The sequence below is a fragment of the Argentina silus genome (assembly GCF_951799395.1).
Source record: "Argentina silus genome assembly, chromosome: 3".
In the NCBI taxonomy this organism is placed as follows: Eukaryota; Metazoa; Chordata; class Actinopteri; order Argentiniformes; family Argentinidae; genus Argentina; species Argentina silus.
The window spans coordinates 4,109,058-4,173,350 of record NC_139657.1 but is presented as its reverse complement, the minus strand read 5'-3'; the positions used below and the strand labels follow the sequence as shown (position 1 = coordinate 4,173,350).

The 64,293-nt window shown below is 45.8% G+C and overlaps 6 protein-coding genes across 8 annotated transcripts; 4 read left to right on the top strand and 2 right to left on the bottom strand.

Annotated features, from left to right (window-relative positions):
- Window positions 1-6,131: 6,131 nt before the first annotated feature.
- On the top strand, window positions 6,132-10,640 carry edc3 (enhancer of mRNA decapping 3 homolog). The gene is made up of 7 exons (XM_083666763.1): window positions 6,132-6,231; window positions 6,537-6,713; window positions 6,916-7,121; window positions 7,276-7,626; window positions 7,984-8,137; window positions 8,620-8,837; window positions 8,933-10,640. The coding sequence occupies exons 2-7, from the start codon at window positions 6,550-6,552 to the stop codon at window positions 9,265-9,267; spliced, it is 1,428 nt and encodes a 475-aa protein (XP_083522889.1). The 5' UTR covers window positions 6,132-6,231; window positions 6,537-6,549; the 3' UTR covers window positions 9,268-10,640.
- Window positions 10,641-13,484: 2,844 nt separating this feature from the next.
- Window positions 13,485-28,405, top strand: LOC310802454 (tyrosine-protein kinase CSK-like). The gene is made up of 13 exons (XM_083666818.1): window positions 13,485-14,046; window positions 20,483-20,616; window positions 21,314-21,427; window positions 22,028-22,140; window positions 22,976-23,195; window positions 23,862-23,955; window positions 24,205-24,270; window positions 24,644-24,743; window positions 24,903-24,993; window positions 25,187-25,260; window positions 25,614-25,809; window positions 26,414-26,500; window positions 26,841-28,405. Exons 2-13 carry the CDS (start codon window positions 20,602-20,604, stop codon window positions 27,021-27,023), a joined length of 1,353 nt encoding a protein of 450 aa, XP_083522944.1. The 5' UTR covers window positions 13,485-14,046; window positions 20,483-20,601; the 3' UTR covers window positions 27,024-28,405.
- Window positions 28,406-28,483: 78 nt separating this feature from the next.
- Window positions 28,484-31,393, top strand: mapda (N6-Methyl-AMP deaminase). Its single transcript, XM_083666651.1, has 10 exons — window positions 28,484-28,622; window positions 28,711-28,841; window positions 29,010-29,070; window positions 29,168-29,255; window positions 29,511-29,592; window positions 29,675-29,801; window positions 30,113-30,193; window positions 30,300-30,438; window positions 30,771-30,871; window positions 31,132-31,393. The coding sequence occupies exons 1-10, from the start codon at window positions 28,578-28,580 to the stop codon at window positions 31,321-31,323; spliced, it is 1,047 nt and encodes a 348-aa protein (XP_083522777.1). The 5' UTR covers window positions 28,484-28,577; the 3' UTR covers window positions 31,324-31,393.
- Window positions 31,394-31,778: 385 nt separating this feature from the next.
- Window positions 31,779-41,089, bottom strand: nat10 (N-acetyltransferase 10). Its single transcript, XM_083667406.1, has 29 exons — window positions 40,971-41,089; window positions 40,615-40,733; window positions 40,411-40,502; window positions 40,104-40,275; window positions 39,414-39,536; window positions 39,234-39,295; window positions 38,832-38,946; window positions 38,618-38,725; window positions 38,299-38,432; window positions 38,049-38,142; window positions 37,840-37,938; window positions 37,570-37,706; window positions 37,332-37,456; window positions 36,888-37,038; window positions 36,662-36,758; window positions 36,182-36,298; window positions 35,805-35,906; window positions 35,608-35,682; window positions 35,411-35,527; window positions 35,042-35,175; window positions 34,901-34,949; window positions 34,676-34,772; window positions 34,410-34,517; window positions 33,951-34,123; window positions 33,407-33,526; window positions 33,090-33,188; window positions 32,897-32,970; window positions 32,338-32,418; window positions 31,779-32,175 (listed from the first exon to the last, which is right to left on the bottom strand). The coding sequence occupies exons 2-29, from the start codon at window positions 40,726-40,728 to the stop codon at window positions 32,034-32,036; spliced, it is 3,111 nt and encodes a 1,036-aa protein (XP_083523532.1). The 5' UTR covers window positions 40,729-40,733; window positions 40,971-41,089; the 3' UTR covers window positions 31,779-32,033.
- A 499-nt stretch (window positions 41,090-41,588) lies between these two features.
- On the bottom strand, window positions 41,589-53,366 carry caprin1b (cell cycle associated protein 1b). 3 transcript variants are annotated; one of them, XM_083666821.1, is made up of 18 exons: window positions 53,319-53,366; window positions 50,071-50,250; window positions 49,522-49,584; window positions 49,292-49,378; window positions 48,777-49,015; window positions 48,400-48,482; window positions 45,746-45,904; window positions 45,542-45,594; window positions 45,348-45,431; window positions 44,876-45,046; window positions 44,637-44,745; window positions 44,325-44,377; window positions 43,989-44,117; window positions 43,499-43,645; window positions 43,154-43,307; window positions 42,658-42,876; window positions 42,314-42,420; window positions 41,589-42,189 (listed from the first exon to the last, which is right to left on the bottom strand). In XM_083666821.1, exons 2-18 carry the CDS (start codon window positions 50,248-50,250, stop codon window positions 42,103-42,105), a joined length of 2,124 nt encoding a protein of 707 aa, XP_083522947.1. In that variant the 5' UTR covers window positions 53,319-53,366; the 3' UTR covers window positions 41,589-42,102. The 3 variants fall into 3 exon arrangements, with proteins under 3 accessions (XP_083522947.1, XP_083522946.1, XP_083522948.1); XM_083666820.1 differs by lacking the exon at window positions 53,319-53,366 and adding an exon at window positions 51,016-51,142; XM_083666822.1 differs by lacking the exon at window positions 53,319-53,366 and adding an exon at window positions 51,016-51,142 and having other exon boundaries at window positions 43,989-44,099.
- A 1,868-nt stretch (window positions 53,367-55,234) lies between these two features.
- lmo2 (LIM domain only 2 (rhombotin-like 1)) lies at window positions 55,235-58,303 on the top strand. The gene is made up of 3 exons (XM_083666247.1): window positions 55,235-55,840; window positions 56,706-56,921; window positions 57,314-58,303. Exons 1-3 carry the CDS (start codon window positions 55,743-55,745, stop codon window positions 57,534-57,536), a joined length of 537 nt encoding a protein of 178 aa, XP_083522373.1. The 5' UTR covers window positions 55,235-55,742; the 3' UTR covers window positions 57,537-58,303.
- Window positions 58,304-64,293: the final 5,990 nt, after the last annotated feature.

Here is a 64,293-nt window from a genome sequence, read left to right as displayed (position 1 = left end):
GAAGTGTGACCCCACTCACTTATCTTTCTGACTCTCTGTCTGAAGTCTCTCAACCTCCGTTTGTAGTCCTGCTGCCTCTTCCTGTAGATGAGATCTACGTGTCATATAACATTGTATTACCACAATACGAAACACAGCAGAGGAGGCAGAAATCGGGGGATGGGCTCATTGTAATGTCTTCCATTCCATGCGTCACAATGAGACCGTCCTCTGATCTCTACCTCCACCAGCCTCTCCTGGAACACAGTTATGACCATGTTTTGGTGGATGGATTACCGCTGGGACCATATATACTGAAAAATGTATGCACTCACTGCAATGTAAATCGGATTAACTATATTAATATTATGGATTAACTACTAGTCTGAAGGGTCTATTAGTCTTACAGCGTCAGCGGGCCTCTTCTGCCGGAGCTCCTCCAGCTCACCCCGTGTGGAGTGGAGGGACAACGCCACCTCCTGCCATTTCTCAGTCCAGTGTGAGGCCACACCCCTGAGCTCTGCCATATTCTCAGCCGTCTTTGCCTCCATTCTCTGATGCTCCTCCCCCCTCTGGCGTAACTCCTCCTCCCTCTCCAGGAGCTCCGCCTCCAAGCATTGGCAATGGTTCTGCGTCATCTGGTTTTCCATTTGCAGGGCATCCTGGGATTCTCTGATGATATGTTGAGAGGTACCATGATTTCAGCAAAAATAATAATACAAAGATAATCCCATCACTAACTAATACATTTGCATAACTCAATGTTTTTTGTGTCAAGATGTGTCAAAGAAATACAATTCCGTGACACTGGAATAGGACATTTCTTCTCATTTCCAAACTTTTGCCACACAAAATCTGAAATGATAAGGATGTCACAAGAATGTGTCAAGGATGTGTCAAAAACAGTACAATTCTGTGACACTGCAATAGGAATCCTCTTCCCATTTCCAAACGTTTGTCACACAGACTCTAAAGCGCTCCTTCCACCTTTCTCACCTGAGCTGGCAGCACGCCTCCCTCAGCTCTGTCACCTCCTCATGTCCTCCCTGGTTAGGAGTGCTCAGCAACTCCTCCTTCTCTCCAATCAGCTGAGAGCGCTCGGTCTCCAGAGCAGCGATCTGATTGGTGTGGATGACCCTCTCGGCCTCCAGCTTATGCAGCTGAGCCAATGAAGTCTCCATCCTCTGTTTGACCATCTGAAGCTCAACTTCCAGCTTTTCATTGATCTGAGGATCATGTGAAAGAGAAAGACATGTGTCACACATACAGCAGTGGAGGCTGGTGGAGGTTCATTGTAACGCATGTAATGGAATGAGGAATGGTATCAAACACATGTATATTTGATACCATTCCTCATTCCATTCCATGCATTACAATGATCCCGTCCTCTGATTTCTGTCTCCACCAGCCTCCCCAGTGTCACACATATATGGTCATATCAGCAGGTCAATCAACAAAAACAGTCTGTCCACAGTGAAGAAAAAAATCCAAAATGTATTAACCAACAACCAATCAATCTATCAATCAATCAATCAACATGTCAATGTCCATTCCAAGCTCCCAATCCCACCTCTGTGACAGACAGCAGCTCCTCGTTCAGCAGGACCCTCTCCTGGTCATGCCTGTTGGTGTGGGTCTTGGCCTCAGCCAGCTGGTCATGGAGCTCACACACCTGGTCAGTGAAGCCCTCCCTGCCCCGCTGGGCCCTCTCCAGCTGCAGCTCCAGACCCTGGGCGCGCTGGTGCAGGTCGGCCTTCTCCTGCACAAACACAGGACACACATACAGCACACACAGACTTTCATCATCATGCTGCTATCCAATTATTGATCTTGAGCGGTGGTATGTCATTGAATTTCCATGGTTTCCATGATTCCCAGGCAACTGTTGCAGTGCGTGTCTAGATATATTTCATATCACTGCTTATAAAACACATCCTTAGAGGATGCTTCATCTTCCCATTACACAGTGTGTGGTTAGTAAAGACGGTGGACGGGACCTGCTGAAGGCGGTCTTTGTCAGACAGTGATCCGGACAGCTTAGCCTTCAGGTCCTCAACACTGTCCTCTAGCCTCAGCACCTTGGTGGACAGGAGCTCTCTCTCCTGGAGGGGGTCAGAAGAAATGGATGGATGGTTATGAACAATTAGTCAGGAGAGACAGAGAGAGAGAGAGAGAGAGAGAGAGAGAGAGAGAGAGAGAGAGAGAGAGAGAGTGACAGTGGCAGCGATAGATAGATAGATAGATAGATAGATAGATAGATAGATAGATAGATAGATAGATAGATAAATGTCCATACAGGAGGATGGGTAAGGCAGGCCAGAGATGAGCCACTCACCAGGCAGGCCTGGCCCAGCTTGCTGCGAGCCTCACTCAGCTGGTCCTGCAGATCGTTGTTGGCCTGCATGGAGCGGCCCAGTCTCTGATTCAACTCCTCTGACTGACTCAACACCGTCTGCTGAGCCTGGAGCCACACAATGGAAGAAACAATCAAGAGAGTGGGACATAATCAATGGAAGGGAAAGGTGCACTTTCAGGTGTATACAAGTACAGAATAGAATCAGATTTTGCTGATCTCATTTTACCAGACGAGTCACACTGAGAAATCCATTCCATGTGAGCCCTGGCACTAATGTGTGAAAGATCTAAAATGTGATTTTGAGATGTAGTTTTCTGTGAAAGAGTAAAATGTGATTTTGAGACGTAGTTTTCTGTGAAAGAGAAAAATGTGATTTTGAGACGTAGTTTTCTGTGAAAGAGATAAAATGTGATTTTGAGACGTAGTTTTCTGTTTGACCCTGTAAAACTGACGTCTTTAGAGGAGCGTAGTTGCTGAAAGGCCTGGTCCCTCTCGGTCTCCAGTGACTCAGCCCTCTCCTCCGCCTCTCTCAGGGCCTCTCTCAGCCTACACAGCTCTCTCTCTGCCTTCTGCTTCCCCTGCGTGGACACGTGTCGCACAAGGACACACAGCAATATCATGAAAATGTAAGATTCAATGCCTCTTATTAACAACTGAATGCAGAATTCAAAAAGTTTTTCAAACCAAGGATAGTTTTGCATGTGGCTTATGATAAATGACATAGAAATACATTTTCTGCATTTACCTCTCGGTAAAAGTCTTCTTGTGTCACAGGTAACGTTCTGCTGAGTGGACTGTTACTTCTTTGGTGAGAAGCAGGTTGGCCGATACTCCCCCTCTCCAGGTTGGACCTCATTTTCAACATGTCCATCTCCAGTTGCAGGACCCTTGATAATCAGGGTCAATTGGGGGAACTTTGAATCAGGTTTGCGAATAATTTTTTTTTAAATGACATATAATTTAATCTGGTTAAACTGGCCATTTTTTGGAATGGAATGAGGAACACGTGTTTGACGCCATTCCTCATTCCGTTCCGTGCATCACAATGAGCCCCGTCCTCCGATTTCTACCTCCACCAGCCTCCCCTGACGGCACTCACTTGTCTTGTAGTTCTCCTCGTCGCCGGCTCTCCTCAAACCGGGAGAGCTCAGCTTCCTCCTTCTCCTGCTCAAGAGCACTCACCGCCTCTGACAGCTGCTGTGGGAAACAAGGGTTGGGGGGTGGAGGGGTGGGGGGGGGAGAGAGAGAGAGAGGAACAAATAGAGACAAAGACCGAAGATAATTATTCTGGCGGCTCTGCCAGAAAATGATGAGGGGGAACTCCTGTGGGTACTGATAGAAACAGTCAAAGAGAAGCAGATCGAATGTCAGAGAAGCAAAGAAGGAACTTCAAACATAATCCAGATTTTAAAAAAATCAGACTCTCCTTTTTTGAGCTCTGAGCTCTTCCCCCTTACCTTGTGTTTCATATTCAGGAGCTGTGAGGCGGATGTGGTGTGTTGTATCTGTGCTTCTCTGGACTTCAGTAGGTCCGTCTGGCTGTCCAGACGCCCATGAGCCTCTCGGAGCCTTTGCACAAGCTCTGTTCGCCTGAACCCACTCTCCGCCAGGGCCGCCCGCAACTCTGCCCCCGGGGACGGGGACATGGAGCGCGGAGCACCCTCAGGAGCCAGACGTGACACCGACTGCCATCTTCTCACACCGGGATCATTTTGTCTGAAGCTACCATTTCTGCCAGGGGGGCTAGGGTACACAAAACAGATTGATATATTTGAATATAAACCAACTAAAATGTCAACCATGCAGCAAAACAACTTTAAGGCATAATATTGTGTACTATTCTTGAGTGTAACTACTATTGTCGGGCTGTAAAAAGCTTCTGGCCTCACCTGGTGCTGAGTTTGGACAGGAACCCTGATCCAGACACACTGGACATACTGCACCATGCTGCAGACTAACAGAAAAGGAACCAAAAATCACCCAAAATTGAGCAGAACAAAAACACTCAGAACAAAAACACTCAGAAAAAAAGCACTCAGAACAAATACACTCAGAACAAAAACACTCAGAACAAAAACACCCAGCTTTTCCCACTCTATTGTTTCTTACCTGAGCTTTAAAGTGAGACCTGCTGTCCCACATGTCCAGGTCGGCGAGGGAGAGTGGACTTGAGGCTTTGAGTGAGTGTCTGAAAGTCTTGCTGTCTCCTGACTGAAAAGCCCAGTCATCACTGCCCTCTTTAGGGGTGAGGCCATAATCCTTGTCCCCCCACATGTCTATCACCAGACCTTGTACAGTGGAAGAAAGTACAGGGATGGAATTGTCTCAGGATAGTGACAACTTGGAGTATGCTACTGTACTATTCATAGAAAACTTGTCTGGGCTTTTCCGGTGTTTGCTTCACCTTGACACACAATATCTAACAATACACCGACAATTATCACACCACGTCCCCCAATCACTTGCCGTTGTCACACATCATTTGCAATAACATAAAATCTAACGTTTGTGGGGAATTAGCACTTTGTTTAGTAAGTAAATTCATTCAACACACACATTTGCTATAATTATTAAGTAATATGATTTATATTTATCATGACAATTTACGTATTGACAAAACATCAGCTCTTTCTTACCTCGCCGTAGAAGCCCTCTCTTGTCCCTTGACAACGCTCTCCTGCTCAGTACGCACTCCAGTCGGCTGCTCTGATTGTAAGAGCAAGATGTTGCGAGTGCAGTCCTGGCAGAAAGTATCCATGGTAACCATACACAGGACGCGGTGGGTGAGCTAAGTCCAACCCTGGCTAGATTGTCTCCCCATGACCTCACCGGCTGCTTTTGTAGGCCTACTGTTTGTTGACATGAGTAGACAACAGTTCCACTCGTACTGTGATTGCTGTGCTACGGTATCACCGGTTGTTGAAGTGGGCACTAACTCATCAACACTCTTGCAGTAGTGCATAAAACAGGAATACTATTTGCTTTCATGACTGATAGTAATCAAAGCAATGCAGATGACATTTGGCTTGGGAGATGTGATAGATTTTAAAACAATAATTTGGTTCTATGTTGGTATGGCACATGACAGCCAAGGGTGTGACATAAATTATGACCTGACAAAGACCTATTTGATATGGTCCCACAGCTCAGTGAGAAATTCTGCATGCCACTGACTGGAATAAGCCACTGAAGTGATTGCATGAGTGCTTTGAGAGATCTGCCATCCCTCCCTCTCCCCTGCGAAAGGTGCACGCTCGGTTTGTTGTTGAACACATAAATCAAGTAAATCATATGAACATAAATCGTATATGGCTCTACATCGGCACCTCTGTGACATACATGTTTACATGAAACATACATCATAGTAACCACTTTCTTACGACCTGTGAGCTTTTATGGTTGTTTACTGTGTGTTACCAAGTAGCTGTCTTACAGAAGATGTCTATTTGAAAGAAAACCCACTTCATACACTATGTTGTAGGCATATGTTACACAATAATAATTTTGTTTCTCATGAATTACAAAATGGTTTAATGTATTAAACAGAAAATCACACAATTAGTAGTAGTTACCATTTAATAGTCATATTTGAATACGTTGAATAGTCACTTCGCATATGACTGGATTAGTGACAGCTGTATAAAGTATCTTTACAACTGTTAGATAGTTCATTGCTTATTAGCCAGCAACGAGAAATGATTCATTCAGTGTAGCTGATCATGCATGGACTTTTATTTTGAAATTCGTATACAACCGGATGTTGTAAAGCACTAGCTCACATGCTACTGAACAAAGCTAACGGTTCAAGGGCACAAATACTCTGAAAATTGCATATAAATAGTCAATTGGACAACAGTGTAAAGTTAAAAAGTCTGTTATACGGAATAATTCAAAAGGTATGCTAACTTTCTCCATAATACAATAAGGGATTTATTGCCTCTCGGAGCGACAAAAGACGAAAACGTTAGCTTAGCTACGCGAGCTAGCATAGCAGGCCAGACTATGGCTTGTTAGATGAAAGATTGCATATTTGATATTTTGTAACTTAAAAACTTTTTTGTTTATGTTTACGTTTACGTTGGGGAATATGATGAACCAATTTGCACGCGTAGCTTGGTTACAATATTTTTCCACGGTAGTTGTAGCTAGCATACATTCAACCACAATAATAACATCCTTCTGTGTCGATCCTCTCCCGCAGTGAAGACAGGACCATGGCTGCAGACTGGTTGGGTAGTTTGGTGTCCATAAACTGTGGTTCAACACTGGGGGTCTATCAGGGAGAGGTGTCATCTGTGGACCAGTCCAGCCAGACCATCTCCCTCAGACAGCCGTTCCACAATGGTGTGAAGTGCCCTGTTCCAGAGGTCACTTTCAGGTAGTGATTTTTCACAGAAATGTTTTGCCTAACGTTTCTGTGTATTTGCCCATGTCAGGTACATGCAAAGTAACAATTGACTACCACCAACACGTTATGTCTCACAGTTCACCAGTTAATAGAAACTCTACCCTCCTGAATAAGTTGATGATATGATATGCTTCTTATTTAATCTCTTTTGTGATTGTTTTGTCCTCTGCAGTGCCATGGACATCAAGGAGCTCAAGATCTTGGACATCACAGCAGGAGGTCCGACAGGCAGTGCTCCAGTCCCAGTTCCACACGGAGGAGATCCCAGGTCTCAGGAGAGACTGAACTCTCCACAACAGCAGTTCTCTAAAAGCTATGGAGAACGGCACCTGGATGTGCCAGGCCAGCCCAAGGGGTTCCGCCGGAGACACAACTCCTGTAAGTGTCAGCAGAGGGTTCTTTCACCTTTCACCTTAAAATAATAGATTTTTAGCGTTGTGTTTAGTCAGCAAAAATAAGTCACACTATTCAAACTGTTCACATGTATTTTTCAGTTAGCTTTTTAAACGTATTTGTTTATTTGTTTTCGCAGGGTCATCAAGTAGTCGGGGCCCAAACCAGGCCACTCCCAAGAAAAATGGGGTGAAGAATGGCGGTGGAGGGAGCCAGATGAAGCAAAGAGACGATGATTGTTTCCGGGATAATGTTGAGGATGGATTGGAAACAGACTTTGACTTTGAGGGCAACCTGGCGCTGTTTGACAAAGCAGCCGTTTTCTCACAGATTGACACGTCTGAACGCCGTGGCAACGGAGCCCGGTCACGTGGTACACCAGGGGAACAGACACCTAGCTATCGCCATGACGAAAACATTCTCGAGGCCAAACCCATCGTTTACCGGCAGATCGCTGTACCCCAGCCTGGGGCCACAGAGTATTGCACTGGTAAGTGTCTCACATACTGTATTGTCACCTGAAGTACTAACTTTTTTTTTTTTCTTTTTTTCTTTTACCAATTTAAAGACACACCCTCAGTGTTTACTTTACATTTACATTTATGGCATTTAGCAGACGCTTTTATCCAAAGCGACTTACAACAAATACATTTGTTTAAGTAAGTGAATCATCTATCCATAAGATAAAGTAATCAATGCTCGGACCAGCGGCCATAGGCAGTCACAATGCTAGAAGTTGCACCAATTACTATTGGTGGTGTGATTGGTAGTCAATATTGTTCTCTCTCTCTCTCTCTCTCTCTCTCTCTCTCTCTCTCTCTCTCTCCCCCTCCATGGTTTCATGTAGACTCTGGGCTGGTGGTGCCAAGTATTTCCTATGAGCTGCACAAGCGTCTGCTGTTGGTTGCCGAGCGCCACGGTCTGTCACTGGAGCGCAGGCTGGAGATGACGGGGGTTTGTGCCAGTCAGATGGCCCTGACGTTGCTGGGTGGACCCAACAGGTGAGCACAGACCCATATCAGTGTGGTTATATATACAGATTTATCAGACATTGCGGGCGTTCAGTGGCGTAGCACACTAAGGCGCATACCATATCATCGCAAGGTCCCTGGTTTGATTCCGGCCATCGACATATCCTGCATGTCTTCCCTCCTCTCTCTCACCCATCCTTCTTGTCAATCTCTGCTATCTCTATCCCAATAAAGCAGAAATGCCCTAAAAACATATATATATATATATATATAATAATAAAAAAAATAAAAAAGATTTCAGACATTATACAACAGGTTAATGAAAACAAGCATTGTGATTGGCTGAGAGAGGTTTGAAGCTGTGATTTAATAACAATAATGTCACACTTAAATCACCTATTATGATATTCCTACACCACATTAGATTTGTGTATCACGTTCCCTTGACAATGTTTGTAGTTTTGGGATCTATAGTTCAACACATCTATAATTCATACTGCCTCTCCTTGCAGACTGACCCCTAAGAATGTGCACCAGCGGCCCACTGTGGCCCTGCTGTGTGGCCCTCATGTCCAAGGGGCTCAGGGTATCAGCTGTGGCCGCCACCTGGCCAACCACGAGGTGGAGGTCATCCTCTTCCTGCCCAACTTTGTGAAGATGCTGGACTCGGTCAGCTCTGAGCTCACACTCTTCAGCAAGACTGAGGGCAAACAGGTGTCCAATATTAAAGGTAATTTAAACACAGTACTTATACTCTGTGTCTTTTGGTGTATGCATTGTAAACATTTTACTTAGAGTGAACTTTCTTTTGGACCCCCTTCACAGATCTGCCCAACAGCCCTGTGGACCTCATCATTAACTGCCTGGACTGTCATGAGAACACGTTCCTGATGGACCAGCCTTGGTACAGGGCGGCAGCAGACTGGGCCAACCAGAACCGAGCCCCGGTGCTCAGCATAGACCCTCCCGTGAGTGGACAGGGGCAGGCAGTGGAGGCCAAGTGGTCCCTCTCCCTGGGCCTCCCCCTCCCCTTGGCAGAGGGGGCTGGCAGGGTTTACCTGTGTGACATAGGCGTTCCCCGTCAAGTGTTCCAGGAAGTAGGGATCAAGTACCACTCGCCGTTCGGTTGCAAATTTGTCATCCCCTTGCACTCTGCGTAATAGGGGTGCCCTATCTGGACTGACTGACTGGCACTCTCACCCTGGCCACGCTGGTTTGGGTTTGGGGATTCATCTAGGGCAAGCCTTAAATTCCAGTTTAAGTTTTAAACATTCATCCTTCTATTCCGAGACGTGTCTCCCGTGTTGGTACCTCTGTGTGGTACAACACCTCTGTCCTGGGCAAATGATGAGGAGGTCAGGAAAGCATTAGATGACAAATATCTTGTTTCTTTTTGTAAATTTTGTTGGTTTATTTTCATTTATGTTTCTGTTCCTCTTTGGAACAGCCAGTATATTGTAAAAAAAAAAAAGAAAGGAAAAAAAGGCAGTTAAACATGTCGTCATGCTATTACGAGGCAAGGAAAATGTTTTCTTTTTCCCAGGTGATCTTATGAATATTTCTATGTCGTATAAAATGGTGAATTAGGTCACTGTTGCACACTGTTCAAGTTACAATACATGCTGTTATTACGATGAAGACCAAGCATCTTGGTCGTTGACGTCACTGTAGGGGGTTTGATTGAAGATTTAGCATATGTTCCCCCCTCAGTCGAAGAAGTGCAAAAACAATCATCAAAATGTCATGGCAAGATGTATGTCAAATGGCATGAGAGCTGAATCAGAGACAGTGTGTTGATTTAGAAATGTACATGGTTAATGAACATGATGCACCCGCGTAGCATGATGTTATTGTATGTTGGCTTCCGCCTTTTGTCAACTCTTTTTGTTTACCTTTTGCTCAAGACAAAGGTTTGAGACAAAGGTCTGTTGCCAAAGTGATTTTCCTCAGTGTTCAAAGCGATGAAAGCGGATGATGGAAACGTGGAACAAACCCAGTAAATCTGGCGTAGTTTCAAACTAATGTTTGTGTTGATTTGGAGGCAGCCGGCAGGCCGCATCCTCACCTGACTTGGACACTTTTAAACCGCCGCTTCTTGTTTTCGTACTTTAACCCGAAAGGCTGTTGGTGTTGTTGACTGCCTTACACAGATACGGCTGTGTGAGCAAGTGTTGGTTTTTCAAGAATCAAACCAAATTATTTCCGGAGGATGAGTGCTCCTCTCTCGGTCCCTGTCGTGTGTGTGTGAGGTTGACGGGAGACACATTTCATTCCATCAGGGGGGATCTTTATCCACAGAAGCAGGTTGATCTTCTAAACCCTGACTCATTCATTCCCAGCACTGGAAATTTCCTCTTTGAACAAACAGTTTTGTGTGAGTTTGTTGGTTTCTATGTTAACCAATGTCAAATGACATTTCCTTTAATTTCCTATGCATCGACACCCTCCCTTTGCTTAAGCCTGATGTTTGCTTATGAATGGGATTATGTCTGTTGTGACTATGGAGCAAGGGAGGCTGGTGGAGGCTCATATGACAGGCTCATAAGGAATGGAATGAGGAATGGTATCAAAGTGTTTGACACCATTCCTTATTCCATTCCATGCATTACAATGAGCCTGTCCTCCGATTTCTGCCTCCACTTCTGTGGAGACGATTAAGTCTACATTGTACAGTGTTGCGCATCGTTTGCCCACTGAATGAAACTGACTGTGCCGATGTCCTACGGGGCGAGGGGTTGGGTCCCTCCGTGTGAGTGAATTGGCCTCTGTGGGGTAACAAATCCATTCAGTCTCCATCGGAGTAGAACGCTTAACCCTCTGATTCTCTCACAAGAAGACTGTAGGTTGAAATGTTTGTATTTGATTGCTTGAACTAAAGCAATGTCAGAAAAAAAAAATTCAGAATCAATCCAGGCTTTTTGTCTGAGATTTGTATTACTTGTGTCTGGCTAAACTCTTTCTTGAGATGTGATTGTGTAACTAAAACATGGCACACATTTCTCATGATTTTTGTAAGAGTTTAGAATTTTCGTGTGCATACCTCAAGTAAGGATTTGATACTCAAATTGTAGTTGACTTACTAAAGCACTGCTTAATGTTGCAGAAGTTGACATTCTTGTCTACAGTACTATCTCTTTGATTGGGTCCTATATTGTTTTTTTTTTTACAGAATAAGTCGTAAGCCGATTGTTTCATAACCTTTTGTTTCCGTGGAGATAAAACACATCTCACTTGGTAAAAATTATTTTGCTGTCCAATGTTTTATTTTGTGTTTTTTTTTTTTTTAAATGACTTGTTGAAACATATTTAGTGATGTATGAATCACTGAGGATGTAGCCGCTCTTAAAAAAGTACATTATAGCTAATTGATCTTTCCTGTCTTGGAGAAACAGGTGGTTCATATTATAACCAGTAGTCAAGTGTTATAGATAACCCTCAAAGTAGCCTAATATTAATGGTTGAGAGTCCCGTTTTAGCCTACATTATGATCTGAAATAACACCCAGAGCCATTTTAGCGGATGAATGTGCATCGTTGCAGTAAGGATTTAATTGAAGTGGTATAATTGTATTTTCTTAAAGCCAAGGTTGAAAATTCCTCAAGATCTTTGGGTGTGTGTGAGGAGATGACCCTGCTCTGGGGGTTACAATTAGAGATGTTTTCAGGACCCTTTGGACCCTTTTGAACTCACGTTTCCCCCCTATTGAATAGTGAAAATATGATGCCATTGTGCTTGAGCTAACCGAAAACTCCTGTTGTTTTGACACATTGAGAAACGAAACGTGTCTCAGCCGTGTGTGACGGGCCAACCGATCTGCTGGGGCGTTTACCGGAGTGTTGTACAGCGTGGCGTTATGCCCTCTGTAGAGAAGCCAATAGAACTCCTTCAGGAGTACCACACTTTTATATTATGTATTTGCAGTAAATGTAGTTGTTGAACACATTTTCGTCCGGTTTCATTTGCATGGTATTTTATGCCTTCCCTCGGACAGTGAGCCTATTTGTGTGTGTGTTTGTGGTCCATACCCTGAAGTTACCTGTGTCACTGTCACGTGTGTGTGTTGTGGCACTGACATCACTGCAAGCCCTGTCTCAAACATTCCGTTGACGCCATGTGTTGTTCGCACATAAACGAGGCGGGGTTTAACTTTTAGCGATTATTTACAAATGTGAGAAGGTTAGCAACTGTTACTGAATATATGACAGCCTTGACCTTCTAATCTATTTCCTTTTTTTTTTTTTTTTATTAATTAGTGATCGCTGTAGTTTCACAAGTGACCACCAGGGGGCCATAAAAGCATGCATCATAAGTTGTTTTCTGTTACAGTTCTGCAGTATTTTTGTTTTCTTTTGCTCCAATTATGTGAACAGAAAGAGACCATGATTTGAACCAGGCTGGAAAACCACCCACAGCAATCTGACACTGAATTCCAAATCAACCCCTCGCCCCTACCCGGCCTGGCCACTCCTGTAGTTATAAAACAATCAGATAGCTAACACCCATGTGGTAATTGGATCACCCTGCCATCTGATAGGCTAGGGGGAATTTTTAGCCATATTACTGACAGCTTTTCAGTTATTTTAAATACAGGACTGTGTAGGGGTGAGGTTTTCACATGGAATTCAGCAACAGCTGCCTGGATGTGGTTATTGGTTAGAATACGGTTCAACATTAGTGGCATTGGATGCTCGTTCGTCTTGACGGGCAGTTGTCATTCAAGTATCTCTTCATTTATTTTCACTTGGACAGACAACTCCTTATAGTTTTGTTAATCACACAGGCTTCATTTGAGAGACTATAACACACCAAGGAGTTCCAGAACATATTGTTTTTGCTGTTGATGGATTTTGAAACCTCACATTTGGACAATTGAATTATGTCCTTGCAAATTGCTGTTCTTTGTGCACATGTGACATCTTCTGTCATAATGGGGAAATGAACAAATAAAGACAGATTCACTAACCTTTGGCCTTTTCTAGTCTATTATTGTTGTCTACAATGCATTTTAGGTGTGGGATTTGGTATCACATTGCTGGAAATATATATTATTGATGATTATATACCCTACTGTATAAGATATTGAGGGGTTCCCACCCTCCCCCCCATCACTGCAGTGTGGGGAAGAAAAAGTTATTCGATTTTTGTGTTATTTGATATTCATCATCATTTGCCAATGTTGTCAATGTCAGGGGCGGGTATGCGGCATAGAATAATTGGTCACTGAAGGACTAGGTATCTTTGATTGTATTTTCATTCAATATGCGCATGCGCCCTGTAAAGTTAGGGGCGGTTCGTTCAGAACGTTGCAGTTAGAAATAGAACATATAGAATGGTCACAGTTCTCCGGGAACTCTCCTAATGATAAATGCGCCCATTTCTATCTGCAACATTCTGAACTTTGCGCCCCGCTGCCCCTTTTGACTACGTGCATTTTTTTTTATCGATCACAACAAGGCCGACCACTGTCATAGAAGCATCACGTTTGGACATTGTGGATTATTAGGTATGGTGAATTTCGAGAAAGACTGCATGCATTGCTCTCATTAGTTTGAGTATTTCCGCGGTTGTGAATGATTTCGCTCGACGGTGAAACGCGGAGAAGAGGCGTGTTGTTTTCATCAGGATCAAGGCTCACTGCATCAGTGGAATAATTGTAACTGACTCGAAGACAGATTACAACTCTGGCATCTTTTCCTCACACTGGCCCTCACGTTACATTACGCCAGTAGCGATGATGTATCCATTGACTTCAATGTGATCTCCGCGGAACGCCCCAAAATTGTTACAATTGTTGCAATATCTGTTAACTGACTGCAGATCGTTCGAGCCATTGCTCCTCAAACAAATGGACGGATCTAGAGCCGAAAAGGGACCCCTGACTACAATCATCTAGCTCCTTGTCTCCAGAGCTATCATACACTCCGCATCTTAAATCACAGGTATGATCATTCCGGGTGGCTTGGAGAGCTCTTTTGTTTTAATCATATTTTGTTTCAGTGGCTTTCTGATTCGTGTACCACGGTTCCAATATATTTCATCTGACATTTTTGGTTCAGGAACTCAAGCGGTAATGTTCATAACGCTACGTGTATGAAAAAAACACACACCGCTCTAGAAAAGTTCATGGCGTTCTCAGCTTACTTCCTTATTCTTTTGCTCCACTTCATTGTATGTATTGCACTGCCAGAACGTTGATTTAGGTTGAACCGTTGAGATTATTCACTCTTTTGATGAAGTACCGTGTAAAATTTGTTCGGAGGATAACCACGGTCTGACTCCCACTAGGGCAGAGCAAAATTGGTGTTTTTCACAAACGGGGTGTTGATATGCACCTTTACATTTATACAATTAGTGGATATATAATCAGGGATTATAAGCAATCAATGCAGTCAATAACCAGCCTATTGGCAGTGTGTACATATAGTTAGGGTTAGGCTACATATAGTTAGGGTTAGCGTACATATAGTTAGGGTTAGGGTTAGTTAGTAGTGCAGTATCGTTGCCCAGTGTGTAGCCTACATGGGAATGTGGTGGTAGAAAGTCATGATCCTTCTCGTTCCCTCTCTCTGCCACTTCCTCTGGCTCTTTGGGTGCAGCAGCTGTGTCAGACCCACCGAACAGCCTCCCACACAGCCTGAGCTCTGTCCCCATCTCTGGCTCACTGAATGGCTGTATTATGCCTGGGTACAAGGGGTCCAAAATGTAGAGGCAGGGGTTTCGCTAAGACCCAGCTGGTGAATCGACTGATTCTCAAGAGTGTGCCACTGAGCCCCAGACTGAACATGTGGCGTCATCTTTGGCATAGATGGTCAGTGCTTTGATTTTGAACAGTAATACTTGGCTTGAGGCTTGACCACCTTTCGGTCTGTGTGGATGGGATATTATTGCTCTTGACTGGGTTGGCCTTTCACCGCCCCCTTGCTTACAGTTACTCACAGGAAATGATTTGTCATAATGTTGAAAAACGCACCGCTGAGAGACCAAGATATCGCAAAAGAGAAAATAACAGCACATTCGTTCCGTTCAGCGCCCTAGTTTTAAACTGCAGCACCAGGAGGGCTGAGTACTGGGGCTTGAACCTCCGTTGGCAAGTTTGGGTGAAGATAGAATGTTTTCAAGGCAGTTGTCAAGGCAGTGGTTCTCTCTGAAAGGTCACTGACCCTCTCAAACTCACAAAAGCCGCACCATGCAGCACCACAGCGGTCTCTCACAGAGGGCTCCTCTGTAGCCGGATGGCCAGGAAGCTGCACAGAGAACAGAACATGGCATAAAGGAGTGAAAGAATGAACCCAGTCGAAACCAAATGAGTAAAACTGTTACCTTCAGTCATGCATAGCTGCAACGTTTTGCTGTTTTGCACAGCAGTGCAAAACAGGGGAGGCTGAAGGGTGATAGACTTCGGAGGACGGGCTCATTGTAATGCACGGAACGGAACAAGGAATGGCGTCAAAAACGTGTTTGAAACTATTCCTGATTCCGTTCCGTGCGTTACAATGAGCCCGTCCTCCGATGTCTACCTCCAACAGCCTCCCCTGTTGCAAAACCTCTCAGCACCGCCATGGTGGAACATGCTTTCTCACACTGTAGTGGGCTGTGAGAGGAATGCTGGTGATAATGCTGGGTAATTATATCCACCTCTCAAACTGACAGGCAGGTCAGATAGCGACGTGTCCAAATGTGACTCTCATTTAGCATGGCTGTTTCATCCTTTTGTGTCATTATCGGAAACATAGCTAGCTATGCACTTAACAAGAAATGATTTCGCCACGTTATTTATTTTACTATTTACTGTTCTGTGGACCTGCATACTATTTCCAGAAGGGCCTGCCTTGTAATTCTTACTGTAAACTCCTCAATCCTGTAATTGTCTGCTTTGTCCCACCGCCACAGATGTAGCATGGCCGCCTCTCTTACCGGGGGTCTTCCTCTGGGAGATGTGCAATGCTTTCATCAATACCTTAATTCCCTGTTTTCAGGGCCTGAACGGGTTCAAGTTGTCAAGATCTCTACTGACCGGTTTGGCTAGCTGTCAGGTTAGGTTGAGGTTAGCTGTCAAATGCAAAGTGGACCCTAACGAGTCTGGATGCAAACCCTTGTCATTTGCAGTGGGGATTTTCCCTCACTCTAAACTGACAGTCATTTATTTTCCCTTCCTGTTGCCCTGAAAGGGAGGCTGTTCGACGTAGTCAAACTTAGCCTTTTATGGGCCTCGGTTTGTGGTCAAACTTTAGAAACTAAACACAACATGTTTTTGTTTCTTACTCTATCGCCCATTTTGCATGCTTCACCACTTTGGCTATGTCTAACATGAGATCAGCCAACCAAAAACTGCACAGGACAATAAAACTACCACTGTTCATTCATGGCGGGCATTTCCCACTACCTCTCTGGGAAACTGCAGAGACAGAGAGGCAGAGGCTGATGGGATGCACAGTGTAACCAGTGGCGTTGCTCAAGCAGAGTCCAGCTGTTATCCCTGAGGCGGTGTTGATCTCCTCCTCCTCCTCCTCCTCCTCCTCCATGGCTCCAGAGGAACATCTGCAGGCCGTCAGGCCCAGCTGGATGGCTCTGTGGCACGCTCTCTCTCCGCCTCTCTCCGCCTCGCTGGCTCTACCAGCCTGCCTCTCTCAGCTGCCGGCCGCCGCTGTAATCGCACTGATGATAACAGGGCAGCAGCATCAAAGCTGGCTGCAGTTCATCCTCTGCCCAGAGGGACTGGATGAGAGGCTGGCTACCGAGGCCCCCTGCAGGGCCAGTAGGAGGGAGAGAGAGAGAGAGAGAGAAGGGGTGGGGGGGGGACACACACACTGGCTAATTATCCAGGCATGGTAGTTGGGAGTTAGTACATAAACAATGTGTTTATGTGAGGGTAAGGCCCGCGGTAGCTGTTGTAGTCTAGCTGGTTCTGGATGACTGGTATTCAAGTGTTGAATGGAACGACACACGTCACCGTTAAGAAGTCAGTCATCATTTTATGATCTTATCTTACAATACACAATAAATACTTTCAGAATCCTAACCCTTGCACCCCCTCACCACCTGGCCTAAGATTGTTATATATATATATATAGCAGTCTTTGGTCAATTGGTTTTGTAGTGCTTCCATGTTGCTCAGTGAGGATATTACACCGCACAAGGGTGTGGTAGACAGCAACAAGGCCTGAGGAGGGAATTCTCCATACCTGTCTCATCTTGCTAGGTCCGTCTAACTGCTATTCCAGTAATTCCTCAGTTTTATTACTTCTGACATGCTCAGTTTAGACACAGACTTACACAAGACCTTGAGAGAAAATGTCGGTAGACCTGTTTGCTTTTAACAAAAGGATGGGGATGGCAGAAGGGATAGGTGTTGGCAAGACGATTCTGTTCTGTCCACCGATTCTAAAATTATCTTTGGTTGATATTTTGCTGTTGGTGTGCACTGAATTGTGACAGGTTCATAGTGGTTCATCGTGGTTCGTAGTGTCAGCTGAGCTCTTCCTCAGTATCACAGGGCACATCATGTCTCCATGCCTTGTCTGTCATTGAAGCTGGTTTCCTGGTTCCTGTTGTTGCCTCAGGCCCATGTCACGCAGAGCTTGTACTGTACGGTGTGCAGCATCGGCACAGCATCTCTCTTGACTTCCACACACTCCCTTTGATGTCCACACCGGTACGCACACCCACACAAACTGTACCTGTACCTGTATCTGGTTTCAAGAGAGATTGATTTCAGTGTGAGACCATCTTGTGCTGCATAATGCACTCGGGGTGGGCTAGAGGTGTTCTGCAGGCTTGTAGCTGAGGTGTACAGGCGTCAGAAAACTGCAGACCTCCTGAACCAAAGTGCATCTTACCCACAAACTGTGATCTCCCCGCTGGCCAGACCCAGGCTGATTGACTCCCCAGTGAGACGGAGGTCAACTGGGAACTGGACCGGCTCACAAAGAAGGCCTTGTCTGCCTCCTGAAAAGGGAAAAAGCTGTGGTTCCATGCAGAGCCTTCTGGAAACGGCCAAAGCCCTTATCTGTTGTGTGACACTAGGACAGGCTGAATTCTGTCCCATTCACTCACGCGCTGGTGGCCTAGCTGCCACTCACTCTGATGTATTCACTGTCTGAAAAAGAGGGGAATCAAGAGTGCCCTTGTGCCAGGCGTGGCCCTGGCTGTTGATGCTGCCGATCCATTCCCTGCGTGGTGATGTCACTGCTGTTCTGAGGACTCTGCCCAGACGCATCCTGTTGCTAGCAGTCCAAGAAATGTAGCCTTGTTATCTCCAGAGCATCAGTCGATGTGTTTCTTCTTGTTGTACTCTGCAAAGGTTTGAGTGTCTGGTGATGTACTAGGCTTATTTGCCATCCCCAGGTGGATGTGCTCCGGTGCAGTTGTTTAGGTCCGCTGGTCTAAAGCTTCATAGAAGCTTGTCTCCCAGTGTCCCTCTTTGCTTTCATGTGGAGATTGTGTGCAAGCCTTTGAAGGCTAGTTATTCATCACAAGCAGAGTGTTCTATGAGGAAGAGTGGTGCCCATGAAGGGGTACATTTTTCTATAGCCTACGACAAATAGTTCCATTACATTAGACCAATGGAGCATGTTGCCAGGCAACCGGTTGTTAGTCCAATAAAAATAATAAAATCAATATTGGGTAAATCAGGAAGTCTAACCAGGAAGCTGCAGTATGTGAAGCTCATTGGTCTCCTCATATACCACTCTGGTCACACGGGGTGTGGTGACAGCAGGTCGAAGGGCAAAGTGCCATTCCAAAGGAGAGTAGAGAAAGAGAAGTGTCATCGCTGGGAACATGGGCGTGGGAATGTGTGCGTGTCACTGCCGGTCCTGTAAGACGGAAACAGCTGCCACTGTAAGTTCCTTGGAGAAAGTCCTCCAAGGCCCCGTCACGTTGAGTGCCTGAGGACCGTCAGGAATGCATGTTAACAGTTGTGAGTTCCCACCGAGTCTCAGGCAGATTTGGCAGTGCATAATTGTGCGAGGAGGTCCCTTTTATTGTGTTGATGTCATGCGTGTGCTCATCCTGTATAGGCCTGCGTGTAACTCCCTGTAACCGCCTTAACCCCACGTGTGTCGCGCTGTTTAAAATTAGGCAATAGCAACAATGGAGGAAGCGGGTGTGTTTTTAAAAGGAAGTCTGTGACTCTGTCTCTGTACCATGTCGCTGTGACTGCGATACTAGTGCGCACTGCACTCCCTGTCCGCTCTCTCCCTCTCTCTCTCTCCCTCTCTCTCCCTCTCTCTCTCTCTCTCTCTCTCTCTCTCCCTCTCTCTCCCTCCGCTGTTCCCCACAACCCCACCCGAGTGTAGGATTAATCACAGTCTGGGCTTTCATACGGGAAGTCCAGTGCCTGCACCGCAATGGTTTCTGTGACATATAGGGAGGAAGTGACCTCATATTGTGGCACACGATAGCAGTTATTCAGCCAGGCCTCTCCCCGAGCGCCGCGCTCTACCGTCCACTGCCTTTCATTGCCTCTCCATGGGAATTGACGGTGAGGGGATGTGGGATGGTTTGGAGATGAGCTAATCCACAGGCTATTTACCACTCGTGTGCCTCAGTTCTCATTTGTAATGCCTCATGGAAATACTGTCACAGGTCAACAGGACCATAGGTCAGTGCAACGACGAGGCAGCGAGTCCAAGAAATGTTATACTGTATGCTTCCCGCCCTATGGTTGGTCTTCGCTCGGCTGTGAGAGAGAAGAGAGAATAGAGGTCCCAAATGTACACTGTTATTATCATCCCTGCCACAAGTTTACATTCCTGTGCTGGAGATAAATATCTTGAGCCCTATACTCAATTAGACTGAGAGAAATTGAATGTGAACATTTGTGGTTGAGAGGATGAGTTGTCCGTGTGGAATGAAAAAATATACAAGAGCTAGCTTTCTCTGATTCATCGCAGCTGGAGGCTGAGGTTTGGATATTGTCTGTTTTCATCTCCCGTACGAGAACAGAGAGCTCGAATAAGATGTTGCTGAAAAAACTAGTATTACTATTAGGCCTGTTGATTCAATCAATTGAGCACACTCAAGTGCTGTGACGCAGTTAACCGGTGTTTGTAATGGAAACATGCTTCCCCACAGTTGTGAAAGTTGAAAAAAAACAACCTGTTACTTCTGCTTTCTGTAGCTGTGTTATTTTTATACTCTTCCCCCCCCCCTCTCTCCCTCCCTCCCTCCCGCCTTCCCTCTCTCTGACCTGATGCAGCTTAGGCCCATTCTCATAATGACTAAATACTGGTACTCCATCTATAAATAGATCTGACCACCCACTCTTTTTCTCTCTGTTGCCACACATTTGGCATTGAGGATCAGACTATTGTATTTGGTTTGAACTTAGGTCGTCCTCTCTGTAGCCTGTAACAGTGTGTTGTCTCTCTGCAGGTGTGTGTGTGTGTGTGTACACGGTGTGTGTGTGTGTGTGCTCCTGGCTCCAGCTCTGATGGTAGCGACTGGTGGACGAGGCCTGTGAGAAGGACACCCACTGCCCCCTCTCCTTCATCATGACTGACCACCAGGTGAGAAAGGCAGGAAGGCATTAAGCTGTAACATTGTCTTATGGCAGAGAGAGCGACCCCCCCCCGCTCCACCCTGATAGTGTCGTTGATTCGACGCAGGTCGTAAGACAATTTAGCTGTAGTGCTCGAGCTAATGCCTGCTAGTCAGATACGGGCCGGCGACATCATGCCACCTTTTAGCAATTAACTGGTTTATTGTGTTGTCCCTCAACCTACATTTACATTTACATTTATGGCATTTAGCAGACGCCTTTATCCAAAGCGATTTACGACAAATACATTTGTTTAAGTAAGTGAATCATCTATCCAACAGTCATCATAAGACAAAGTAATCAATGCTCACACCAGGGGCCATTGGCAGTCGTAATACCAGAAGCCAATTATTATTATTTATTTATTTTATTATTAATTATTTACTAACAGGAGAGAACTTGTACAGGGGGAAAGTGGGGGTGAAGAGGTCTCTAGGGTTGGGGTTAGGGTTAGTACAGGGAGGGTAGTGGGGGTGAAGAGGTCTCAAGGGTTGGGGTTAGGGTTAGTACAGGGAGGGTAATGGGGGTGAAGAGGTCTTAGGAAGGACTGTTAAGTCGCCTGAAGACATGGGTTTTCAATCTACGGTGGAAGATCGGTAGTGACTCTGCAGTCCAACCTCCACTCAGCATTGTGATAAATACTCCCTCCTGCCCGTCTCCCTCAGACTCCATGGCCGCAGGGCACAGAGTGTGTGGCCAAGTACAACTTCAAGGGCACCACAGAGCACGACCTGCCATTCTGCAAAGGAGACGTCCTCAACATTATCGTGGTCACAAAGGTAAACGTGTCTTTCTGGGGAAGCAGGGGAGAGACATTATCATGGTCACAAAGGTAGACGTGTCTTTCTGGGGAAGCAGGGGAGAGACATTATCATGGTCACAAAGGTAGACGTGTCTTTCTGGGGAAGCAGGGGAGAGACATTATCATGGTCACAAAGGTAGACGTGTCTTTCTGGGGAAGCAGGGGAGAGACATTATCATGGTCACAAAGGTAGACGTGTCTTTCTGGGGAAGCAGGGGAGAGACATTATCATGGTCACAAAGGTAAACGTGTCTTTCTGGGGAAGCAGGGGAGAGACATTATCATGGTCACAAAGGTAAACGTGTCTTTCTGGGGAAGCAGGGGAGAGACATTATCATGGTCACAAAGGTAAACGTGTCTTTCTGGGGAAGCAGGGGAGAGATGAAGTAGAAGTTGTGTCAGGAAAAAATAATCATGGCTTAGCCTTTACATTTCTGCCGTTGAACGTTGAACATTTTGATGCATGCATATATGAAAATAATAGGAACTATAATAAGATATTTGCATAAGCGCAACTTGTGGTTGACTGTTAATGCTGTCTCTACACGAATTGTATGTGACTGACTTTCTGTTTCAGGATCCAAACTGGTACAAAGCCAAAAACACAGCAGGCCGAGAAGGAACCATACCGGCAAATTATGTTCAGAAAAGGGAAGGGGTGAAGTCTGGGGGCAAACTGAGTTTAATGCCGTAAGTACAGAGATCGCTTAATTCGCCATGTGAATTGCTTACAGCAACGTGCAACGACCCTAATGAGTCACCGGGTTAGCTTACACAAGTAGAAGCAACGTAGGGGGAAAGAAGAATTAGGTTAGGAGCGATATGTGAACTCACACCGCACGTCACATTGCTGCCTGTGCGCCACTCTAACACGGCCGGCTCTGGCTGAAATGATTCGCTCTGTCGCTGTGTGATTGTAGCAGATAGCCTGTTTGTCGCGGCAGGGAAGCCACGGCGATGCGAGCGTGAACCACAGTGGGGCCGGGCTGTGCCAGGTCCTGGGTCTGCAGCCCTGTAATTGCAGTGCACTTGTGTCTGTTTCCAGCTCGGCTGTGTGTGTGTGTGTGTGTGTGTGCACTCTGCACTGCTTCCTGTTGTTGTCTCTCAGTCTCAGGCACAAACAATCTTGAAATCTCCCTATACGGCCACATGTGTGGGTTCTAAGAAGTGGGTGTGTGTCTGTCTGTGTGTGTCTGTGTGTGTGTGTGTGTGTGTCTGTCTGTCTGCATCCGTGTGCGTCTTGTGTTGAATCCAGTTTGCCGAAGACACTGATTTATGAACCTCTATCCTAAAACTGTGCATGTGGCAGATGTGTGCGGTTACTGTGTCAGTAGTTTTTTTTTCTTTTTTTTTTTTCTTTTTTTTTTCTTTTTTTTCTTCCTAAGATCACAGACAAAAACTAACCAGATTTTGTCGGTGATCACCATCAGTCCGTAGGTTAATTTGGCTGTATAGAGTTCTGTATGTGTAGATGCGTTGGCGCTTGTGTCTGTACCACATTGTCACCCGCTCCCCTCGCCCCCAGGTGGTTCCACGGAAAGATCACACGAGAGCAGGCGGAGGGCCTGCTGCATCCCCCGGAGACGGGCCTCTACCTGGTGAGGGAGAGCACCAACTACCCCGGGGACTACACCCTGTGTGTGAGCTGTGACAACAAGGTGGAGCACTACCGCATCGTCTACACCAGCGGCAAGCTCAGCATCGACGAGGAGGAGTTCTTTGACAACCTCATGCAGCTGGTGGAGGTACGGGGGGGGGGGGGGGGGGGGGGGAGACATTGTGTCGGTTGTGTTTGCCGGTGTGCTCTGCGTGGAGGAGGTCTGTTTTTGGCAGCCGGGGGGGTTCGGTGTACGGTACCCTTTGTAGATGTGATTTTCCTGCTGGTGAGGTGGTGCTCTTGCCTCTTTGTTACCTCATAGCCCGCACACAGTTCCTGGAACAAATAATGAACAGGAAGTGACAAAGAGGAAGCGTGTGCGGCAGGTTACAGATCGTTTCACCTGAAGACACCGAGGTTTCACTTTCAAAACCTCTCTTCCTTTATCAACAACCCGCTACTTGTTGAGGCCTTATACTGTTGATTTCAAATAGAGGCCTAAAACTGTTGATTTGTATAATAATAATCATAATCATTATATAATAACAATAATAATTATCATTATTATTATTATTATTATGATAAAGTATCTGTGCTATAAGTGAGAATTTGTATTTCTGTTGACTTTTTATTTGACATGCTGCCCTCTTTTGGTGACTTGTAGGTACTGCAAATGAATCATGTTGTTCCTGATGATAATGTTAATTTGGTTTACAACTCTTACAACTCCTTCTTACCCTAAGATAAGAGTCATACGTACTGTATCATTTATATTGATGACCTCTGACCTGACCTGACCTCTCTCTGTATGCAGCACTACACCAAAGATGCCGATGGCCTCTGTACCAAACTAATCAAGCCCAAGCTGGAGGAGGGAACGGTGGCAGCCCAGGATGAGTTCTTCAGAAGTAAGGCCCAGTTCTCCAGAATCGGATATTTCAAACCACAAAACGGATTTGAAAAACAAAACAGATCTGAGCATTTAGGCAGTGTGAACACAGCCAGTACACCTGCAGTGTGAACACAGTTTTAGTGTAGATTAGATTATGAAGTAAAAACAGAATTAAAGTTAAGTTTTCAGATGTACTTTTCACCGTATTTGTCTTCTGTCAAAGGGCAGCTGTGTAATCCGTCTGGCCTGTGTGTCTGTCCCTCAGGCGGCTGGTCTCTAAACAGGAAGGAGCTCAAGCTCCTCCAGTCCATAGGAAAAGGAGAGTTTGGAGGTAAGAGGGTTTTTGTGTCCATGTGTGTATCTGTGTATAAATGGGGATTAAACAGGTGGTCTCATTATAAGTACAATATATACAGTACCAGTCAAACGTTTGGACACACCTTCTCATTCAATGGTTTTTCTTTATTTTTTTAAATTATTTTCTACATCGTAGATTAATATTGAAGACATCAAAACTATGAAGGAAGACATATGGAATTATGTAGTAATAATAGAATTAGAATTATATTTTAGATTCTTCAAAGCTTTGCACACTCTTGGCAAGGTGTGTCCAAACATTTGACTGGTACTGTATGTATATATATATATATATATATATATAATGAATATTTGCACAATGCTAAGTTTCTATGTGTTCCTCTCAGATGTCATGGTGGGCACCTACAGAGGGGCTAAAGTAGCGGTGAAGTGCATCAAACATGACGCCACAGCCCAGGCCTTCATCGCAGAGGCTTCAGTCATGACGTGAGTTAGCAGCACTCTGCCCACTGGTTTGGGATAGTCAGGTTCATGTGTTATGAAATCTCTCTCTATGCTTATTGCTAGTTTATACCTTCAGCAATGTGTGCGTTTGTGTGTGTGTGTGCGTGTGTGTGTGTCTGTGTGTGTATTTCTCTTCTGCAGGCAACTGCGACACAATAACCTGGTCCAGCTTTTGGGTGTGATTGTGGAGGAAAAGGGAAGCCTGTATATAGTCACAGAGTACATGGCCAAGGTTGGTGACTCCCATTTCTCTGCTTCATCTCATGAAGTACTATTGCCCCAAACTACTATTGGCCAAAAACTATTGCCCCCACCCCACCCTCCTCCAAGCCTGTTCAAGGCTTCTTTGAACTAGAGGAGTGTACACTTTAGGTTTAGGTTTAAAGAGAGCCCCTGAAGACCAGTCTGTTTGTCTCCCCCCTCAGGGCAGTCTAGTGGACTACCTACGCTCCAGAGGCCGGACGGTGCTTGGCGGTGATTCTCTGCTCAAGTTTTCAGTGTGAGTGTGTCTGTATGTCTGTACATCAGTTTTAATGGCACTGTCAGTAACCAATGTTACAGTATTCCAGGTGTTGGTCGGCAGAGACTTTTATCATAGTGGTCAGTTGGATGTTCAGGGTTATCGTAGTGGTCAGTTGGATGTTCAGGGTTATCGTAGTGGTCAGTTGGATGTTCAGGGTTATCGTAGTGGTCAGTCTGATGTTCAGGGTTATCGTAGTGGGCAGTTGGATGTTCAGGGTTATCCTAGTGGTCAATTGGATGTTCGGGGTTATCGTAGTGGTCAGTTGGATGTTCAGGGTTATCTCCTTCTGTAAGTGAAGCTAATGCTTCATGACCTGTTCCTTTCTGCAGAGATATCTGTGAGGCCATGGAGTACCTAGAGGCCAATAACTTTGTGCACAGAGACCTGGCAGCACGTAATGTGCTGGTGTCAGACGACAACATCGCCAAGGTCAGCGACTTCGGCCTGACCAAGGAGGTCAACTCAAATCAGGACACTGCCAAACTGCCTGTGAAGTGGACCGCCCCAGAGGCCCTGAGAGAAAAGGTACCCTGTCTCTTCTCATTGGCGATTGGAACATGCTGGCTTGATTCTCACAACAGTCCCACATTTCTCGCACGTCAGCGCTGACGAGCGACCGTAATTGCTGTATATCCACATAAAAAAATAAATAAAATAAAAAACATCAGGACAGGCGACCGAAAATAACAAAATGACAGATGAATGCATGAGAGAGGCAGGATTTCCGAAGGTTCACTCGGCACGGCACGGCGCAGCGCAAATAGAAACGGTGTCTAAATTAGCGCTGCTGCTCGCAGACACAACGCGCCGCATGCAGATAACGTGCCTGGCAGAATTGATTAGAATGTAAACCTTCAACGCCTCCATCACCAACTCCCCAGGTCTCACACACACACACACACACACACACACACACACACACCCCACACACACACACACACACACACACACACCACACACACCCACACCCCACACACACCCCACACACACATACACACACACACTCATGCGTGGAAGTTCATGCCATGCGTGTAGTCTGGGGTGGGTGTCATACTCACACACATTATGTACCTGAAAATAAACATAACCTAAATGTTTGTATGCCTTTATCCCCTCTGTCTATGAGCAGAAGTTTTCAACCAAATCAGATGTGTGGAGCTATGGTATTCTGCTGTGGGAGATCTACTCCTTTGGGCGAGTGCCTTACCCCAGAATTGTAAGTGTCTTTTTTGCCAGGAAATACGTGATTGGCCAGATGTTACAAGTTGTGCTCAGTACAATGGTATTTGAATTAGTGACACATGTGAAATAATAACATTGTTGACTTCATACAGGACAATATCACAAATTTCCTGTTGTCTCACGAGTGTCATGATGACAATTGTGATGATGTGTAGATGATTCACTTACTTTAGACAAATGTACTTATACATGTACTTTCGATAAATGTCAAAAATGTCACAAAAAAATAAGATATATATTATGTTACTGTATATGCCTTATCTCCTGCTCTCCCTCTTCTCCCCATCACATCTTCCACCATTTCGCTTCTTTAGCCACTGAAGGATGTGGTGCCGCGTGTGGAGAAGGGATACAAAATGGAAGCCCCCGACGGCTGTCCTGAAGTGGTGTATGAGGTCATGAAGCAGTGCTGGACCCTGGACCCCATGTTGCGGCCTTGCTTCCTCGTACTGAGGGAGAAACTGCAGAATATCATAGCCAAGGAGCTCTACCTGTGAGAGGGGGGAAGAGTCAGGGATCACGTGCCGGAGAGAGAGAGAGGGCCTCTCCTTTCATGGGACAATAGCTTGAGATTTCATATCTCCAGACCTCATGGACTGCAGACGCTCCATTTTCAAATTTAAAGATCCCCATCAGATTGTGTTTAAAGCTGCCCTTCCGCATTGAAGTGGGAATTGGCTGGCCCACCATTCCAGGTAAACAATGTGGAAAACATGGCGTTGTAGTAAACGTAACCAGTGGGACCGTTTATAAACACGACAACCCTGAGAAGTTTTGGTTTCATAGCGATGTTGTTGAGAGAGCAGCGTATAAGGTTACCATATATTCCTTGCTGCTTCGCAACAACAGCTGGAAATTGTCCATGTGTTGCTGTAACCTCAAACCTTCAGATTTTACCTTACTATTTTGTTTAAGGGCAGTCGCTTGGTGACAAAATTGTCTTGGTTACTTTTACAAGCCTCAACAACACACTTTTCTCCTTATAAACAGTGTGGTGGGCCAAACAATTACCAACTGTGGAGGGCAGCTTTAAGTACACAGGTTTTCTGACTTGATGTTTATTTTCTTTTTCTGATTAAATGTTGCCACATTTGACGTCCTCTGTTTAAACCCTCTTCTCAGGGTTGCCTCTGTCTGTACTAGTAGTGGTGTCTGACCGACTTGAGTACTCTTGTGTCAAAACCACCCTGGCCTATTTTGCGGTACTGGTCAGGCAATACGCTTTCTCTGTCCACTATGTTGCCATGCAGTGTGAGTGTGTAACTGGGGAACCAATCAGTGCCAAAGTGCCTCCAGACCACAGGGCTGTCCCCAGATTCATTAACGTCTCAACACTCTTGCCTTTTTTTATTTCCATTTTTTATGTTCCTTTTTTTATGTTTTATACTTTAGTTTTTTATTTACTTTCCGCATCCTTTCTCAATTACACATGTTTTCATCTCAAACGTATCAAACTGGAAAGCAGAAGAAATTGATATCCACAGAAATTTTACTGAATTCAATATTTCAGGAGATGGGTTACATGGAAGAGTCATTGGGACTGGATCACAGCTTCAAAGCGAGAAGCAATTCTGAATAAATTACACATTTTGTAAGAGATTCTAAGGACAAATGAACGTACGGTTCAGAATATTAAGAGTAAATGTATAATAAGTATACAGTTAATTTGAAATCTAAATGGAAGAGCTATTGTGGATGAGAAGCCTGTTTCTGCTGTTAATGTTCATTATACTTTGCTGCCATTATGATTAAATCATTCCACTTTAAACAGTTTTGGAAAAAAATGTTAAGTCTGTCTGTGGTTTCGTTATTTCTGCTGTTGCTTGTCTTAGTTGATGATGCAAAATCATGAAATGTAAATAAATTGCTGCTCAACGAGGTTAGCTAGTGGGGAACTATTATTCGATTTCGATGGAATAGGGGAATTCTTTCTGTGTTGCAACACAGTGGTGCGTCGGTGAAATGAACACTGCATACAAAGAAGCAAGTGAGTTGAGAGCAGACGTGATCACTGACCAGGGTTCAAACATTCATACATTGATATTATTGTGATGGAAGAGGCGGCAGATGTATTTTACCGAGAGCTGCCAAAAGTGGTAAGTCAACAATGAGTATTCAATTTGTGAAAGAAAAGAAGGGACAGTCAAACTCAAACAGGTGTCGATAATCGGCTTCTGTACTCAGGAGCTTCATGCCCACCTCAATGGCTCCGTCAGCTTCGCAACCATCGAGAAGCTCATCGCTCGCAAGCCGCATCTCAACATCGAGCACAGCATGACTGCCATCCGCAGCGGCCAGCGCAGGACACTGGACGAGTGGGTGTTTTGATTGTTACTCTGGCTGAATCCATAACTTGCCTAAACATTGAGAAATCACATTTTGTTATAATGTGTTTAGAAGTTCATGCTGATGTTATTGACCACATTAAAATGAAAAGTTAGCTCGTCCACCTGTCTTTAACCTGACCATGCCTCGTTGTGCAGGTGTTTTCAAGTCTTCAAAGTCATTCATCAGTTAGTAGATACAGAAGAGGACATTCTTATGGTAATAGATTTGTTTACATGGTTATTATAATCCCTCATAATCGTACCACTATGGCCTAGTGAACAACAGTGAACAAAGATGGCCCCTATCCTTGTAGGTCGCCAAAGATGTCATCAGGGAGTTTGCAGCTGATGGAGTGAAGTATCTTGAATTGAGAAGTACACCGAGAGAGGAGAAGAACACAGGCAAGGCATTGGCGGAAAAAAAAATGCTGTGCATTGTCTCTTGTAGTGGTCCTCTGTGGCTCAGTCGGTAGAGCATGGCGCTGACAACGCTTAGGTTGTGGGTTTGATTCCTGCTGGGACCATATGTACTGAAATGTACGCACTCACTGCAATGTAAGTCGCTTTGGATAAAAGCGTCAGCTAAATGGCATATCTGTCTCTTTATATTATGCTTCATATTGTGCCTTAACTAACATTTTACGTTTCATTAATTAGGGTTGACGAAAAGAAGGTATGTGGAAACTGTCATTGAAGCCATCCACCAATGTAGAAACGAGGGAGTGGACATTGAAGTCAGGTAAGTTGTTGATGCAGCGTAAATGTTTTTGCTGAATGCTGTATTTTATAGACGATGTAACTCTTATCAAATATGTACGTAGGTTCCTGGTGGCTGTTGACCGCAGGAATGGGGCTGAAGTTGCCATGGAGACTGTTAAACTGGCGGAGGACTTCATGCTGTCCACTGACGGTCTGGTGGTCGGGCTGGACCTCAGTGGAGATCCAACGGTGAGCGAGCTACTGTCTGCCTTATTGGGTGACTCTCATTACTCCGTACAGCACAGCTTTACTTAAAGGTAGAATCTGGGCTATGACGTCACGCCCGTGAAAACAGCAACTTCCATCAAAGATGTTGTAGTGAGCAAGAGCGTCACTGCCCTCCTACATAAGATGGCAGAGCACATGCGCTAATCGCATTGAACTCTAAAGTGTAAATTCTCCAGCCTGTTGTTGCATCTCCGTTTTTGAAAGTCTCTGGCAGCACCCCCCCCCCCCCCCCCCCCCCCCCCACGTTTAACTAGATGTATTTTGTTTTTAAGGTGGGCCATGGCAAAGACCTACTTCCTGCCTTGCAGAAAGCTAAGAACTGTGGACTGAAACTAGCACTACACCTGTCAGAGGTACCAACTAAACTCCATTTACTGATTCCCGTTCTGCCACCTAGCACCTGTAATTGATGTCATGTTTTTGGGTAATGGCTCAGTGCGTTCAAATGTGATGTTCCAGGTCCCCACTCAGACGGAAGAGTCAGAGTTGTTGCTGAACATTCCTCCTGACAGGATTGGCCATGGGACCTTCTTGCACCCTGCAGTGGGCGGGTCACAAAGCCTCGTTGATAAAGTCCTGAAACATAACATACCTCTGGGTAAGATGCTGCTCAAAAAACTGACTCACACATTGCTCAGAAATTTTTTTTTTTTAATTTCTTTTTTTAAATATGGTTTTGAGGGCATTTCTGCTTTATTGGGATAGAGACAGTAGAGATTGACAGGAAGGATGGGAGAGAGAGGAGGGATGACATGCAAGATATGTCGAGGATCGGAATCGAACCAGGAACCTTGCGATTACCTTGCGAACCTACGCCACTAAGCGCCTCAGAAATGTTTTATTTATTTATGTTTCGACCTGCTCTGGGTCCTTCTTCAGAGTTTTGGTATGTCCTTCGGACCCCCTAAAAGCTTTCCTCTGACTTTGCAGAGTTGTGCCTGACCTCTAACGTCAAGGGTCAAACTGTTTCGTCCTACTCTGCACACCACTTTCTGTACTGGTACCAGTTGGGACACCCAAGCGTGATTTGTGTGAGTCTACCGTCCGTAAACTTGCCTTGCGTTTCTTTACAAGGTTACCACTACATTTATATGCTTAATGCATAAACATTTTTGGGTGTCAAGAAAGAGAATGAACATTGAAACCACAATCCACATGTAATTGTCAAAAATGAGTTGACGACATGAATATTGGAGCCCCAATACACATACGTTGAAAATGCTGAGAGATTAATTCACAATGAAATGTGTTGATTGACAGCGGGCTGCTCTCCTCTGCTCTCTCCACCCAGACTGATGATAAGGGCGTGTTCTGTACTGACCTCTCCTACGAGTATCAGCTGGCAGCTTCAACATTCGGCCTGGATCATGAAGCCATGTGGACCCTCTCCCAGCAGGCTATCGACTGCAGCTTCGCCCCCGGGCCTCTAAAGCAGCAGTTGAAGCAGAGGTGGACAGAGCTACGGCCACAAGTGCTCCAATGACACGTCACGCACAAGTCAAAGTTCATCTCCCATGATGCCAGTGGAGGCTGAGGGAGGGAGAAATCGGGAGGATGGGCTCATTGTAATGTGTGGAATGGAGTTAAATTAAATTAAATACTATATTTGATACCATTCCATGCATTACAATGAGCCTGTCCTCCACCAGCCTCCACTGTATGATACCTCAGGTTTTAAAAAAATGTTCCCTGTGAATGAATAGCTGTAGGATGCAGATTGCCTCTAGGTCCATGAACTATTCACAAAAGGGAGCAGATACTGTGTGAAATAGTTTTTTTTTTTTAGAAAGAAAGAAAGGTAAATAAATCATGCTGCTTTAATGTAACTGTTGCTTTACTGACCTTCCCCTACAAAATCATTTGGCAAGTTTTTTTGTTTACTTTCTAAATCATGAGACTGACTATATTGATGTCAGTGCCAGTGAAGAGGCAGAGGAGTCGGGGCAACAAACTTGTTTAATTGTTATAATACAGAGTTTTTTTTGCATTTCCATCATAGAATACGTAAAAAGTCAAACATAAAAAAAAGGGTGACGCAGGAAACCATCTGCGCTGTCTACGCTCCTCATTCGAAGGAAACATCTAGAAGTCCATTGATCCTCTGTTGACGCTCATTCGTATCCATGGGAACACCACAGAGGAGGAGGCACTGCTGTCTGCCCAATCAGAGTCCTTTTGCAGCACTGCTGACTATCACTGCTTCTTTCCAAATTTGCCTTTTTTGTCCTTGCCTTTCCTCTTCAGTTTGCCGTGCCTTGGATCTTCTTGGTTTGCCCCCTGGTTTCCACCGTGGTTTGGCCCTTGGTTTCCCCCGTCCAGTTTCCTTTTCTTGTCACTGTTGGAAAGGATGTTGTTTCATGAGCAATGACAGACAGACAGACAGACACACACAGACACACACACAGACAGACAGACAGAGACAGACAGACACCAAAAAATACACTTTACCACAGTAACCCCAGGACTGTGGGTGTAACCGTGTTATTCATCATCTCACCTCTTTATGCTAATGATAGCCGAGTTGCCTGCTTTCTTCAGTACCTGGTCCCATTCCTCCGTATCTCCACGGATTATGTACCTGCAGGACACAACCATTACAACCACAGCAGACTGGATCCAAACACTGACCCACAGCACCGACCTCCAGGACTACTGCCATTGGCCCCTCAATCTCTGTCCATACTCACATTACATTTATTATAATTTTTTTCTTAAAATATGTTTATAGGGCATTTCTGCGTTATTGGGATAGAGACAGTAGAGATTGACAGGAAGGATGGGAGGGAGAGAGAGGAGGGATGACATGCGAGATAGGTTGAGGGTTGGAATCGAACCAGGAACCATGCGATTATGTGGTAAGCGCATTAGTGTGCTACGCCACTAAGCGCCCCACATTACATTACATTTATGGCATTTAGCAGATGCCTTTATCCAAAGCGACTTACAGTGAATACATTTGTTTAAGTAAGTGAATCATCTATCCATCCGTCAGTCATCATAAGATAAAGTAATCGATGCTCAGGCCAGGGGCCAGAGGCAGTCACAATGCCACTCACTGTGCTAGGTCCATCTCCTTGACCTTCTCCATCCCCTCTTTGTGCTTCGACTCATACTCTACGGCAGCCTCATTCTAAAGGAGAAAAGTTCATTAATTGTCATTCACTGTTGCACATATGTTGTCACACACTGTTGCATATGATGAAACCTTTGCCTGAGTTGTATCTGCAGACAGTCAGAATAGACCCATACCAGATCTTCAAAGAGTGATTTGGCAGTTGGCTCCATGGTGATGTCTTTGGAAGCGACCATCTCTGCCTCGATAGCCTTCTCCTGGATACTGTTGAAGAACTAGAACAGGATAGAGAATGGACATGGTCAAAATGTGAATTAACTGGCTGTCATCACTGAGATAAAGCACGTACTACAGATTCAACTTGAGGCCATTTCACCTACTATTTATTTTGTTCTCATGTTTTGCCTAGAGGCCGGACATTTTTCATGTCGAGCCATGTTCAAGACAATGTCATTCTTCCCCCCCGACACCGCACTGTGACATCAATCCTCACCTGCACAACTTTACGGATGAGGCGGTTGAACAGACCCATGAGCTGGGAGCTGGGGAGGTCGATCTCCTTCTCCAGCTGGCTGACTGACTTGTGCTGCAGACCCACACCCAATAACAGTGCCTGCGGAGGGGGGGGGGGGGGAAACAATCACGGTTACATCACAATCAGAGGGAAGAGGGAGAAAGAGAGACGTGGGGAGAGAGAGAGAGACATGGGGAGAGAGAAAGAGACATGGGGAGGGAGAAAGAGAGACACGGGGAGAGAGAAAGAGAGACACGGGGAGAGAGAAAGAGAGACACGGGGAGAGAGAGCACAAAGACACCCAACAGCCTGACATATGGTAGGTCTAGAGAAAAACACAGAAAACAATAAGGCTGAAAGAGGAAGGTGTGTGTGGGTGTCTGTGTGGGTGTGTGTGTGTGTACACTACATACAGTAACTGAACACTCTCGTATGCAAGAAAAAACAGTGGGAGATTGATGGGCATAAAGCATGAATGGCATATGAAGAGATATGTGGGCATAGCGTGTGTTCCATCACTCACACACTGGGCTGCCGAGAGAGAGATGTCGCCCAGCTGCTTGAGGAAGAACAGGCGCGCCACAGCTGGGATCAGGTCCATGATGAGGTGGTAGTCCACCATGTTCTTGGAGTACATCTCCATCCGCTTCAGGTCATACGGGCTGAACTGAGCAGCCAGCTCAGCACTGCTAAGAGCTGTGGGGGCAGGGAGAGAGGGAGAGAAAGAGAGAGAGGGAGAGAAAGAGAGAGAGGGAGAGAAAGAGAGAAAGAGAGAGGGAGAGAGAGAGACAGAGAGAGAGGGAGAGAGAGGGAGAGAGAGAGGGAGAGAGAGGGAGAGAGAGAGAGGGAGAGAGAGAGAGAGAGAGGGAGACAGAGAGAGAGGGAGAGAGACAGAGAGAGAGAGAGAAAGGTCTAGTCAGGCGGGCACAGGGATAGTGGTGGAGGTTAGAGAGGAGGGAAGGGGGTCGTAGAGGAGTCTTACCCTGGCCACTCTGCTTGGCGCTCTTGTTCTGCAGGATGTTGAGCGACATGCTCGGGGAGAAGCTGCTGAACTGGTAGGAAAGCAGAACGAGGAAGCGCCGGCGGAAGTCTGTGCGAGACAAAGACAAGGCTTTCACTACAGATACAGGGCCACTACAGATACAGGGCCACTACAGATACAGGGCCAGTGTGGCTGAGTAAGAGGAACCTGTGGGTCATGCCAGGGGGATATGATGTATAGTACTCCACAGTGGTGAAGAGCCTCACCCTTCCAGAAGGCAGACAGCCACTGGCCCTGGTCTGGGGCCTCCTCTGTGTTCAGCTCCTTTAGCATCACGCAGGAGTGCTCCCCCGTCAGGTCATTCTGGGAATTACAACACCTCAGGTTACAAAGGCAAGGTCTGACGGAGCATTGTAGTAAGACTACAACCAAACTATTCAACATGGAGTGCACTGCAACGTGGAAATAAGATTTCATCACTTTCTACTCACAGGGGTTTGCCGTAGATAGACAGGGACGAAGCCGGCTTTCTTCCAGAACCTGCCAGGTAAAAGGACACGGGTTGGTATTTGGTCGGAGGTGATGGTTAAGTACAGCATCTAGCCTCCTTGTGTCTGTAAACAAACACTCACTTGAGCAGCTGGGATGTGAGGCCATAGGACACTCCCAGGTAGTCCAGCTTCTCTGCCCTCCTCTCATTCAGCTTCAGAAGCAGAGGGGGGAGGTCCTTCCTGGGGGACAACACCTCCTCCAGGAGACTCACAGCCTGCCAACAACAACAACAACCAAAGTCAACCTCAGTCAAAGCTGCGTATTGGATGCTTTTAATGCAAGTCTGAATGATCATGTGACCCTCTGCATGTCGTTACTGCCCAATGAATGCAGATGTGTGGGGGGGTGTAACTCTGTTTAGAGGAAATATGTATTTCAGGGATGATGATGATGTTTGTGAGAGCGTTTCCATGTTGATTGTTAAATGATGCAAATGAAGATGTAGTTACCTCGCTGCTGACAGAGGTGATCTCACTCGTGGTCCCCTGGGGATTCTCATCCAGGTAAGGGAACTGACCCTCATAGTACATCTGCAACTGCTGCATAGCCCTGGTTCCATAACCCATCTGTGGGATAGGTTAACACCCAATTAAAACCAAACCGACCCACACAGTTAACCCACCCACACACACACTTTAGAACTTACCCCCTGATAGTCTGGGTTTACAGCAATGCGCACCACCCTGCCTCCAGAGAGACTGCCAAACTCTGGGTCTTGGAACTGCAGAGAGAGAACAGAGAGATTACACTGGTGAGTGGAGAGTACAGGAGGGCATTGTGAACACAGACCAACTGACTGAGAGCACCAGTCCCAGGACAGAGCCTACAGTACAGGGTCTGTACCTGCTCTGACACGGTCCAGGGGATGAGGTCACCAGACGCTTTCTTTCCTCTGGACAGACTGTTGAGGATGGACTGACGGGATATCTCCCCCTCTAGACACACCTGGGGAAACACAGGGTATGTTAACTCACACACACACACACACACACACACACACACACACACACACACACACACACACACACACACACACACGCACACACACACGCAGTAACTGCCCCAAGTAGGCCTGAGTATTTGTTCCAAGTCGCTTTGGATAAAGGCGTCTGCTAAATGCTATAAATGTAAAATGAGCATTGGGTCCCGAGGGACAACTGCCTGAGAGGGGTTCGCACGCACGTCCCATGCCGAGGACCGGAGGACACCAAGTGTCTTACCTGCACCACAGCCAGGACCTCTGGTAGGGAGTTCTGTGTGGGAGGGACCGGGGGCAGCAGGCAGAAGAGATGGTGGGCCGGGGCGTCTGACAGCATCTGGAGGTCGTTTGGGGAGTTCTGGAACCAGAGGAGGAAGACAGTCAGCCACCAGACGTACAACATACAAGGAAGGGCTGTGTGAAGCCTGGGGCTCCATAGCAATCACGGCAAAGAGTACAACAGAGTCGTCACATCCTCTGAAGGTTCTTTGCTTGTGTTATTGTTCCTGTAAAGCGCATTGCATTACATTTGCGCATGAAATGCACTATGCAAATAAAGTGTGATTCATTGATCGATTGGTTACAGTTCCTCGGTCACCACCTGCCTTTGCCATGCACTTATGTACAGTGTGAACTGTACATAAGTCTGTACTGTGTATGTGTGTGTGTGTGTGTGTGTGTGTGTAAGGCTCAGCTGCCCCTCTTTCATCCCATCTCTCACCTTGTAGTGCGATGCCACATACAAGGCCATGAGCCTCTGCAGGAACGCCTCCGAGGCTTTGTGATAACAGAAGAGTGTGTCTCTGTTGACGTAGTATCTGCACAGCCGGGGGTTAAGGACAACACCGCGCGGAGGAAGGAAACAACAACCGCAAAACAACAAGCAAATGACGTTCAACTTGACAAGCAGTTTGAAGCATCACACACAGCGCCGCGAGAGAGGATACAGGTCACATGTCTGTGGCAGGGGGCAGCCAGATATGACCCTGGGGATGTTCATGCAGTCCAGACACAGCAGCTCATTCAGCCACTTCTCCACGGCGTCTCCCGTGGAGTACCGGATGGACTCGTGAAGGGTCACCTCATGGAGGGACCGGGCTGTGGATAATTTTTTTTTTTTTAAAACATTTCACACACATATTCGTACCCCTTTCGGACCTCTCAGGGGAAATTGCTGAAAGTTCTGTCTGAAAGGGAAGGCGATGGCTTTTGAGAGTGGCAACAGACACCTTGCAGCAAACACGCTCTTTCTCAGCTTTCTTTGCAGTTGAAATACAAGCTGCAAAAAGGTAACCAACAACCACGTAGACTAGTCACATTCTAAACTTGTGCCTCCATATGAATAACCAGTTGTTAGTGGATAGTGGACTACGGCTGGATTGGTTGGCTACCTGCTGCCAGTCTGGCGGTGTTGACGTTCCTGTTCTCTGCTGACAAGCTCTGCTGGCTTTCTGCACTCTGCTGCCTCAACTGCTGAATCAGCTTCAGAGAGAGAGAACGCCCTGTGCCCTCATACCTGAGAGAGAGAGAGAGAGAGAGAGATGGGTCAGAAACACTTACATCGATAGATAGATACGTGCACACACACACACACACACACACACACACACACACAATAGAGCCACTGACCCGTTGATGGTGGAGGACATGAAGACCAGGTAAGGTCCGAGCAGCTTCTTGACCAGAGGGAGAGGGATGGCTGCAGCCTCATCAATGACCAGCAGCTCTGCCTGGCCCAACTTCACTGCATCCGCAGGGTGGATGTACTATGGGGTCAGAGGTCAACATGGTTGATATACAATACACACCAACTAGTATACTTCTACTAGAACCACTAGCCAGACATGGGATGGGTTTAATATGCATATGCAGGTGAGTTGTGTAGGAAAGGTGAACCACCTGAATGGTCTGCCGATGCTCCTTGAAGATGTTTACTCGAACCACAGCTTTGTTGAACTCCGGGTTCAGGGACTGGATGATTTCATAGTCCAGGTGCTCCTGAGAATGGACAAGGGTCAGTTTAATCAAGCTCATCAGTGATGTTTTCATCACACCACACACACACCCCGACACACACACCGACACCGACACCGACACACACACTCTACCTGATACTGAAGGGCATCGAAGCCTTTGAAGATGAACTCAAACAGAGTGTGCAGGTTGTCTGGGCTGGGTGAGGTCACAAAGAGGTTGGAGTACCTGTGGAGAGGAGCCAGAGGACCATGAAGACCACAGGGAGCAGCGACAAATGCATGAACACAGATCTATCCAAACGTGTAGAGGAGAGTATGAGTATGAGAGTGTGTGTGTGTGTGTGTGTGTGTGTGTACAGAGGTGTAGTGAAATGTACTGTACCCAAATGCCACAGCCCCTGCGACAGCCAATCCCAGTGCTGCAGACTTGCCACGCCCACGGGCAGCGGTCAGAGCCACGGTGCTCCTCAGTGTCTTCTCTGAGATGGCCTCAATGAACTTCAGCACTGCTTTAGCCTGAGACACAGAAAGAGAAAGTTACACAAGCTAAACATATACAGTATATTGTGAAAGACACCACCACAGATACAAATTAGGAGGAGAATCGAATCACATGGCCAGAGAGTCACATGGATAGGAGAGAGTCACATTGATTTTGCACCCCACACCCCATGGATTTGTATCTGATAGTAGCTCCTGACCTGGTCCATGGTCTTGCAGTGGTCCACCAGCACGCCCACAGGCTGAGTGTCCTGCAGGGACTCCTTTAGCTCCTTTAGCTCTTGATTGCGTGGAGTCAGGCTGTCCTCCTGCAGTAGACAAGAAGATTGGTCAAGGGATGAGGGGGTCATATAACCCACGAGCCAATGAATGATATCTTTTGCCTGGGTGGCTCTGGAGCATCGGTGTGCCTACCTGAGTCTTGGGAGGGACTGGCTTGATGTTGGCAATGTGGCTGGAGATGGGCAGGACGTTGAGCTGGTCGTCAATGACGACGCAGGTTTTGCAGGATGACAGAGACAGGATGAACCTGAGGGAGGGCAGTTACCATAGAGACGGGGGGAGGGCCGTTACCGTAGAGACAGTGTGGTCAATGTTGCTGATGCTCAGCAGTCCAAAGGTCCTGAGAGCTACGGTCTTGCTGGCTTCCCATCTTAAATTCCCCAAATCTGAACAAACTATCCAACCGACTGACAACGACTTACAACCAAAACAATCACACTATGATTAGAGCTCTCCTCTCCCCCCCAGTCTTGAGAAAAATATTCTTAATGAACATAAGAGCCATGCAAGAAAAGAGGAGTTCAGTTCACCCACCTCTCATTGAATCTCCCCACCACATCCTGATGAGCCTCAGTCCTGTAGCGAGAATGGACGTCCTTGTAGGGAACAAACGCACAGCAATACTCAGACCACTGTCTTCCATAGGCTCAGAACTCGCGAAGAACAAGTGAAGTAACACACCCAATCCATATGGAGGCTGAGATGGGGACCTACCATAGTCATTGTGTACAGCTGCTTGAGGGAGTTCATTGTCCTGAGAAGAATGACCACGATGCCACCACCTTCCACCGTCTCCACGGTTCGCGCCAGGAGGTTGGGAGTGAGACCTTCAAAGTCCTTTGTGAGGGAGAGAATGATTGAAACAAAAGGGGACAGTAAGATCTGGATAGCTGAATTACATTTACATTTATGGCATTTAGCGGACGCCTTTATCCAAAGCGACTTACAACAAATACATTTGACTAAGTAAGTGAATCATCTATCCATCAGTCATCATAAGAAAAAGTAATCTATGCCAGGACCAGGGGCCATTGGCAGTCACAATGCTAGAAGAAAGGAATATTATTATTATTTGTTTAATTTTATTTATTTACAGGAGAGAAACTTGTACAGGGTGGTAGTGGGGATGAAGACGTCTTTAGTAGGGACAGTTAAGATGTAGCCTGAATAACATAATATAATAATATGCCATTTAGCTGAAGCTTTTTTCCAAAGCGATTACACTGCAGTGAGTGCATACATTTCAGTATATATGGTCCCAGCAGGAAACAAACCCACAACCTAAGCGTTGTTAGCGCCATGCTCTACCGACTGAGTATGTTTCGTCATCACTTTAGAGATGGGTCTTCAATCTAAAGCGGAAGAATGTGACAGTCACACCGTCGTTCTGTCAGCAACACTCACCTGTAGGACGCACATGCCGTACGTGTTTCCCAGGATCTTGTGTGTCTCATTGTAGTAGCAGTAACGGATGTTGGTGGCAGCGACGAAGAGCTCGAAGGGGTCGTCCTGCTTCAGGTTCAAAGTTCCAGTGTTGATCTTCTTCTGAAGCTGCCGCATACGCTTTTTGCGGTTACTGAGGAGTCACAGTCCGACAGAATTAACCAACCAACTCATTCCAATCAAATCTCTCCAATAGCCAGGTCTCCAAGGGGAGGCCCAACCCGCACTGATGCAAACAATGAAACTACATATATGTTGGGTGATTTACCTGCTAAAGCCCAGCTCTTTTTTGTAGCACCAGAGAACAGAGGGTCGGGCTTTGACTGAGGCTTTGGACAGCATGTGATGCAGGATGACAACCTGAATGCCATGTAAAGATGGAATACAGGGTCACACAGGGGATAAGGACAATTCTGGAGATTCCGTCTTAGTTATGGGCTTGTCTTCGTGAGAAAGTGAGTAGGGTTTTTACCTGGTCTCTCCCATGATCTCCAACAACCACAAACATGGTGCGATGTTTCTCAGACACACCATTCTCTATCTGGACACGGATCCGGTTGTCCACCTTCTTTCGAAATGTGGCCATAGTCCCTATTAATAGGATTGGGATGAATGTGGGTTAAATGTGGCATGCATGGCTGTGTAAGTTGACTATAGCTGGATAGTTGTCATAACAAACGGGCATCTCGGCAATCAGCAGGCTCATTCTAGCTAGTTATCTATCCTTCATACCGGCACCACTAGCAAGTTGTGGAAAACAGTAGCAAGCTATTCATTTGACACCAACTGAAAACTACCGGTAATTTGGTTTTATATGATCGCTCTTACCTCGTGGTTAGAAAGTCAACTGATATGTAATCCTCATAAAACGAAACAGAATAATTTGATATGAAAACAAGCTCAGCGACCTGCAAGTGGTAGTTCATACGCCAGCCATCATGCTGCTGATACACTCACGTGGGGACGGCCGCGGTGTAAGGACCCCGATATGACGATAGAATTACGCGACGCAAATACACTGGCTGTCCAACATAATGCCTGAATTAAACAGAATGTAAACACATCTAAATTACCACACTCAGAGCGGTCTATAAATAGACAAATCAAGCCCACAAAATGTTTTTGTAATTGCACCAACTAAAACCACTTATTTGTAATTATTGTGGAATACCAAGGGTGCATTGACTAAGCAAAGGCCTAACCCAGAGAAATAATAAATAACATCTCTCCTGTTTGTCTTACAGCACAAGCTGCTATTCAACAACTGCTTTCTGCAATCATCCCCAAGGAGGGACACTCCCTAGCATAAACCATATCATTCATTCTATGGAGAACGCATTGACATAAAGAACACAACATTCCCTCAGAACTCCCCCATTCAGCAACCCTTTGCATCAGACACTTGAATCACATAAGACACTGGACACACCAACCAGAAAGCAAGGGTAATGCAACACATCTTTATTGAAACTCTTGAAGCAACATCAATTTACAAACTGAGGAATTGGGAGCTTCTTTAAAAATGTTACAAAAAAAAAAAAAAAAAATGCTTTTAGAACCCAAATGACTTTGTTAGCAAAAGAAAAGGGTGTTGGGCAGAGAAAGAAAAAGAAATACTCCCGGGATTGGACCAGCAGTGGCAGGTATTTTTGTGTTTTATTTTATACAAAAAATAAATTAATGAAATCTTTCAAGTTTACAGGAATATTTGTTTCAAACACAGGCTTGCTTAGAACCGTGACAATAAGGATTTACAGCTTGGCTTGTGTTTAGACTCGTTAAAACATTAATATTTTTAAATCATCAAAGCAGGCAAACTTTGATAAAAAAGCCAGGAAAAAATACCACTGATGAGAAACAAAAAGAGGACATAAGTGAGCTGGGGCAAATGCATTCTCGATTTCTGAATGTTCAGTGTGGCAGAAGTTGTCAGATAGAGTCAGTCATAAGCACAGATCTCTCAGGATCGCATAGCCTGAGCGTTGCCTCGTGAGACTCCTCTAGGTCCCTGGCCGGCTCCTCGCTTGTAGCCTTGTTGATAACCGTCCTGAGGAAAACAGAGAGACAAACAGACATCATTGACATTGCAGAGAAACTACCCCTTCAAATGCCCATGGCAAGGTGAGCCGCCCCCCCCCCCCCCCCCCGTGTGTGAATCATGAAGTCTTTACCCGCTGGTAGGTGCTGTTGGAATAGTCCCGGGGTGTGCTGAACTGGGCTTGTCCGTATCCAGAGTTTGGAGTGTTGGCGAAAGGAGGTCGGTAACCGTCATATCCACCTGTTCAATTAACACACTCCAGTTAGATACTTCCTCCATTTACACAGCATGCATTTCTGACCACCACCTCAAAACACTATCATAACGTGTACGTAGCAAGCATCAAGTCACCCTAAATCCCACACCAACTGACCAATCGAAGACTCTAAAAAGGCCCTAAGGGAAACAAGGAAGCGCTTTTGCGTCTTATGTGTGAACCTGCGAGGGCGAGCGAGGGCGGAGGGCAGGACAGGCTACCTCTGAACCCGTTGGACGAGCCCCTGTAGCCGTTGATCATGCCACGGGCGTTGCGGGGGCCGCCGCGAGGCAGGCCTCTGCTGTTGTAGAAGGACTGCGCCTGGCGGCCGAACCCTGGGCCCTGCTGGGCCGGCTGCTGGTGGCCTCCCGGGCTGGGCAGGGACTGGTGGCCTCCCGGGCTGGGCAGGGACTGGTCTTGGGAGTGGAAGGCACCAACCACTACGTATGGGGGGGGGGGGGGGGGAGAGAAATAAGATCAGACTAGTTTTGTTTGATTGCTGCTTTTATGATGTGTATGTTTTGTTAATTATGTTTAAGTTTGTTTTTTGGAAATGTTTCCGTTATCTTTTATTTTATTGCTATTAGTTTCTCCATGAGATCATATTCCAGCACAACTGACGCAGAACCAAAATGGCGAGACAAAGGATCAAACAACTTTTTTTTTGGTATTATTACAAAAGACAAGGGATAATACCGTCATTTAAAAGCTGCTCACCGGACTGCAGTTGTTCTGTCTGCATCTCTGTCTGCTCCACAGGGAGTTGTGACTGGCTGTTGAAGCCCTGGCTGTAGCTGTTCTGGTATTGGCTGGCCTGGTTCAAGGCTTCCGTCTCATTGGCTGGCGGGACAGGGGCGTTGAGGTTGAACACCTAAGGAGGGGAACAAGGCCCATTGTTAGACTGAGGGGAATCAGAGAAAAGGTCACAGGCTCATTATGGAATTAAGTCCACGTGTATGTGTGTGTGTGTGTGTGTAAGCAAAAATGCTGCATACACATTGCTAAAGCAGGTTTAATAGAATATCTGGTCCCAAAATGTGTGATCCAAGTCTAATGCCTTACTGCCTGCATGGACTGGAATGGGGCTGCGTTGACGTTGATGCCACTGGTGTGGGGTGACTTGGAGACGGACTGGAAGGCCTGTGTCTGAGAGGCGGGGGGGAGAGCCGAGGAGGGAGGGGCCTGTTCCGACGACAAGGACATGGAGGCCTGAGGGAGGAAATCAATCAATGTCAGATTCATGACCAGATCTCTTACAGATACACACACAACTCGCATGGTTCTATGAGCAAGACAAAGGGCAGGCAGTGGAGAGCTGAAGACAGGCTCGTAAACCAAAAACAAATCAACCAGGTCACTTAATTCAATACATTTTGCATTCCATTTAGAAACCATTCTTCACTGCCAGCCATGGGAGGCGGACGGGCTCATTGTGATGCATGGAATGGAATCCAACACACGTGCACCAGCCTCCCCCTGTTGCCAACCAATACCAAATGTATCCATCCATCTCCCACTCGTGGTGCGTGATGAGCCCATGACGGAGGTTTACCTGAATGGGTTCGATGGAGTCTGTCTGTGGCCGGGGGTCTGGCGTGTGTGAGGACTGGTACATGGGGGGCGAGCTGGAGTAAGCTTCAGGCGTAGGGGAGACCATGGGGACCTGGGAATGAGAAGAGTACTTCACTTACTTTATTAAATTGTAGTTCTACAGGGACAACACACATTCAAATCAACATTTCTGTAAGTGTGCCAGTTTTAGCCAACTGGCTAATTTACAAATGTAGTCCCTGGACAGATAAGACATCAAGACACCGGCCCTCTCCACCACAGAGATGGTGACGCTGTTCAGGACACATTATCATACTCCTGTCAGAGAAATACTCACTTGTGTGGGTTCAGGCTGCACTGGAACGCTGTTGGGTTGTGATAAGCGGGATTCTGTGTTAAATGGAGGGAAGACAATCCATGAGATCATTAACAAAACTTGTAAATGGTACAAGTTGTAAATCCAAGTTGTAAAGCCACAAATCTATAAAACAGGTGTTCATTTGGCAATACCATGCTTTTATTGGACATGTATATGGAACCATGTGATGTACATCCAGCACACGAGTGCTAATGGACTGTCAACATCAGCAGCTCCAAGCAGGCACTCTAAAGCAGTCGTCAACAGTGACGGTGAACTTGGAGGACTTACCTGGAGGACACACCATCTGAGGCAGGTCCATGTTCGGAGCGGGCTTCATGGGCTGGGCTGACACAATGGCTGGGTCTATGGGCTGTCCGTCAAAATCCAGCATGGAGTCCTGGGAAAGCAGTAATATGCCATTAAGACAGCAGAATGACTGGATACACTTATTATATATATGATCCCAGTGGGAATCAAACCCACAACCATTCTGTCACCCACCAGTAAGATGGCAGCTAGCTCCTCACCTGCATGAAGTTGTAAGGCCCCTGCATCTGAGCCATGAGGTCCTGGACCACCTGCTTCCTGACCACGGGGTCTGCAGGGGGCGTGGGCGTGGCAGAATTCAGCGAGTGGGTTTCCAGGGCGACAGGGGGAGGGGCCGACTGCACAGGCTGTTGCTGCATGGCACTCACCGCCTGAAGGGGGAGGAGCCAAGTTAGCAGCTGTCATGGCAACAAGGGACTTGAAAGGGGGCCCCCCACTCTATAACCACACTAACCCTAAAGAGGACAACCTGTAGCTTTGTGTGGTGCAAGGGAGGCTAGTGGGAGGTAGAAAATCGGAGGACGGGCTCATTGTAAGGAATGGAATGAGGAATGGCATCAACCATTCCCCATTCCTTTCCATGCAGCCCGTCCTCCGATTTCTACCTGGTGTGGTGCCACTTGTGAGTGACTGGTCTCATAGAGATGCCTGAAGTCTGTAGGAGCATCATACCGCTGTTTCCGTGGTCCAATCATCTCCCTGCTCCTTGTCACTGCTGCTGTATGCTGTGTCTGGAATGAACTGTCTGTTTACAAACTGCAAGGGAACAGATGGTGGCCTAATGTTAGCATACATTAGCATAGCGGGACTTCAAACACCAGTCTCATGACGACAAAATGTCAGCAGGTATGAACTCATCACCTCACCTCTGTAGCTTCAACCTCAATGGGCTCAATATACTCCTCCACAATTTCACCTTCTGTATTAAAAAAAATTAAAAAAAGAAAAAAGAAAAGAAAAGAAGAAAGGGATTCTTAGAATGCGGTTTGTCACATTATTTAGAAAAAACTGCACTGAGGTACAATGGTTTCTCAGATCCAGGGTTTCTCAGAATGACAATAGAATGTGACCTGTATCAACTGGCTGCTCCTCTGCCTCTGAAGAGTCCGCTGCGGCTGCCTGCAGCTCCTCTTCCTCCTCTTCCTCACACACACCGTTCTGGTGGGACTGGGCTTTGTCAAAGTACCCGCTTAGCAGCACCCGGTCCAGGGCCTCCTTCAGTGCTTTGTCTGTGGGGGGGAAGACAACAACCATAAAACCATTCAAAAAGCTTTCCCCAACCTCATCCCCAGGCTGTTGCCCACAACATATAAGCCTTTAATAACCGCAACTAAAACCCTTAGTGGGAGTGAATTTACCGAGTAAAGGATTTGTCATCATGATTTGATCTAAGCCAATCACACGACCGCGAGGCGTGGCTCCAGATCAGAAACGTGTGGGGGAAGGTGTTGTGGGAGATGATTGGTCGGTAGATCAAGCAGATTAAGCCTATGGCTATGCGACCGGCAGATTCTGGATTCGATTCTGGCCAATCAATGTAAACGATGGTTAGTTGATTGACCCAAGGTTAGTTGATTGAACAGGTTCCGCTGAAGTGGATTGATCCAAGTTAATTAATGCTTACATGCATCCAAGCACTCAAGCGCTAGTCTCAAGGAAACACAATTAAAAAACATGACTTTGTATTAAATCATGTATTGGGTGGTGTGTCCGGTATGGTGCTGTGTTGGCCTATTTGGATACACAGCAGTACTTGATGGCCAAAAAGCTATTATATTGTATTGATGAGAAAGTCAGCACGCTGTAGAGTCAAAGCCCAAGGGTGCATCTCAATGGTCTTAAAGCTGCAGTGGGTGGATTTTTTTCATTACAGTTTGGTGAAGATGTCATTGCACTTCGTCACCTATGAGTATGTAAAATGTTCTAAGAGAAGATCCAGCATCGATGGCTGCCCCTCGCTCTGCAATCGCTCTCAAATGTCTGCACTCTCCCGATTTGCCTCCTGCAGCTTTAAGTGGAATCTTCACCTCTGCGTCGAGGAGAAATGATGAATGAGGAGAAACCCAGATGCCTGTGCAATATAATAATGTATGCCATTTAGCTTTTATCTAAAGCGGCTTACATTGCAGTAAGTGCGCACATTTTTCAAGTATATACGATCCCAGAGGGAAACGAACAGACAACCTAAACGTTGTAAGCGCCATGCTCTACCAACGGAGCAACAGAGGACCGTGTGTGTGTGTGTGTGTGTGTGTGTATCTCCCGACAGGATCCACAGCGAGGACGTGAGCCTTCACTACAGGTTTATGAGAGAGACTGCTCTACCCCCCGTGTTGGCCACATAGGACACTGCAGTCCTACACGAGCATAAAAGGGGTTTCTAAAAAAAAAGCTGTTCCAAGTTAACTAAGCAACTGCTGTGCTAAACAGATAATTTTAAAAAGTATGGACAATAACAATCTCTTCATTATGCAAGCCTTGGCTTTTCAGGCTGAGGCAGGATTGGTCCAAGGCTGTGCACTACTTTCTCTGCCAGCCAGCGCCTGATGCCAGGAGGTCCACTATTCCCTCGGGTCACCATCGAAGTTCTCCTAGAGGAGGTGACAGGCTTGGCTAGTCTCGTTAAGCTGAATCGGGTCACTAATATCCCCGTAGAGCTCCAGAGTGCTGGGCAGGCGGTTCTGTCTGAATGGGTCTCTGAGTGGGGGAACCACAGGCGACATGGCCACTGGCACTTTGCCCCACTGCTGAGTCAGGATAAGCCCTCAACATTTCAGCCCTCTGGCAGAATGCACTGCTCTGTGTATGTGCCACAGGGCCAGACTGCTCAGAATGCAGCAATCCTATACCCACAGGGCCCGGTTATTCAGATCGCAGCACTGAACACGTGCTGAACTTCAGCATTTCACAAGGCACCATTCCTTATAGCCCTTAATATTCATTTAAGCAGAACTAGCAGAGTCTATTGCCCTAGGCCCACTATTGTCAAAGTGGGGTATGCGTACCCCCGGGGGTACGTGGAACGATCTAGGGGGTACGCAAAATAAATCTGTGATTTACCTTCCCAAACAGTCCTGTTGAATAGCCGACTGCAGTCTCAGTACCAAAAATAAATGCATGCACCCTATCCAACAGAATAATATTATCACAACGTCTAATATGTAAGGGTTGATGTTCATAAAATATAAATTAGGCTACAAAATAACAGACAGTGGGTACATGACTGTTAAAAGTTTGGGAACCACTGCCCGAGGCTACAAGCACTACTTTTCTCCCGGCCCTGAAGGCCGCCTGAGGAGATGCTGTGAAACTTGATTCATGCAAGAGTTATGTGACGGCTCTGAACTTCCAGTGCAAGTCCAAACACAGAGCAGTCTCAGTATTTTCTGATTGCTCCTTAACAAGCCATCCACCACAATGTCCTGCCAAATATTTCCCCACCTGCCGGGCAACTAAATGAAGACACAGTCAGTATGAGTCTTGAATAATGAATGCCTTTCCTGTCTAGAAGACTAATAATCAAACAAAAAGTCATTGGCTTAGCTGAAAGTGGTAAAATGAGCAAGGAAGAGGAAAGGAAAAATCCCTGGGACGGAGGAAAAAAGCCCTGCAGGAATACTTGACATCCACTGGCATTTGAAGGGGGGAAAAGGACAAAGGGGCCTTTTGGCAGCTCACAACCACTCCACACAGAAAGGATAGCGCAGTTCTGCATTTGACCTACATGTTGTTCCTGCCACAGCCTTGTCCTTCCCTTCCAACAGATCCCAGAGATGTTGAGACGCCTCTTCATACTGGTCAGTCAACCTGCAAGAGAGGTAGCCACAGTTGTAACCATGGTTGCAGCTCTCTTCTCAAACCTGTCAATCCTTCAAAAAGTAAAACAGCAAAATCCAGCTTCCAAACATCACAGTTGAGGCTGAACATTACATAAGCACGATTTTCATTTTCTTGTTTGTCCTGTCAGTTCCCTCATCTGGCTACATGTAATACAATAGACAAATAAATGATATGCCCCAAGTCAATAATCTGATGTTCATGAAAAACAACACACCACCACACTCCTCTTAGTCCATTTCATTGGGAGCTGCTCACACTGACCTGATGTTCTGGTCACGCTCCGGCCCCACTAGCTTGTAGAACTCGTCCAGGGCAGTGAGGTCGCCGTCTGTCAGGAGCGAGGAGCCCCCAGCGCCCTGCCTCAGCTCCTGCCGTACGCCGTCCTCCCCCAGGCGGTCCAGGAGGAACTGCAGCTCCAGGACCGTCTTCAGCCTCTTCTGTTCAGCCTCCTCCCGCTGTAGCTGTTCCCGCCGAGCAGCCTTCTTCACCGCCTTCTGGATCTGAGGTCAGAGAGACAAGGACCCGAGTCAGCCACACCAAACCTATTTTTCCTCACTACAGAGCAGAACTGAGCTGAGCAGAACTGAGCTGTACTTGGCTAGCCTCGTTATGCAACAAACCACAGTTGATGAAACAGAGCTGGAAAGGACAATATGATGGTGAAATATCCCAGCAAGCACAGTACGGCTGGGGTTGGCCGTGTCGTGTATAAAGCCCCCAATACATACATGACGGATCACAGCACTGTGTTACGGTAGAGTAGGAGGTGTTCTTACATCTTGCCCCAGTGCAAGGAAACTCTTCTGCAACTCTCGAGCAAACTCCAGGTTATGGGTTATTTCCTGGAATTTGGACAGGGCCTCCTAAAGAGATGAAAAGAGACATGGAAAGTATTAACATATGGGAAACTGTTATGGAGGTAGACTGACACAGTAATCATCCGGCCTGCAGTAGGAGACAATAGGATTCATGCAGAATGTGAAACACAGGCTTTTTGTTGACCCACCAGCTGATCCTGATTGAGACGATCCCCTTTATTCTTCTTGGCTTGATAATCATCCAGCTTGCCCTGTTAGACACAGAACATTTATATGCATGAGAGGGGCAACATTTCATATCATGTCAGTATCTACCAACATTAGTCAACACTCGAATCAGCCCATGCATTCTATTGTTGAACTCACACAATGGTCAGAGGCTTTTTCCTAGGATGCAATTTGATGCACATGCCAGTATTGCATTACTCGAACTAGCTAGATGAATCCTCTGGGGATATGATGCAGCGCAGTGTGTTTGTTTGTTTACACACAGATCCAAATCAATGTGTTACAGTCCTAGAAGCTCTCAAAGCAGAATGATTTTCAAATTGATGCCCTTGTGTTTTTCACTTTGACAGGAAGATAATAATTATACTAGTAAATCAGCTATGATAAGGGAGGCCTTGCCATTCCAGCACCAAGTTGCTCAGTAAACAATGGCAAAGCCTTAGACAGGGCCTAATTAGTCGTGTACATGTCACAAAGAGTGCAAAAACACTGAAACTTGGGAGATGTACCTTTTTCTTTTCCATGTTGCGAACCTTCTTATCAATGACACCCAGAACCTGCTTCATGGCTTCGGTCTGGGCTCCAGACGACTGTCCGCCAAGAGTGATCTGGCCCATTGATCCAGGAGCGGATCCCACCTCTGGGCTGGCGGACTGCACTGTCGTATTGCCGTTCATCGCTGAGGGCATCTGAATAGGCCAAATTGGGAGGTTAACAGGAGTGAGCGGCACATCAACAACTTCTGATACTTGGCGGGACAGTGCATGTATTCAGAGGTTCATAACATCAATCATTCACGAACAGAATCGAGAAGGCCTTCGAGAACGACAGCTGCAGACATCTAGAAAGCCTTTCATCAGCAACCTGTTATACAGAAACACCAGGAGCGCGATGGGGTGACTTACCATTGTTGACACTGACGGTACCTAGTACACTAGTAGCCGGGTAACTTTGTTTACAATACTGTCAGGATTCTTGGTTTGTTGACATTCATCACCAAGAATCAGCCAAAATGAACCGATTAAGTGCAGCTGGTAACGAGGCTACAGCTGGTAGTTAACCATTATCAGTGTTTACTACGAACTGAGCTCAACAGTATCTGGCCAGATTAAACTATTAGCTACCTAGCTAGCAACCATCGCATCGAGCCCTTCTTCGCATTTACCGTTAGATTTGATTCAGCAGCGTCGCAAGCTAGGCAATGCTACCGATTAATCTTGACGACGATACATTAGGTAACTGCGACATTTTCTGAGGAATGAAACGCTGCCTTGTTCGCTATCTCGCCAGCTAGCTGGTTTAACGGCTAGCTAATCGGCATGACAATGAATTACCTCGAGCAGTGAATGATGCACACTGCCACTACTGTACTGGGCTAGCTAGCGAACTGTGGCTAGCTAATGATGAGATGGTGATAACCTCTCCTGATTTGCGCTTAACGTGTATGTGCTTACCTTGACGCTCTATGTATCCACAGGGGAGCTTTTTGGCGAGAGAAATGTGATAGCCGCGGGTCTTCAACTGTATTGCTTTTATTTTCTCTTTCTATACAATGTGGGATCCGCCCCGCCGGCCTCACCGACAACTGAGAAGGTTTGATAGGCGAAGTAACTCTTTATAATGGCAAAGGTCCCTTTTCAGCTGTCCAAGATATGCCAGACTGATCGAAGCAGAAGAAACAAATCAACTGCGACAACAAAAAACAATTTACAGCAATTGTCTTGTTCTGAATGTGGACCAATAAATAATCAACTAGATCTACCAATGATATGTATAACGCATGACCAATGCATTTTCGCATGAACTGGCAAAATGCGCATAACCGTCTTGGCCAAAAATCTGCAAAATCACTTGCAATATCAGCTGCAAAGATATCTAATAATGTTCTTGTGACTGATTTAATGAAGAGTCAAGGCATTGTCAAACATGCATGTCAGTTACAACTGATGTTCGAATTCAAGCTTTTGTACACAATGCATATTTTGGTTAAAAATAGAGCTACATCTAGCTTGACTGCAAATAATGTAAACGAGCTGGGCCTATTCATGAAGAGTTCTGAGACGTAGTTGCTCTGAGAAATCTTGCACCGTGACTTAATATTGAGCTACATCACACCATCAAGATTCATTGATGCATTAGTTAATCTAAATGCTATCAGCAGGGGGCAGTAAAGTACTTTAACTAGAGTGGGTGTTTAGGGCACTCACTTAACCAAAGAAGTCGCTGTTTTACTTTTGAGCTGCCCACCTGTACAGATTCAGGGAACCTCCTAAGCACAGGTTTGTGCAGTAAGACTCACCCTAAAGAATGTTTGCATTTAATTTGAATCCCCCCCTCTCTCCACACACACACACACACACACACACACACACACACACACACACACACACACACACACACACACACACACACACACCCCAATTGACAAAACTCTCACCTTTAAATGGCAAAACAATTATCAAGAGAGAATCCTTTGAATTCATCTAATTTGGGTAAATGGCTTCACTATTCCTCATTTCAATGGCTATAGCTCTTATCTACAGTATTCTTATAGGCGCATCCTTCATAGGTTGATTCTGATGTTTATACTTCAGATTAGAGCACATATTTCACGTCAAAGTCCGCCACAGCGCAAACTAACCAGAGTTCTTAAGAATGTGAAATCAGCTCGCATGAGGTTTTGCTTGGCAAATACAGGAAGCAGTTAACATGGCTGCACTGCTCTTTGATTGCACTGCTCCATTGAAAGGGTGTTTTCTTTTAGGGATAATACTGATTATGGGAGGATCCCAAGGGGAAGCGAAGCTCCCTTTCAACGAGTGACTCATTTCCGCAGCCTGCTGTATTTCAGTCAGACAACAGGGTTGTCCCCCCATTTTTCTAAACTAGAGAGGCCAGGCTGGTTCTGGCTCTGACCCTTGGACCTTTCAGCGGGAGATTCTTAAGCCATCAACTTGATTCTCCTCACAGGTCTCTGCTCTCAATTCCTCGCGGTAACAATGCTAAATCATACGTCTACCTTAGAGGTGGACCAGAGAGAGGCACTGGTGGGGAGCTTTGAAAAAGGAGCCAATAATCGCTTCGGTTCAGATTAGACAGGAAGCAGTAGCCTGCCTATTGCTGTTCCAGAGTTTGCACTGAGAGTCAACAACATCTCCAGAGCTCTCTCATTGCAGGAAATACTGTAGGCCTGTATGTGTATTAGTCAGTCTGTGAAGGATGATTACCTTTGTCCTGCCAGTTGATTAACCCTAATTAGAAAGTGCATAAAACAAGGGAAACCCCCCCCCCCCATCTCTAGGGGTGTAACTAGGTACTGTATAATCCAATAAGAGACATAATCTGATATGCTGTGATATCTTTCATGACCCCCAAAGTTCAAAACTTTTACTAGGAAGTACCAAACTTTGACCTAATTCTCAATTAATTCACATGGTTTTGTGTCATGATTAAAGAGAGGAACAATTGGTTTCTGAAAACAGTTTTACTGTTTGCTTTGCCCTGACTCTCATTTTCCACTTGCCCTGAAATTCCACACAGCCTTCAACTCCATAGTGCTTTCAATGCCAAACAGCCAAAACAGGAAGCTAGACATGAGTGACACCACTTCCCAAAAGGTCATCTAGATTCTTAACTGTTTGCATCCCATTTTCATGGTTAGATATTGGGGCAAGTAAGAGAGGTATTTTATGTAGATCTTCTCTTCAAAGACTATCAGAGCCTCATTAAGTGAATACAAGGCCAGGAGCCTACTTACTGTTATCGTCGGATGTTCATCCTGTTCAGTTGTAATGGATTCTGAAGTTCAAACAAAAACAACAGCATGTTTTAATGAGAAACTGCATGGTGTGCTCATTTGATTTAGTTATCTATTCTTCCTGGGTGGGGGAAGGAGATGGCTTACCAAAAAAAAATACGAAATTAGAGTAAAGTGTTTCTCATGTACCAATTAGATTAAAAGGAATCTAGCAAGGCCAGAGAGGGGCTCTCCTGCCAAAATTATGACAAGGTTTCTATGATGCTCTGTGTTCTTTACCCTTTATCAGGTTGAGCCATCTGCAGTCAGCCAGTCTATCAGGACAGCCAAGTGAGGGGAGCCATGGGGGGTAGGAAGTAAGCACCACAGGCTGTTCAGGGCCTGGTGCATCAAATCCACAGGAAATAGTGGATGTCTTGAGGATATACATCATCACATCATGTCAGCACCAACTGTACAGGTTTTACTATCATCCCAAATTCTTGTTTTAGAACCTCTGGATATCTGATATGGCATTTCTTAAAGGACATCAAGCATAATTCATTTACTACCTGTGACATTAAATCATAGTAGGTTGCGTAGAATTTACAGTATATTTTATATATTGAGATTTACAGATTTATATAGAAACAAACCTGATGTCAATTAGGCAGAGTGAGTTATCAAAATAGTGCTGTGTTTAGACGTTTCTGTCAAAGCTAATGCCTTGCTTTCCTAGAGAGTTGTGATCCTCTATGTACCTCAGTATACTGCTCTCTCTCTGTCGAGCTGCTTCAGATCCAGTTGGCACAGGGCATTGCTGTGCTCCAGGGGTGTAGATAGAAATGGGAGAACAGGCTCATTGTAATGCATGGAGTGGAATGAGGAACGTGTGTTTGATACCATTCCTCATTCCATTCCATGCATTACATTGAGCCCGTCCTCCGATTTCCACCTCCACCAGCCTCCCCCTGCTGTGCTCTGGGGCTCCCTCAGTTCTTTCTCTATATCTGTCCACTGGTCGTACACAACTAGGCACCAGGGTCTAGCCGCAAGGTGTGTTCAGCCTACATTTTAGCATCTGCTGGGGGGAATCCACTCGCCCTACCCTTTACGTCTGGCCTGAGGAACTGAATCTACCCACTCTCAGTGCGGGGTGCTTTATCTCTCTGCCCAGTCCAACCGCTGTCTCTGGCCCTCCCTCCAACAGGCAGCCCTGGGGCTTTGGCAGCAGATAAGAGGAAGGCTCCCAAACAACGTTGGTTGAGGATGGGTGTGAGGACGCAGATTATGTAGAGAGAAAAGGCTCACTTTCTGTGTTTTGGTTTCGGAAAACCTTTTGAGGAAGTTAGTTTTGACTGAATTACTGTGCTGGTTTAAGGGAGTTTACTCATTATATTCCAGTTAATTTGATTTTAGCTAGTTATTAGTGGGCCATGGTATTCTGCAATGAGTCTAAGATGAACATGCAATTGCATGAATATTCTAACTAACAGCATCATACTTGCTACCCAATAGTTGCTGGATGGTCCAGTTTTATTAGAAATGGTTAAGGAACAGTCTATGGTAAACTTCAATTACAAAAACATGGTTAAAACATGAAGTTATGATCTTATACCTGACATCTTCTATACATGACAATTAGCACATAACTGATCTACGGTCATTGGTCCAGTTAAAACTTTAAGCGAGGCTAATGTGAATTTAATTAAAGGTGTAGGACTTTTAAATGACTTGCTCATATCTCACAAATAATAACAAATGCGTGACATTTGACACGTTGTTGCCATTAAGAGCAGCCTATGTTGAACTCGTGACCCCAGTTTAGTCACGACTTACTCCAATCATGCATGAAGGAGGTTAGCTGAACCTTTGGCAGGCTATCTGTCGCTTTAAGAACGATTTCCCTCCATTGTCAAACAGTCGTGAGCAGGAAGAGGCAGACGAAACCAGAAACCGAGGGGCCGAGGTATTTAAAAACACGATGCCGCACAATAACTAGACCGCAGCTTCATTCGCAGGACAGAGCGCGTCAACGGACAGCAGGCATAAAAAGGCGCACTGAGAAAGCGACTCAAGCTAGAAACGTTTTAATTATAACAAGCGAATTGGGTAATATACAACGCAGTCGCCTTTGAATAATTAAATGCACTTATGAGGGAAATATTAATGTCACCGCGGTATATACGTTGCCTCAGGAAATGAGAAGAGCGTCCATCATGGTAGAGACGTCACATGTCACACTTACCCTGTAATGCTATTTGGACTTCATTTTGATTAAAATATTGCCAAATATAAAAGGAATACAAAAATACGCGCGCAGCTGACGTTTTTATTATAAGAGCAGGTGCAGTGCGTCCACCCGGAATTTACCGTTGTGCGAATGCACAATTTGACTGCTCTGTCATTTGCTGCTTCGGATCGGATCACAGAGAGCGGACTCTGATGCTTGTGGCTGAACAACTTGAATGTCAACATTACAGAATTAATCATCTTTCGGGAATGGCATCCGCAATTGAGAGAAAGACGTTGGATGGCAACGAGTAAGTTGCCAAATTATACAGCAATTCCCTCTTCAAAGGAGATTTAGTATAAACCTGTGATGTTTAATTCAAGGACGCACGATGCTTTCAGTACTGACTTACGGTGCTGGAGAATACAGTTATCTAGTATTGTGGACTATTACATCGTAATCAATTAAGAATGTAGGCTGTAAAGATAAAAGTTTCCTATAGGCATATTGAGAGATGGGACAATTTGACCAACTTAGATGAAAGAACTATCAGCATTGCTAAATTACAAACATCAACATACATTATTTAACAGTTTGACATTGTCGGTTTGGTTTTAAATGCAGATCATATAGCACCCAAGTGTCCAACCAGATTACTCTCTGTTGATAATTAATTGTACTCACTTCTGAAGAAGAACTGTTTGTTTAGTTTTGTTTAAAATAACTGTTATTTTATTTAAATAGAGTATAACGCCTCACTTATATGGCATGATGTTTTTTCCATATCAGTTGTATTATACATGTCGGCCTGCAGGCATTTCCCACACATTCTCTCACCACTATGATCTAATGAAAGTGGTCATGAAGTTACTGGAGCATAGAGCAATGGCTCCCTCCTGTGGGTTAACCAAGATTTGATAACATCATATTTGGAAATGATATTTAATTAAATAACTATTGTATAATGAAAACATATTACAGAGAGTTATTTTGGTAAACCCTCAGATTATTATTATTTTTTTTTACAAATGTTATGTTGTATTACGTGTTTGTGGGTGATTTTGAAATTGAGTCAGGCGGTTGAATCCGACCATGTTCAACAGCGTCCAACAGCATAGGCTTACAGCATAGGCATTACAACGTCCTAATGTGGTCTCTCTGTACTGTGGCCACAGTGAGCCGGTGGATGAGGTCCTCCAGATGCCACCGTCCCTGCTGACGTGCGGTGGGTGTCACCAGCGCATCGGCGACCGCTTCTTCCTGAAGGCCATAGAGCAGTACTGGCACGAGGACTGCCTGAGCTGTGACCTGTGTGGCTGCAGACTGGGGGAGGTGGGACGCAGGCTCTACTACAAACTGGGACGCAAGCTGTGCCGGAGAGACTACCTCAGGTCGGTACCATATGACACCATGCTGCCAACTGACATTTGCATGTTATAACATATATATATGTTATAACACACACATGTATATATATATATATGTGTGTGTGTGTGTGTGTGTACACTGTATGTCTGAGCAGTGTACAGTGTTACATTGTATTTGTTCATCACCTCATGTGTTATTCAGTTATTCCTATATTATGCAGTATACAGTGTGTTTGGCTTTGATGGTCTTAGTCTGAATTTATGTGTGTCCACCCTGAGTGGGATTGGCTTCCCCCTAAGAGTCTGGATCTTCCCAAGGGTTGAGGAAGCTTATAGTGTTAGCCGCTGTGCTTTGTACGCTGTGATTTGAATGACCTATAGTCCGATTTTCCCTCTTGTTCTTTAAATGCACCCAGGCTGTTCGGCCAGGACGGGCTCTGTGCGTCCTGTGAGAAGCGGATCCGTGCGTTCGAGATGACCATGCGTGTGCGTGACAAGGTGTACCACCTGGAGTGCTTTAAGTGCGCTGCCTGCCAGAAGCACTTCTGTGTGGGCGACCGCTACCTGCTCATCAACTCAGACATTGTGTGCGAACAGGACATTTTTGAGTGGACCAAGCTCAACAACAACATGGTCTAGACAAGGACTCACCACGTCTACAGTGAGAGCATCCCCTTCTCTCTCTCTCCCTCTCTCCCTCTCTCTCTCTCTGTCTCTCTCTCTCTCTCTTTCTCTCTCTCTCTCTCTCTCTCTCTCTCTCTCGATCAACAGGAAGATAATGGATCCTCAGACTAAATAGCAACAGTTTTTCGCCTCCGACAGGCTTCGTTGTACCTCTCATGTCCGTCAAACGTTTCTCCCGGTTGAAAAGGATGATGTCATTACTGCACTGCTCTCTAAAGGAGACAATGTGAAGGTTCCACCAGGGAATTACATTATCTGAGGTTCCACCCCTTTCAATGCAAAAACAAGAATGCAATGCTTTAAGGTATTCATGCAATAATCCCTGTTTTCTTACATGTGTACAGTGTATTTTAGAGATTAGATGATTTAACTAAATGTAAGACATCTACCTGGAATTTGTTGTAGTCAAACACTGTTGCATCATCTCCCAGAGAATGATGAATGAAGAACTAGTTATCAAATTTGTGATATATTTTTGCATTGAATATCTAAACATTTTCAGCAGTTCATTCTGGAGTAGCCTAATGAATGACTGTGCCAGAATTGGTGTCCAGAATGAGCCGGCAACGCCTCTTAGTGACCAGGGAAAGCTTACAACATAAATTCAGCTGGCTTGAAATACATTGTTTTCAATATTTATGTGTTTTGTTTTTGTAACTGTTCTGTTTTCAAGAACTATTGGATATTTTAATTATCTGATTAAACAAATTCGCATAAAGAGAGTTATAAACGTAAGTAGCCTATGTATTCTTTCCTTTCAGAGTATACATCGTATATGTGTTGAGAAGCTCTTGTTAACGGAGCAGGACGTAAGTTTGTTGGAAATCTGACGCCAATGGCCTCTGCGGCAAGATTCAGTTTCCAAGTTCAAAACAACAAAACATCCTCCCCAATAATAATCTAACCCCCTAACATGGACTTGCAGTGTCGGACATTAGGATGTTGTGTTTCTGAATGCGCGCAATATTCTAAGAGGCAGACAGAAAGACGAAATCTGTGAGAACACCCCTGGCAGTAACATGCGTGTATGCAAATGTCAGGTGGGACACTCCATTTTAGAAAGCGATTTCTCCAGACCAAAATAGCATTCGTAAATGAAAGATTTCTTCCAAGGGATCTCATTCCCCGAGCGCTACCGGCTAAACACAGTCATTACAACCATCAGGAAGCTTTTAGAAATCTTGAATGTTACATACTGGACCTTTAAGACATTGACATACAGAAGGAAAAGAGCTTGACGGTTGGGGTTTGTCTTGAATTGTGAAATGTCTCAGTTTTTACCCATACAATCACAGGAAGTGTTGAAAGGACATTCCATTTAACTAGCTATTCCAAACCACAAGAGGTCACCAGAGGACTATGTACCAGAGCTGGACGTGCACCTCAATCTAAGGCACCAGGGCCCTTTACAACAGGTATCAGTGGATTCTGATAGCTTAGTGTAAACTAAATTGACCATAAATCTATTTACTTTACCTTTATCTGTGTTTATTTGCAGATTTGCCAGTCAAAACACTTAATACCCTCTCTCAGAAAAGAGGGGGAAATGAAATGAAAAACGGAGAGAAAGGTTGACGATAATAATGAGGTCATGATGTTCCCAGAATGCAACACGCAAAGGCTCTAGCCTCAGAGCTCCTTATTGCTTCCCCTTCAAAGCTGATGCCCATCATGATGATGAGGCTCAGCCCGTCATGTCTGCCAGCTGTCAGCTCCCTGGGAGCAGCCCACAAGGCGTGCTCCCCTAGTGCCATCTTATAATCCCCTGCCATCCCTAGTTATCTTTACAGGCCTAACTCACATAATTGAATCCATGAATTCCACTTGCGTGTGAGGTCGTGAATAGAAAAGGGCTTGAACGCGTTGTATTACCGGGGGTGGAAGAGGAGCATCGCTAACAGACATACTAACAAGTGGTTTTAAGAATGTGATCGGGAAACAATTTGGGCCACATGGTAGGGAAGAGGGGAAGAAAGAAAAAAGGAAAAATGAAAAAGAAAAAAGAAAGAAGACAAAGAAAGAAGACAAAAGAAAGAAAGGCACAGAGCAGAAGCGCTACCAAGCCGTGAGATCATCTGACAATGGCTTACTGGATAAGGGAGTAATGGGAGATCAGACATGTTTAATGAAACATGAACCCACCCATGCAGAACAGAGTCGCACACAGACAGACAGGCAGACAGTTCTGTTCTCTGCCAGATGAGATATGCCAACTATTGTGTCCCACAGTAGAGAGGGGAATACACCATAGACATATACATGGCTGGAGTATACGCAGACACACAGACCGAGTCGGAGTCCTGAGCTAATGTGGAGTGTTTAGTGTTTAGAATGTTTTAATCTAGATCAGAATGACCTGGATTCTTTTTTTTTTGCGTTCCGGGATCAGATCTATCTGGCAGATTTGGAGTAGTAAAGGGGAAATCAGCCAGCTCGATCTGATCAGCTAGATCATTCTGATTCAGATTAAAAGTTTTGAAATACTGGGCCCAGGAAATGAAAGAATGATCAGGGTGCCCCTGATGCGATCCTGAAAAGAAACAGTATCCTTTGTGCTGTGTTACACTGAACCAAAGACCTGAAATAGTGTGTCTTTCTGGGGGTCTACAGTTGGTTGTTAGTTTTATTTAGTTTTTACTGTACTGGTTTAATTATGTTTTTGTTTTGTTTTTGTTTTGTAAAAAGGGCTGTATAAATAAATATGATTTGTTGATAGGCAACTGTACGGTACTGTGACACTACATGAGCACGTATCAGCGTTCGCGGTAGATGTGTTAAAGAGTGAACGCTGTATCACACGTTTTGATCTCAAAATAGAGCACACGAGACAACAGGTGCGCGTGTGTGTCCTAGTCCACTGCACCCACTGTGTCCATTGCTCTCTGAAGGAGTTCACTGGGTTTAACAAGACTGGGTCTCCTCACGACATCTCCCCACAGAACACCAACCCACAGAGACACGTACAGCACCAGCCAGCCAGGCAGACGTCCTGCTTTCCATCGCCCTGCTCTCCTCCAGCGCCCTGCGGGCTGAGCTTTACCAGAGTGCAGGCCTGACTCACACACCAGCCTCAGCAGGACTCAATAAAGCCCTGTGCCTCTTGTGTCATCCCTACCAGCTGCACACCAGTGGAGGCTGGCGGAGGTAGAAAACGGAGGACGGGCTCATGGTAATGCATAGAACGGAATGAGGAATGGTATCAAACACACAAACATGTGTGTTTGATATCATTCCCTATTCCGTTCCATGCTTTACAATGGGCCCGTCCTCCGATTTCTACCTCCGTCAGCCTCCACTACTGCACACAAGGACGGGAGTGTAGTTCTGTGTTTGTGTGCAGAAGGGGGCCTGCTTCGTCTCTAGTGCCCATGTCACAGCCGTCCTGTACAGAGAAACCTAAAATCATCCAGCTGTGCTTATGGAAACCATGGAGACTTTCTGAGGATGAAACCTTAACGTGTTGCAGCTTTTCCTTGTCAAAAGGCTCACCCACTGAAACGTGGCGTTTCTGTGTTCAGGTAGATATGGCTAGTGGGGAGGGAGGGAGGTGGAGGGGGAGAGAGAAGCTCACCCACTAAAACAACCAATACACTTCATCCTTGTTAGTGATGTGGAGCATTTCTCACTGTGGCGTTTCTGTTTCAGGTAGATATGGGGAAATGGGGCGGGGGGGGGGGGGGGGGGAGCTCTATTCCCACAGAGATAGCAGTAAAATGCCAGAAAATATTTCCCATTATTTTTTGTCTGCCCCCCCGTTTACACAGGCCTTGATTTACAGTACTGTGATTTACCCGGGTCATCCCATTTACACACATCTGTGCAATGCAGGTAGAGTGGGAGAGTAAATGAGCATACCGTGCCTAAATTTCACCTCTGCCCCATTTACACAGACCCCTGATAGGCTTTTTACTGGGACCATGACTAGGTCTGCCAGGTAAAAGATTTAGCGGTATGCCCCACCCCAAGTCAGTTTACACAGACAACAGCAACAGTAAATTACTGGTAAATTACTGGAACATTCCTCTGTGTAAACGGGGCTAAAGAGGAGTGTTAGTGCATGTAGATCTGGTTTTAGCTCTGGAGCAGATGAATTCAAATGACGAGCCAGATTAAAAGTTCTGAAGACACAAGGCGCACAAGGAGTTCAGCGACACCTTCAGAGGAAGCTGCGGTTAGGCAATTATCCACCATACAAGAATGATTAATCACAGCGAGGTCTGTCAACGTCAAAACTTGTCTGATGAAACGAGCAAACTGCCATTGATCACGGCCCGCCTTAGATTTCACTTGCACTCACACTTTATCAGATGGAGCTAATTGGGAACATACTCAGTCTGTGGTCTTCAGAGATCTGTCTGTCAGGAGTCACATTCCTCCTCCGATCTCTGATAGCCCATAGCGCCTGCAGTCCGGGGGGGGGCGGGGCGGGGGGTGGGGGGGCGTGGGGGTTGGCGCGGGTGGTGGTGGATGTGGAGGAGGTTTGGGTGGGGGGGGGGCACACAGCAGCACGGTCTGAGGTGGATAGGTAAGTTATAATAAGCGTACATTATACGGACAGTTACTCTCCCTGGACGTGTGGTCCGACTGGATTAAATATGTGTCGTGGATTTATTGGCTGTATGACCAACTGAACTTTCCTCCTGCATGTAGTCCTTTTTCTCTCTCTGTTCCCCTCGCCTTCAACTCACTCAATCTCTCTTTAAACCTCCTCTCTCATCCCTCTTGCATTTCTTCTCCTCTTTCTTCCTCCGATATTGGCCCTTTCCCACCCTTTGTTTAAGCTTTTTCTATCTGTCTAACCTCTTTTCCTCTGTCGTCTCCTTCACCAACACGTTGGGATGTGTGCCGTGATGGATCCTATGATAGTAATGATTATTACTGCACGGCTCTCTGCTGGGCCTCATGTTAGACCACAGACATCCATCAGTACCCTCCCACACACACACACACACACACACACACACACACACTCCCACACACGCAGACACACACTCCCACATAGACACAGACACACACACACAGAGACGCATACACCCACATACGCTCTCCCACACACACACACACACACAGACACACACACACACACACACACACACACACACACACAGCTGCAGGCAGAGGAGTGGAGGTTCAGTCAATATACACAAGGCTATCCTGCATGGACATTAACCATCTCTGTTAAAACATTCAGGACCATTCATCCTTTTGTCCCTTCAAAGTGACAACGCCAGAGGGGAGTAGTCAATGGAAAGCACTTTCGGTGAGTCATACTCACGAAAAAACTGTGTGTCCACATTTTGATTGACACATCTTACACCCTACCATAATCTATCCCAAGTTAGTAATACGCAATAGATGGACGAAATCGATGATGCAAGTGTTGTAAATCTGTTTCAAGCCCATCTATGTCTTTTACATATGTTTCTCGGGCCATAAGTCATCTTTCCCTCCGAAATGATCCCCACATGTGGAGCAGTGTTCCTGGCTCCTGATGAACCAAGCTCACTGTGCATGGGGGGCTCCGCTATGCTCTGCTCTGCCTCGGGACCTGCTGCTGCTTCACAGAGAGGGAAAACTCCCAGCGAGTTCCCCTTCCCTTGCCTTGAAGAGCTAGGAGCTCTCAGAGGGCTCTGTGTTCACATCTCCTCCAGAGCTTTCGGCAGAAGCCGTGTGTACGCTGGACTGTAAAACAATGTGAGGTACTGTCCTAAGCATAAGCAGAAAAACAACGATGTGTGAGAGTAATCCTGCACATCAGTGGAGGCTGGTGGAGGTAGAAGTCAGAGGACGGGCTCGGTGATTGATGCCATTCCTCGTTCCGTTCCGTGCATTACAATGAGCCCGTCTTCCAATGTCTACCTCCACTGGCCTCCACCGCTGCTACATCAAGAAGAAGAGCATGTCATGTGTTTTTTTTTATTTATTTTTTTTTTTTTTTAATTGGTGTGTCTTTACGAGAAATTTTGCATGGTAAATTTTTTAACAAGCACATCGTTGTCTTGTTCAAAAGCTTGGCTGGTCGGTCGGTCAGTCAGTCAGTCAGTGTGTCTGTCTGTCTGTCTGTCTGTCTGCCTGCCTGCCTGCCTGCCTGTCTGTATGTGTCTGTCTGTGTGTGTCTGTCTGTCTGTGTGTGTCTGTCTGTCTGTGTGTGTCTGTCTGTCTGTGTGTGTGTTGCTCTCTGTCTGTCTACCTAGGGCTTTCTAGATCTGGGATGGTGACGGGGCATGCCCTGGGGTGAACAACAACATTGCGACTGTTCGCAGACTGCTATTCCACTTTGGGTAACACATGTAAGCTAACTCACTGCATGTCTGGCCTACCTCTTTCCCCGAGGCAAAACCACAAAATATGGATAAGAAGCTATAATCATGGTGATTACACTCTGTGATCTCAAAACCACTGACCTCTTATTTATCGCATGAAAACATTCCTGAGCGTACAGCACAGCCGTGAGTGAGTAGGTACTGTCCGTGAGGTCAAAGGTGAACATGTTGTCCCAGATGAATAGGGAGAGAACCACACAGTGTAAAGACTTAACCTGTCCAACATGGCTGACAAATGGTTTTCATTACCACGGGCCATTTTTTAATAATTCCTCCCTTCTCGCCTTTCCGAACCATCCTTCTTCTTCTCATACACTGCCATGACAAACGATGAGGCCTACAGTGTACATACATACATACATACATACATACACACATACATACATACA

Excerpts from the sequence above, each read along its gene's own strand:
- caprin1b (XM_083666821.1), bottom strand. The coding sequence starts at position 50,250 with ATGCCCTCAGCGATGAACGGCAATACGACAGTGCAGTCCGCCAGCCCA. Across the intron at positions 45,595-45,745 it reads GGAGCAGCCAGTTGATACAG|AAGGTGAAATTGTGGAGGAG; the intron begins GTCACATTCTAT and ends TTTTTAATACAG. Across the intron at positions 44,378-44,636 it reads TCAGATGGTGTGTCCTCCAG|AATCCCGCTTATCACAACCC; the intron begins GTAAGTCCTCCA and ends CATTTAACACAG.
- mapda (XM_083666651.1), top strand. The coding sequence starts at position 28,578 with ATGGAAGAGGCGGCAGATGTATTTTACCGAGAGCTGCCAAAAGTG. Across the intron at positions 28,623-28,710 it reads ACCGAGAGCTGCCAAAAGTG|GAGCTTCATGCCCACCTCAA; the intron begins GTAAGTCAACAA and ends TTCTGTACTCAG. Across the intron at positions 29,071-29,167 it reads CAGAAGAGGACATTCTTATG|GTCGCCAAAGATGTCATCAG; the intron begins GTAATAGATTTG and ends CTATCCTTGTAG.
- nat10 (XM_083667406.1), bottom strand. The coding sequence starts at position 40,728 with ATGGCCACATTTCGAAAGAAGGTGGACAACCGGATCCGTGTCCAGATA. Across the intron at positions 34,773-34,900 it reads TCTATCTACGGCAAACCCCT|AATGACCTGACGGGGGAGCA; the intron begins GTGAGTAGAAAG and ends TGTAATTCCCAG. Across the intron at positions 34,124-34,409 it reads CGCCAAGCAGAGTGGCCAGG|CTCTTAGCAGTGCTGAGCTG; the intron begins GTAAGACTCCTC and ends CTGCCCCCACAG.
- edc3 (XM_083666763.1), top strand. The coding sequence starts at position 6,550 with ATGGCTGCAGACTGGTTGGGTAGTTTGGTGTCCATAAACTGTGGTTCA. Across the intron at positions 7,122-7,275 it reads CCGCCGGAGACACAACTCCT|GGTCATCAAGTAGTCGGGGC; the intron begins GTAAGTGTCAGC and ends TTGTTTTCGCAG. Across the intron at positions 7,627-7,983 it reads GGCCACAGAGTATTGCACTG|ACTCTGGGCTGGTGGTGCCA; the intron begins GTAAGTGTCTCA and ends GGTTTCATGTAG.
- lmo2 (XM_083666247.1), top strand. The coding sequence starts at position 55,743 with ATGCTTGTGGCTGAACAACTTGAATGTCAACATTACAGAATTAATCAT. Across the intron at positions 55,841-56,705 it reads AAGACGTTGGATGGCAACGA|TGAGCCGGTGGATGAGGTCC; the intron begins GTAAGTTGCCAA and ends CTGTGGCCACAG. Across the intron at positions 56,922-57,313 it reads TGCCGGAGAGACTACCTCAG|GCTGTTCGGCCAGGACGGGC; the intron begins GTCGGTACCATA and ends AAATGCACCCAG.
- LOC310802454 (XM_083666818.1), top strand. Across the intron at positions 22,141-22,975 it reads GGCAAACTGAGTTTAATGCC|GTGGTTCCACGGAAAGATCA; the intron begins GTAAGTACAGAG and ends CCTCGCCCCCAG. Across the intron at positions 23,196-23,861 it reads ACCTCATGCAGCTGGTGGAG|CACTACACCAAAGATGCCGA; the intron begins GTACGGGGGGGG and ends CTCTGTATGCAG.